At 53.3% G+C, this 70,223-nt stretch overlaps 2 protein-coding genes across 2 annotated transcripts in view; both read right to left on the bottom strand.

The window, feature by feature from the left end:
• Positions 1-18,499: 18,499 nt before the first annotated feature.
• Positions 18,500-63,715, bottom strand: Tfeb (transcription factor EB). Its single transcript, XM_027943507.2, has 9 exons — positions 63,571-63,715; positions 24,727-24,955; positions 24,393-24,647; positions 23,647-23,727; positions 21,996-22,116; positions 21,848-21,904; positions 21,267-21,342; positions 20,562-20,709; positions 18,500-19,624 (listed from the first exon to the last, which is right to left on the bottom strand). Exons 2-9 carry the CDS (start codon positions 24,931-24,933, stop codon positions 19,145-19,147), a joined length of 1,425 nt encoding a protein of 474 aa, XP_027799308.1. The 5' UTR covers positions 24,934-24,955; positions 63,571-63,715; the 3' UTR covers positions 18,500-19,144.
• A 1,699-nt stretch (positions 63,716-65,414) lies between these two features.
• Positions 65,415-70,223, bottom strand: part of LOC139706241 (gastricsin-like) — a 7,154-nt gene continuing 2,345 nt past the window's right edge. The window contains exons 3-9 of the mRNA XM_071613942.1: positions 70,179-70,223; positions 69,153-69,271; positions 68,611-68,810; positions 67,508-67,630; positions 66,821-66,968; positions 66,196-66,294; positions 65,415-65,567 (exon numbers count right to left, since the gene is read on the bottom strand). The exon at positions 70,179-70,223 is cut by the window's right edge and continues 73 nt beyond it. Of these exons, the coding sequence (XP_071470043.1) occupies positions 65,415-65,567; positions 66,196-66,294; positions 66,821-66,968; positions 67,508-67,630; positions 68,611-68,810; positions 69,153-69,271; positions 70,179-70,223 (887 nt within the window). The remainder of the gene's footprint in view (positions 65,568-66,195; positions 66,295-66,820; positions 66,969-67,507; positions 67,631-68,610; positions 68,811-69,152; positions 69,272-70,178) is intronic.

The raw sequence follows: 70,223 nt of genomic DNA, 5'->3' as shown, positions 1-70,223 counted from the left end.
GAAATCAATCCTGCTACCAAGAGGTTTTCCCAATGAAACCTCCAGGGACACAGTGTAAATGGTGCCCCTTGAAGTTTGACAATGTGGCAGTGCTGAACTTGACCATCACCTGAATTTGGACTAGAGATGAGTATCTGAGCCTTGAAGGAAGACTCTTGGGCATCTTATCCTAAAACTCTAACTTAAGGGGACACTCCAATTGGATTATGGCTCCATAGTGGGGGTCAGTTAGGAGTATTCCAAATTACAGGGAGGAGGTTGCTATGTCAGGGAGTAGGTTACATGGGCGATAGAAGAGCTGAGAAGCCAGTGGGATGAGCTGGAGACACGGTTGCTTCTGGAAAGACTACCCAATGCAAAAAGAGGGAGGCAAATGCCCTGGGTCCTCTTCCAGCTGACCATCTCCTTCCAGTCACCCTACTGATGGAAACCAGCTGAAAAAGGAGTCCAAGGAATGCAGGCCACAAGGGCCATTTCCCCCTGATTCAGAGCAGAGCAACTGCATAAAGGAATCTGAGGACGAAAGACAGATACAGTGACCAACTGACCTGTTATGGAGCTCATGTTTGTGGACCCCATTCATAAGCTAAACACTTAACCCACAGTAGGACTGCATTGGGAGGGACCTTTGGAAGGTAATTAGGTCATAGGGACAGCACCTGTGATGGGCCTGGAGTCCCTGTATGTAGAGGAAGAGAGCTTTATCCCTGCTTTCTACCATGTGAGGATACAGGAGAGGACCATATGCAACCTGGAAAAGGGTCCTCACCAGAACCTGACCATGAGCTTGGACTTCCAGTCTCCAGAACGATGGGGAATATATTTCTGTTGTTTATAAGCCACCCTGTCTACGGTACTTTGTTATATGTCTGAACTAAGATGTGGACCCCTCAGATTCTCTCTCTGGGGAAGAGGGAAGCCACCAGAATCATATTCATGCAGCCTGTTGACATCCCGGTTCTGGAAGCTCTGGGGCCCTGAGAAACTACCACTGTGTTCACACATTACTGACAGTCCCATGGTGAAGCCCCCGCTTCCGAAGGGTCCAACCATTCACCTTCTCAGCCCAGCTCACCCTCCAGTTCAGGGGCTCTGAGCTGCTGCTCCCTCCAGATCCACCTGGGCCTGCAGGGTGGCTGTCACAGGCAGAGAGGCTCCAGCTGCAAGGATGAAAAAGAGGAAGAGCAGGGGTCCTGTGGAGCAGGGGGACAAGTCCCACAGAATCCAGGTCAGGAGGGAGGGAGAACCCTTCATGACATCCTACCCCCTAGCCCCTGCCACACCCCAGGGGTTATTTTGAACAGAATGAAAATGAAAACACAACTTATTAAAATTTGTAGTATGCAGCTAAAACAGAAATGGGAGGGAAATTTATTAATTTAATTTTATTTTTTGGTACTGGGTATTGAACACAGGGAAGCTTTGCAACTGAGCTACACCCCCAGCACTTTTAAATTTTTTATTTGGAAACAGGGTCTATTTAAAAATGTTTTTTAGCTGTACATAGACATAATATCTTTATTTTTTTAATATTTATTTTTTAGTTTTAGACACAATATCTTTATTTTATTTTTATGTGGTGCTGAGGATCCACCCAGTCCCTCATGCATGTGAGGCAAGCACTCCACCACTGAGCCACAACCCCAACCCTGGAGACAGGGTCTTGCTGAGTTGCTTTAGGGCCTTGCTAAATTGCTGAGGCTGGCCTTGAACTTAAGATCTTCCTGCCTCAGCCTCCCAACTTGGGATTACAGGCCTGATGCCGCAGTCTGGCTGGGCACAAAATAACCGAGCCACCATGAGGCACTTGTAGGTTCAAAACAGGAACTCCTTTATTATCCGAACTCCCCCGAACGCCACCCATGCGGCCCTTCCATGAACCCACCAACTGGAAATCCCTCCTCCGGAACTTCCCCAACCAAAGCAAACTCCCCAGGCATCCCCGAGAGAAGTCCAAAGTAGCGAGTGCCCAGGTGGACAGCAGGGGTTTAATATACAATTGCATACGCAGTTTAACATAACCATCATCATCTCAATGGCTCTCTGGCGTCACCTCTCAACCACTCCCTTCTGGCAAAAATGCCATGTGTCATTCCGACTCAGCTGTGGCTCTCAGCAGCCTGGACCACCACATCTGACCAAAAGAAAAATGTATACTGCTAAAGACTTTATTAGAAAAGAAGATAAATGTCAAATCAGTGATCAAAACTTTTACCTAAGTGGGACATGGTGGCACATGCCTATAATCCCAGCTACTCAGGAAGCTGAGGCAGGAAGATTGCAAGTCAAGGCCAGAATGGGCAATTTAGAGAGACGCTGTTTCAAATAATAAAAATAAAATAGAATAAAATTAACTGGGGATATATATCAATGTAGAGGGCCCCTGGGTTCAATTTTCCAGTACTGCAGGGCCAGGCGCTATGGCACATGCCTCTAATCCCAGCAGCTAGGGAGGCTAAGGCAGGAAGATCACAAGTTCAAAGCCAGCTTTAGCAACTTACCAAGGCCCTAAGCAGTTTAGCAAGGCCTTGTTTCTAAAATAAATATAACAAAGGGCTGAGGATGTGGCTCAGTGGTTAAGCACTCCTGGGTTCAATTCCCGGTACCTCTAGTACTGCAAAAACAAACAAAAATTTCCACCTAACAGAACTAGAAAAGAAAAGGAGATAAAGCCTAAAATTGGCAGAAAAATGGATATTGCAGAGATCCATCAGAAATCAATAAAATAGATTATACAAAAACAATAGAGAAAATGATGAAACTAAAAGTCAATTCTCTGTGAAAAATTAATAAAGTCAAAAACCTCTTGTCAATACAACCTTACCAGTAAAATTTTTTTACAATAACATGGAAAACTATTACATTCTTTGCATTAAACCTGACAAAAGATGTGTAAGTCTGGTACAGTAAAAAAAAAGTCAGGGGCTGGGGTTTGTGGCTGTGTATAGAGCACTTGCCTAGCATGTGTGAGGCACTGGGTTTGATTTTCAGCACCACATATAATAAATGAATAAAATAAAGGTCCATCGACATCTAAAAAAAATTTGTAAAAAATCAAAGCACATTGCTGGGAGAAATTAAAGAATAAATAAAAAGACATACTATACTCATAGATAAGAAAGCTCAATATTGTTAAAATGTTATTTCTCTCCAAAATTTATCTATAGATTCAATGCAGTGCCAGTCAAATTTCCCAAAGGCTATTATGTGGAAATCAAGCTGATTCTATAATTCATACAGAGAGAAAAAGTGCCTAGAATAGCCAAAGCAGTTTTGAAAATGAAGGAAAAGTTTGGAAAACTTATACTGCCTGACTAATAAACCTGTCATAGTCAAGACAAATAGGTCAACAGAATGGAAAATCTAGACGTAGACCCAAACACTTATAATTAATTTATCCTTAACCAAAGCACCAAGGCAATTCAGTAGAGCCTGGACCTTCCCTTCAACAAATGGTTATGGAACAATTAGCGGCCTATCTATAAAAAATGAACTTTGAACCACACTTGCACCATATGCAAAAATTAATGAATCACAGGCCCCTATACATAAAACCTAAAACTATAAAAGCTCTAGAAGAAAATGTAAGAGAAAAATCTTTGTGACTTTGGGTTTGATATACAGTTCTCAGTGTACAAGAAGCACAAATCATAAAAGAAAAAAATCAATAAATTCAACTTTAGTTAAAATTAAAAACTTCTTTTCCCCCCAAGATACTGTTAAAACAATAAAAAAACAAGCCACAGACCAATAACATAGGTGGGCTGGGGATATAGCTTAGTTAGTAGAGTGCTTGCCTCACATGCACAAGGGCCTGGGTTCAATCCCCAGCACCACAAATAAATAAATAAATAAATAAATAAATAAATAAATAAAAATAACATAGGTAATAAAGGACTTGTATGTAGCATATATAAGGAACTCTCAAAACGCAGTAAAGAAAACAAGAAACCCAATAAAAATGGACAAAAGGTTTAAACAAATACTTCACCAAAGGGGGAAAAAAGAGATGGCAAATAAACATGAAAAAATGTAGTCATTAGGGAAATTAAAATTAAAACTACAATGAAGTGTTACTACACCTATATTAGAATGCCAGAATCAAAGACTTGACTGTTCTGGGGCTGGGGCTGGGGCTGGGGCGGGGCTGGGGCTCAGTGGCAGAGTGCTTGCCTAGCATGTGTGAGGCACTGGTTCGATCCTCAGCACCCCATAAAAAATAAAATTAATAAACAAAGATGTTGTGTGTCCCGTCCCTCTACAATTAAAAAAAAATTAAAAAGACTGACTGTTGCAAATATTATTGAAGCTTGGAAAGAATTGGAATTCTTAGCCCCACATGGTGGCACACACCTGTAATCTCAGTGACTCAGGGGGTTAAGGCAGGAAGATCTCAAATTCAAGGCCACCCTCAGCAACTTATTGAGACCCTGTCTCAAAAAATAAAAAGGCCAGGAATGTAGCCCCAGTGGAAAGGCACTCTGCATCATCCCCAGTTCCAAAAAAAAAAGAACTGGTGCTGGTGAGAAGGTAAAATGTTACAACCACTTGGGACAGTTTGGCAATTTCTTAAAAAGTTCAACATTCACCTACCACATGACCTAATCATTCTATGTCTAGGTATTTACCCCAAGAGAAATGAAAGCACATATTCCTACAAAGATATATTAATGGAATTATTTATTTATTCATTTGGTACTGGGAAGTGAAGCCAGGAGTGCTTTATCACTGAACTACATCCTCAGCCCTTTTTATTTATTTATATTATTATTATTATTATTATTATTATTATTATTATTATTATTATTACTAATTTTGGTACCAGGAATTGAACAGGAACACTTAATCACTCAGCCATGTCCCCAAACCTTTTTGTATTTTATTTAGAGACAGGGTCTCACTAAGTTGCTGAGGCTGGCTTTGAACTCATGCTCCTCTTGCCTCAGCCTCCCAAGCTGCTGGGGTTACAGGCATGTGCCAACACACCAGGCTCACAATAGCCAAACTTCTAAAGAACCCACTGTCTATCAACAGTTGAATGGATAAACAACTTGTAATACATCCATACAATAAAATATTACTCAGCCGTAAAAAGGTACAAAATACTGATACATGCAACAATGTGGACAGATCTTGATTACGAATCGCATTAGCTTCACAGGTGAATCTAATTATGCCCACTGAAAGAAGCTAGGGAAAAAAGGTTGCAGACTCTCTGATTCCGTTTCTGTAAAATTCTAGAGAGTGCAAACTAATCTCTAGCCCAGAGAGCAATTAGTGTTTGTCTGGGGATGCAGGGGGGTGGACAGGGAGCACGAGGGAGGAGCTACAATATCACAAGGGCCTTTTGGAGGTGATGGATACACCTTCATAGCTCCACAGGTGGATCCAGATGCCAAAGCTTCCAGGTTGCGCAGTTCAAATCACTGTCAGCTGTATCTCAATAAATCCATTTTAATAAAGGGAGAAAGAATGATTTTTGCAGAGGAAAACTGAGGCAGAGCAAGCAGGGGCCAGTACAGGGTAGTGCCTGAGTACTTTGACTTTGAGGGCCAGCCTATCGGGGTCCTGCTCTGGCTCCACCACTTACTAGATGTGCAGGGCATTATAGACAACACCGGGATGGGCATCCTTGAACACACGTCCTTCTATGTTATTTAACTTCTCAGCAGCTCAGTTTTCTCATCTGTAAAATGGGGGTAACAATGTCATCCATATCACCGAGTTATGGAATTAAATCCGTATGTATGTCTGCGTGTGAGTGTGTGTGAGTGTGAGTGTGTGTGAGTGTGAGTGTGTGTGTGTGTGTGTGTGTGTGTGCGCGCGCTACCTAGACTGGTTTCCCAGCACATAGTAATTCTAGGTTACCAAAAGCTGGGTAGGGTGTTAAGGAGGCAAAAACACATATGTCCCCATGTGCCTGTGATGATGGCCCATGGTTTCCATGGAGATTACTCAGGGACCAAGAAGGGGCTGCAGAGTAGGGAAGAATGAGGAGGAACAGGCAGGGGGTGGGCAGGTGAGGACCTGGAGCACCCAGCTTGTTTTCTGGGCAAAGCCCCCTCCCCCAAGAGAAAACCTAAATGTTGTGATAACACAGTTCTTCTCCAAATTTCATGCTGGTAGAATTACTGGCCAGTAATTACCTAGCAAATTAGAGAATCTACCAGGACCCCAATTAGGTACCTGAAGACATAATTGGTCCCTAATTAGAAAAAGTTGTCAAACGGGAACAATTATCTCTGTTCTCCATTTCATTTCCTCCCCTCCTCAAGCCAAATCGCTCTGCTCCCCTCCCCCGCTGGACTTCCCAGCTTCTCCTTCTGGGAGGAGGGCAAGGCAGAGGCCTGGGTCTGTCACCAGCACCAGCACCAGGCCACCCTGAGGTGGTGCCACTCTGAGCTTCTCCTCAGTTCTCAGGAGTCCCCTGCACTCTGGAGGCTGGGACCTGGCATCCAGAAAATACTTAGAAATGACTGAACTGTCAGGGTGACTCTGGGCCTGAGGGATGGTGACTCCGTTATGCAGAGCAGGGGGCTTCCAGCGGGACCCTCACCACACCCTGTCAGAGCACCGAAATGCCACCCACCAGGCCCAGACCCAGGAGAAGGCGAGGGCGGAGTTGTTGGGAGAACACAGTGTCACAGGCAGATGAAGTGGGGGCTGTGATGAATGGTAAGGCCCATGGAGGACCCTGGGCTGCATCCTCTGAGCAGGAGGAACCATCCGGCTAGAGGTGATGCATGCAGGGAGGAGAGGCAGAGAAGGGAGGCATAGGGTGGCTGCAGGGGGTTGGCGAGGCTGCAGAAAGGAGGCTGGTGGTGCAGGCAGGAGGTGTTAGGAGTAGGTCAAATCACATACCTGTCTTTTGTCTAAGAAACCACCCAAAGAGGTCAAAGAGGTCCGCATGGAGCAGAGAGTAAGGAAAAGAGCAGGAAGACATCCTGGCATGTGAACGATGCCTCTCCGAAAAGACCTCATAGTGTAGATCCCACTATGGGAATTGCATAGATAATAGGCAACTCTCTAGAAAGGACCTCAGAGGCAGGTTTGCCTGGAGCAGGGGTAAAGGGTGGGGGTGGAGGAGGGAGTGGCTGCTGCTGGGTTGGGGGAGTTGTTTGGGTGTGATCAAAATTCACTAAAATTAGATTATGGATGCAGGTACAGAGGTACAAACCTATAACCACAGCGAGTCTGGAGGCTGAGGCAGGAAGATCCCAAGTTCAAGGCTGGCCTTAGCAACTTAGTGAGACCCTGTCACAAAGTAAAATATAAAAAGGGCTGGGGGTATAGCTCCATGGTAGAGCACCCCTGGGTTCAATCCCGAGGACCACCCCAAAAATCAATCAATAAAAATAAAATTACATTATAGTGATGGTTGCACAGCTCTGTAATTATATTAAAAAGCCAGACATGGTGCACTTGCCATATTTCATTGCAGATTTTACACACACACACACACACACACACACACACACACACATATATATATATATATATATTTTGCAAAAAAAAATGGAATGCGCCCATTATCTGAAGTTGCTTCTTTTTTTTTTTAAATTGTGCCAGTACTACTTAAAAGTCATTTATCACTAAACCATCCTTGGTGCAAGATTAGGGTGCAGAGAATACTCATCTCTACATGTTCATGTGACGGCAATGGTGAAATACAATAAAAGGGTAAAATTTACAGTTTGTAAATTGTCTGTCAATAAAGCTGTGACCAGTTTTAAACAGGGCAGAAAAATTCTGTGCATTGGAAGGAAGGTGGTTTCTGCAGGACGCTGAGACAGTCCTGGACCCCACAGAAAGGGAGCTTGGGGTAAGGGAATCCCATAGGGGTGACACTGTCATCTCCAGTGCTTTAGTATTTTACTTTATTTTTTTGCTGAGCAGGGGGTAGGAGCCAAGGCCTCATGCTTGCTACCACTGATCGGCACCTAGCCCACCCAGGTGTCTTCTTTGCAGAAGCTGACGGGGCCACAAGGTCCACTGTGGCACAGACTTATCCGCTTGCAGTCGCCTGATATCAAGAGGGCACTGCTCCATGGGTAGCCTTGAAGCAGGGCCCTGGCTGAGCAAGAGAGGAGGTTACGGGTACGTGGCAGGAGCCCCAATGGAGGACAGAGGGTGCCTCTGTGAAGCTGGGGCCAGGAGTTCACCAGACAGAGTGCAGCCCAGTTCCCTTGGGCTTAGATCCTATGTCCCCAGAGCTGGGGGCCAGGGAGTCCCAAAGGAAAGAGAAAGAAAGAAATTCTCCTTCGTCACCTTTGCACCTGTCTATTCAAGAGCTGTATACATCTCCAGGTGCAACAGCAGGTCTGTCCACCCACTCACTCACAGCTACTTACTGAGCACTAGTCAACAGCAGCACTGGAGACAAAGCAGTGCAGTCCCTGCCCACAGGGGGCTTTCATTCTCAAGTCACAAGCAAATAGGTGCTAACACAGTATGTCAGACAGCGTTCACTGCTGCGGGCAGGAGGCGACAGGGAGTGTGGTTTCTTTCACAGATCACAGAAGGCCTCTTTAATATGAGGTGACATTGGGGCAGAGACCTGAATGAACTGGAGAAGGGTCCTCGCAGAGCCTCACAGAGCATTTGCTTTCTCTGGCTTAGATTTTCATAGCAGGTCATGGGGTCTGACAGTCCTGGGGTTGAATCCCAGATTTGTCACTTAACTGACTGTGGGACCTGAGTGAATTACTTAACCTCTCTGGGTCCCAGTTTGCTCATCTTTCACAAGTTACCCTGACCCAGGTGTAGAAGATGGGGTGTAACGATGTAAGGGCACCCCTCCATGGGGTATCATCATTGCTCTGGGATAAGCAAACCTGGAGATGGGGGAGAGTCTCAGGGAATCCCAAAGTCTCCATGACCAGGGTCAGTGGGGTGGGGCTAGGGGAGCAGTAAGTCACTGATCCCAGAACTGGAGGGACCCCAAGAGGAAGTGGGGCTACTCACCCCCATACAGGTTGTCCTTGCATCTACTTTCCTGTTCCTCCGTCTTTCATTCCAGAAGCTTCTAGCATGAGGGTCTTCCAGGCTCCTCGGAAGACAGGACTAATTAAACCTTAATTGACACAGTACTAATTAACTTCTTAATTACATGGAACCACATGATTAGCCAGGCAGTAGACACCAGTCGTTCATTAGAAAGCAGTTCTGCTCTCTCCCTCCCTTTCCCAGGACTTCTTGGCTAAGGCAGCTGAGGGGCTATGATAGGCAGCAGCCCACCCCCCAGCCCTGCACCCAGTCTGACCCTAGAGACTCATCTGGCATAGCATGTTGTCCTGGCCTGAAGCTAGGTGACCTTCCCTGGTGATAACGTACATACAGACAGCCCCCAGCTCAAACTCATGGGCTCTAGTAGCCCTCCTGCTTCATTCCTTCTGGGTACCTGGAACTCTAGACATGTGCCAACATACCTGGACTCACTTATGATTCTTTTTTGTCTTTGAGTTGGTACAAAAGTGAAATGCAGCCGGGCATGGTGGCGCATGCCTGTGATCCCAGCAGCTAGGGAGGCTGAGACCAGAGGATGACGAGTTCAAAGTCAGCCTCAGCACTGGCGAGGTGCTAAGCAAATCAGTGAGAACCTGTCTCTAAATAAATATAAAATAGGGCTGGGGATGTCGCTCTGTGGTCAAGTGCCCTGAGTTCAATCCCCAGTACCCTCCCTGCCCCACCAAAAAAGTGAAATGCATTCAGTAGAAACCACACTTTGAATTTGGAAGTCTGATCCTTTCCCGAGCTGTGACAGGCAGTTGGATAGCCTGCTGAATGCTGAGTTAGCAACAGGAGTGGCAGTTCCCAGTCAGCCTCTGAGACATTCGTGTGCTAGAGAGATGCCAGTGTGTTTTTGGATATTGTGTTTTTAGTATAAATGGGCCCTGTTTGCTTGCGTGGCATGAATAAGGCCCTGGGTTTGATCCCTAGCACCACACATGCACATGAACCGCAAAACAGGCTCCGTGTTAGAAGGTTTTGCCCAGCTGTAGCCTAATGTAAGGTTCTGAGTGTATTTAGACAGGTTGGGCTGAGCTATGATGTTCCATATGTTAGGTGAATTAGTGCTTTTCCACTTTGATATTTTCCCCATATGATGGATTTATCTGGAGGAACGTGACCACGTCAGAAGTCAAGAGTGCCTGCAATAATAACTTGTACTGTTCTGAGTCCCTGACATCCGAGTGTCTGCAGCCTGTCTCCTCGAAAACCCCTCCCAAGTCAGGATTGGAGTGTGTGCTCTGAGCTCTGAGCTCCTCTGCAGGCCAGGGGTGCAGAGGGAGAGGGAACCAGACTTTGCAAAATGCCCCCTGTGCCACTCGCCTCCTGCAGCTTAGGATGCTGAACCCAACAGACCAGGCCTTTGCCAGAAGAGAGACTGAGGTTCCATGGAGGTGAGAAATAACCCGGGAGCCTGACTCTCACTTCAAAGCCAAGTTGCTCCCCACTGCCTCTTGCAAAAAGTCCCCAGACCCCACAGTGCTCCAAACTGGGACGTGGGCTGGAAAGAGACTTGCCCCTTCCTGTGGAGCCATTTGCCGCCCCCAACAACACAACTCAATTTCTCTGTAGAACCTGGAGCAAGGCCCCCCAGGGAAAGGGGCGGGCCATCTGAGTTCAAATCCCTGGACTATCCTTCCCTGGGCTGTGTGGTACCAAGTGAGTTCCTCAACCTCTCTGTGACTTGGTTTCCTCCTCTGTTAAATGGATTGATAAACTGGAATAATACCCTCTTGTCCCAGAGAATCCTCAGCCTGGGAGGTTGGGGTGTTGTTCCCACCAGACCCAGAGGGGAAAACAAAGGCATGGAGATATGGGTGAAGGACTTCCCCAGGTTTCCAACACTGGCAAAGTGGGAGCTGGGGTGCTGACCCATATCCAGGGGTCTCAAGAGACTGTCCCTCTGCCTGCCCAATTGTGTCCTGCCTCTGACAGAGAGAGGGACCATGAAGAACTGGAGGAGGAGACGCTAGAGGTACCCGGGGCGGGGGAGACAGGAGGTGATTTGGTGGGGTGTTCACGTTGATTGAATATTGGAAAATTCCCTGCAGGGGGAGCAGCCCATGCCAGAAACAGGAGGGGGAAGCTCTGGTCTCGTCCAGGAGGACAGAGCTGATCAGTGCCAAGTCCTAGGGCAGTTCCTGGACTTGAGGCCCCAGGGCATCATGTCTGGTTTGAGGAGAGCCTTGGTGTCCCGGCTCAGTTTACTCCTGATACAGGGGTCTGGGGATCTAGCCAGAGGTGGCAATGCTGGCTCCAGGTGGTGGGGAGGGATTTGCTCAAGGTCCTCTCGCCACCTCCTCCCACACCCCCCACCCCCAGCCCTCTCAGGTCCCTTCCCAAGAGCCAGGCTGGGCTCCAGGGCGGAGGTGCCTGAGCAGGACGCCCCCCCTACACACTGGGCCTAGCCCCCCACTCTTGATGGGGGACAGGACCAGCTCTGGCCCTGCCTCCAGCATACTGTGGGCAGGGCCAGCCCCCAACCCCACCAGGTCCCTGGTTTCACTGCAAGAGGTGCAGCAATTACGTCAGCCCATCCAGACACTTAACCTGCTCATCTCGGAAGGTGCCAGTACCTGGGGACAGGCCCTCTGGGTGTGCTCTCCTGGCTCTTGCTCTAATTTTGTTGTTGTTGTTGTTGTTGGTTGGTTTGTACAGAGGATTGAACCTGAACCCAGGAGCGGTTAACCACTGAACCACTGAGCCACATCCCCAGCCTTTTTTAATATTTTATTTTATTGAGAGACAGGGTCTTGCTGGGTTGCTTAGGGCCTCTGTAAGTTGCTGAGTCACTGAGGCTGGCTTTGAACTCCTGATCCTCCTGCCTCAGCCTTCTGAACTCCTGGGATTATAAGCCTCAGCCTCCTGTTCTATTTCTGAAGTCCTCCCCTCCTGCTCTGATCTAGGCTCTTCCTGACCTTGGACAAGTTACAAGTTTCTCAGCCCTTCCCATCCGTAATGTGGATTTATCAGTCTCTCCTCCTGGGGCTCACAGAAGCTCTCTTGGATAATTCATACAAAACTCTAAGCACAGGGCCTGGTACACAGAGGTGCTCAGTGAACACTGGCCACAGTCCTCCAAGGCCTCGCCCAAAGCCCTATTCCTCCAGGAAGCTCTCCAGGACCACTCTAGCCTTAGGTGGCCATTCTCTTCTGTGCCTCCTACAACATGTCACCCCTTGAGGGGCGTCCCATGCTGTGACATACACCTTGCCCCCGCATTTATTAAGCTTCCTATGTGCCAGGCACTAAATGTTTCACATCTGTTAAACCTCCCGACATCTCAGAGAAGGAAAATGAGGCAGAGGGGTTAATAGCACAGCAAATAGTGATGGGCCTAGACTGAGAGGCTGGGGAGTTTAACTCCAGGGTCCAGGCTTTGCACCTCTTCTGCAGATGTAGGATTGGTCAACGCTTGCGGGATACACACGTGACCAACACCCATGGCTTTGTGGGGCTCGCAGTGTCGCTGGCAGATAGGCCTGGGCTCTACACTATCGCTATGGTATGTGTTTATAGCAGATGGTCAGTGTGTGTATGTAGAGATGCAGGCGGTGCTGGGTGTGTGGTGCACGCCTGTCATCCCAATAGCTCGGGAAACTGAGGCAGGAGGATCGCAAGTTCAAGACCAGCCCCAGAAACTTAGCCAGACCCTGTCTCAAAAATAAATAAATAAATATTGAAAAGAAATAAGAGGTTGGGGTGCAGCTCAGTGATAAAACGCTCCTAGCTCAACCCCCAATACTGAAAGGAAGAAAAAAAAAAGACCATGTTGCATGTTGTACCGAGAGCCTGGACACCACATGGGCATATGTGCTCAGACGTATGATGTGCGCATGTGCAGCCAGTGTGTAATTGTGCAGGGGTTTGCAGGAGGCACATCATGCTCTTGTGTGTGGCTGTGTCGTTCTGCCTTCACAAGGGAGGGATGGGGCTGTGGCTCAGTGGTGCAGAGTGAACTCCGTATGCTTTGGTTTGACCCCCAGTATCACACACAAAATAATAATAATAAATAAGAATGAAAATGAGTTGAAGGCATGGGTGTAGCTCAGGGGTAGAGCACTTGTTTACCATGGGTGAAGCGCTGGCTTCCATCCCAGCTCTGAAAAAAAAAATCCTGAAGAGGCTACCTGACTACACCAGTGTCACCAGGCATCTTTCTCCACGACACACCGCACACTGTGTGTGCTTGGAGTGGGAACATATATATTACCTGAGCAAAGCCCTACACGTGCACGTGTGTCTGTACGCACATGTTGCAGATGTGTGTGAACATTATGCAGATGGATATTTGCACAGTACGTTTACACGTGTCTTTGGGTGTACAGAGGATGTATGTGACATGTGTAGCAAGTGTGTGCGCATGTGTGTGAGTGTTGGCACAATGAGCCGTGTATATATACAGGCAAACAGAAGAGGAAATGTGGGGTGGGGGGAACTGCAAAGTAAAACAGATCTGAATTCCAGTCCTGCCCCTGTCACTACCCTGCTGTGTGATCTAGGACAAGTTTCTGGGTTTCTGCATCATAAAATGAGAGTAATACTGTTACCAGTCTCCGAAGAGAGCCAGGAGGATTAAAGCCTGTACATGTGACACTCGGTGGGCCCTGGATGAATGTGTCCACTGTGAGAATGTATTTGCATGTACGTGTCCCTGTGCTTGCATGGCCAGGCCGGCGTGGAGCTCCAGGCGCTCAGGAGCATAGGAGTGGGCTGCAGGCGGTGTACATGTGCGTTGTGAACACTGTGTGCACATGCAGGGGGTGTGCCAGGCCATGGAAGTGCCTTATATATGGGGTGAGGGGTGCACAGTAGTGTCACTGGGGTGTGTGTGACTCTGTGTGTTGCACACGGTGTGTGGGGCGGTGGGGGCTGGGCCTCAACCCTCTCTAGGTGGGGCTGGAGTTGAGCCCCGCTGGCCCGGGGGTATCTCTGGCTGTCAGTCCCGTGGTGGGTGGGGGGCGCCCCCACCGGCGGTGATTGAGCCCCAGCTCTCCCACCAGGCCTGCCAAAATACAGCGAGACAGGGTGTAATTACCGGCACTTACCGCGGCCATTACCCCCCTCGCCGCTGCGCGTGACACACGACCCATCAGCTCGGCGTTTGCGCCATTAAGGGGCCTCATTAGCATCCCGGCTCAGAAGCAAAATTACCCTCACTGCTCATTTCAAGATGTCATCAATTTTAATTTAGGGCCCAAAGATAGTACAATGGGAAGGCCCTCCCCGGGCCGCCGCACACGGAGGGGTGGGGGAGGGGCGCGGGGCGCCACGGGGGCGGGGGCGGAGGGGACAGAGGCGGAGGGGACAGAGGCGGAGCGGGAAAGGTGGGGGAGGAGCAAGGCGGGAGGAAACGACCCTCTCCCCCCGCCCAGAAAGGAAAAGGACCCCAGGCTAGATCTTCCACTGGCACCCCGGAGGGCACAAGGGGGGCCGGACCCTCCCCCACCACACCCCCAGGGCCATAGGAGGCAGCCACATGCATGGAGTGAAATGCAGGGCTTGGCTCTTCCCTTCCGTCATTCCTGTGACTCCCACAACCATCTTGGGTGGTGTGGATTGCAATTCCCATTACAGATGGGCAACCGAGGCCGGAGGCCCCCACCACACAGCCAGCCAAGGGGGGCCCACCTGTAAATGCAGGACTCCCGGGCTTTGAGGCCCCCTGCCTTCAGGTACTCAGCACCCCTGGCCTGTGGAATAGCCTCCCAGTCAACAGCCCGAGCCTGTGGATGGGGCAGCCACCCAGCCTCCCCTGACACTGGTCCCAATGCCTCTCATCTGCAGCGGGTCTGTCCCCCCTTCATCAGGCCTTTGGACATTGGGTATCCCAGGCCTGGAATGTGCCTCCCCTGCCCTCCATGCTCCTCTCCTCCCCAGCCTCAGGACTCAGCTTACCATCACCTCTGCCCCTTTCCCCAAACCCACGCTGATGGAAAAACCTCTCCCGGGCCTTGTTCAGGTCCCTGCAGCACCAGAAATCTTGGCGAGTTCCTCCCCGGGCCTTGTTGTGACTTGACATATCAGTATTGGTGGACAAAGCAGAGGCTGGGCACATTCTACACCCTAAAGTCACCTCTTCCTCAGTGAGTGAAACCTCACAGGCAGCCCCGTAGGCCTCTGGCTGGTCTTTGGGGTTTTGGAAAGTCCAGTTTGAGAGGGGTACGCGGGGGTTCCTCCTCAATTTCTCAGCATTTCGGGTCAGCGCTGCCATTTGTCCTAATTCACAATGGAGTTCAAAAAACTCCTGAAGCCCATGGGCCTTAGATTCTCCAAGTGTAAAGAAGGAGGCCATGTCCCTTATGATCTTCAGGCCACCGTGGTGTGAGGTTTGGTGACCTGGCAGCAGGAGGACCCTTAGGACTGGGGGTGCGCACAAGCTGAGGAGAAAGGGCGTGACAAATCACAGTGCCTGTCACCCCACCCGGGGCCTCCTGCCCCCCCACCCCACCCCACAACCGCAGCAACCTGGCCACCGCCAGGGTGAAAAGAGAAGGCAGGGCCCCCAGCCCAGAGCCCTGAGATGGGGTCCCCACCGGCAGCAAGCGCCGCTCCCCGGCCTCGTAGAAGACAGATCGCTCCCTTAATCACTCTGGAAAAGAACCCCAAGACGATATAATATTATAATTAATTAATTCACTAAAAAGGTATTAAATTTCTCTCCCCCCTGTGGATATTATCTGAATTCATTGACCTTTAGAAAAATCACCCTCTAATTGTAACCAGGTCCAAAAGCATTTGCAGCCCGTCCCTTTTACATTAATAATATCTTCCCGGACTCAGCTCTGGCTGCTTAAATATTGTATAAATTCCACTGCCCCCTCGGAAAAGGGAGCGCAAAGAAAAAGGATGAGGCTGGAGGAGACGGAGAGGGGGATGGGGGCTGGACCCCGGGAGCTGGGGGTCAGCCTGGGTGGTGGGGACAGGAGGGGCATCAAAGGGGCTCTCTCCAGCTGCCTTAGCTGACCAGGCAGGTGACTTGCAGGGGTGAGGGGAGGGGAACAGGCTTTGAGGTGGGGCAGGGAGACCAATTGGGGAGGGAGAAGGGGTGTTGAACTTGGGGGTAGTTGTTAGGAGGCTGTGTGTGTATGTGGAGAGGAGATCCATAGCATGTATCAGCCTCATCCAAGTTAATGGCCCCAAATAATAAAGCAACAATCTCTGAGTTAAAAGAATCTCTGTGTGTGTAGAATTCCAAGCAGGACATTCTGAGCGTCTGCTCTTTTTTCCCAGGCTGCCAGCCAGCTGGCACGGCACACGCAGAAATCCAGAGCTGCCTAACATAGACGAGGTACGTACTGAGGAAGAGAGCAGCGAGCAGCAGGTGTGGACAGACAGGCAGACACAGGACCCGGAGCTGAGGACAGGAGGGTCCTTCTTCCCATCTTTGGGAAGTGTGCCAGCTCCAGCATTGGGACCCCAGGGAACCCAAGGGAGCTACAGCTGCTTGCCCTTTCCTACCTAGCTTGGACCCCCTCCCCAGACCCCACATCACACTTCAGTTTGTTCTCAAGGTGTGTGTGTGTATGGGGGGGGTCACTTCCTCCATGAGAGGAAGGGAAAAGGGCCTACGAGGTCACCCGGCCTTCACAGCCCATTTTCCCCGTCTGCCTTTTTAAAATAAATGTCCCCTCTGTGGACCCCACACCTGGAAAGGTGTAGTTGGCTGCAAAGAGCAAGGATGGGGAGTGCATTCCCCTTATTTAATCGGGGACATTCAAAACCACCAGCTAAAACTGACTGCCTGGCTCCATTCCAGTGGCAGGTGAAGGCTGCACAGGCCGGTCTCAGATACACTTCTGGTGGCTTGTTGAGATGACCTGGGCAACTCTTAAGGAAGCTAGTAGGCAGACAGGACCCCTGGGCACAGTGTAAGCCACCCAAGCAAACAGCCTGGAATGTTCAATTCAGATGAAACTCCTCCACCCCCACCAGTCCCTGGCAGGCAGAGGCCTGGCCTGGCTCAGAGCGCCCTCTTGTGGAAAGAACCCCACCCACACCCTGGATCCTGTCCAACACCAGACCCACCTCTCCAGGATGCAGATGGTGGCCAAGGTGCAGGAGCCCAGGGACCAGAAGGCCAGCAGGTAGATGGGGAAGGGGGTTACGATGGTTTTGAGGGGCTCTGTGAAGAAGCAGGGGGATAGGTTTCCACTCCACTGAAAGAATCCCTAGGGGGAAGGGGAAGACCACGTAGGGCAGGGAGACATTTCTTAATCACCGGAAGGACCAGCCCTGAGAATTCCTAGATCTCAGCCCTCCAATGCCAAGGAAGCCAAGCCTGTGTCTTCAGGTGTACCCCAGCTGGAACCCAGGGCTCGCCCTGTGGGTTCAGAGTGGGGTTCCCAGGACACAGGCTAGATTCAGGCCACTGGGTGGGACCAGGAACTGGAAGGAGGTGCCAGTGCCCAGGCTGGCACAGATTCTGCAAGGTCATCCACAGCTCCATCTGACCTTGAGATTAATCCTGCAACCTCCGCCAGCTCAGCCACCCTAGCGCCCAGGCCGCCTGGCCTCTTTTCCCCCCTTTCCCCTCGCATGTTAATTGCTCCAGCGCTGATTTGATCTCCCATTCCACAGAGGAAATTGCCCTCTTAGCCATTTTTATCGTGGAATTTTTTTTTTTTTATAATTAGGTGTCTTCGGCCAGTTTGGCCTCTGCCTGCAGAGACTGTGTAAAGTGGGAAGGAGCTGGGTGAAGCTCGAGAAGACCCGCTCTTCTCTCCTCCCAAGATACCTTGGACCCTTCACTGTCCCCAGCCCATTTCTTCATCCTGGGTGGGATCTCAACCTCCTGGAATCTCCGAGCAAGGCCTTAGGGAACCACTGCAGGGTGGGAGGGCTGGGGCCCAGAGAGAGGAGAGGATTTGCAGAAGCCTGGTCTCCAGGAAACGCCAGGGCAGAGTGGGAGCAGAACCGTATACTTGACTCACACCCAGTGTACTGTGCGCCTGTCCCCTCTCAAAATAACTCACGAGGGTTCCTTTCCCTAAACCCATAGAAGGACACAGCCCTACAGTTTCTAGAAGCCTGTCCTACAAGAGAAACTAATCAAAGAGAAGAGGGGCCAGCCTTGTCTCCAGAGTGTCCTGTTAGGGGTCTCAAGCTGGGTCTCTGGTCATCAGGGAGGGGGAGAAGCTGGAGAGGGCCTCACGAGGCCAGGGGCGGGCAGTCCAGGGCTGAGGTGCCCCAGGGAAGCAGCTGAGGATGGTACACTTCTCTGCAGGGCAGTCACCACAACTGTGGCTCCTGGATCTCAGGCCACAGCTGGAGGTGTGGGACCCGTGTGGCTGCAGCGCCACCTCGTGGCCTTAAGGAGGCACAGCGCCCCCATCAGCACTAAAACGCAGTAAGTTAGCTTGCTTCTCCAGGTTCCCCTGGGGCAGGGCGGAGGCGCTGGGAGAATCCAGGCGGCTTCCTCCCCTCTGTACCCATTTCTGACTCCCTCTGTTGTCAGCCTAGGCTGCGCCAAAGAGATGGGACAAGCAGGTACAAAGCACAGTGTTTACTAAAGGCACACAGTGGGAGGTCCGGAGGGGAGCTGCTCTTCCAGCAGGGACCCCGCGCTCCACCCTGAACCCAGCCCCCTCTTCTGGCCACCCCACCGTCATACCACCCTGGGGGGAGTTGTTAGCACCAAAGGGGGGTGGGTGCCCCTCCTGTGGGGGGAGTACCAGGCTGGGGGATGGGCTTGTTGCCATTCAAGTCCCAGAAAGGCAGGCCTGGGCACCCTGGCCAGTTCCTTCCACAGAGGAGTTTCCTGAACCCCTGCTCCAGGGTGTCCTCCATCGGAGGGGGGCACTCAGCCTCAGAAGGTAGGACCTCCCCTGCCAGGCGCTCTTCTTGCCTCTAGTCCACCCTGTCCCCTCCGTTCCCCCTCATGATCTCACCCCCGGAGCCCATTCCCTTCCAGCCCCATCAAGAGGGCTGCCTCTGGCCTGGGCACTGAGACAGGCGGGAGCTTCTCCCGACCCCACAGGCTGCCAGGCTGGCACTAAGTCCAAACGGGGCCAACAGGGAGGAGTGAGGCAGGGCAGGTGGCTACTTCACACACAAGTGCAGCCTGAAGGGTGGGAGGGAGGAACCCCCCAGCCCCCAGGCCTGCCCCTGTTCCCTGGCACAGGGGCAGCCGGCGTCACAGCACATCGCCCTCCTCCATGCTGAAGCTGCTCCGGCGGCTGCTGGCCTTGGAGGCCTCAGGGGACATGGTGGAGAAGAGGGGGTCAGAGGCCAGCGGTAGCAGGGAGTCGTCCAGGAGCATGAGGTCCAAATCCTTCTTGGACAGGTTGGGGAATGGGGAGCCATGCTCTGGCCCCAGGGGGTCGGAGTAGCCTGCGGGGCCCTCGTCACTCCCACCCCCAAAGCCCAGGCTGTGGCTGAAGTCCAGGTGATGGAATGGGGACGGTGGCTGGGCAGGAGGGGGCAGCGGGGCCTGGGGGGGCAGAGCTGGCAGCGCCTCGGGGTCGGGGACTTCTGCCCCCAGCATCAGAGCCTCCCCTGGGCCCTCCTCGCTGGGCAGCTCCTGCTTCACCACCTGCTGGGCCAGCTCAGCCATGTTCACGCCTGATGGAGAGGTGGTGGGGAGGCCGTGGACTCGGGCCTGCATCTCCAGCTCCTGCAGGGTGGGGAAGCAGACAGAAGGCTGGGGCGCACACCCATGGCACCCACTGCCAGACCTCCCCCGACCCTGCACCTCCACCCCGGGACGTCTCAGCTGGAGGAAAGCAGAGTGTGGCTCTAGAGTCTAGACCAGTGTTTTTTCAAACTACAAGTCGTAACTCATTAGTGGGTTGTGAAACCACTGTGGTGAGTCTTGACCAGCTCCTTTCCATTTTTTAAACTGAAATAGACTTGTCTAAACTAGACCGGAATAGAAATTATCAGAATGCATTGCATCTATTAAGGATGAGTTTTCTTTCATGAAACATCAATTTTTCACTCTGAGCATGTCTGTGTGTGCTGGATTTTAACGTAGATTGTATTACCCACCGTGAGAAATAGAAGCTGCTGCCAGATCATTCCTTGTACATACAGAGGACCAGTCTCAGGTCCAAAGGGGACAAGAGAACCTCAATAGAGTCAGGACAGGACTGGAACTCGGGGTCCCAGCAGCTGGGTTCTCTGTCCAGCCGTGTTCCCTAGTTCCCCTGTGGTGATTCCTAGTACTTCCACCAAATGCTACCACCCCTCTGCCTTCCAGGCATTTGGTGGGTCTGCACTTTCCTGTCCCCTCAGGTTAGGTGTGGAGTGTACTTGAATTACCAAGCACATGTGAACAGAATGGACATGTGGCACCTTAAGAAGGACACACAGCTCTAACAGCCCACTCTAGATGCGCCTGACCACCAACCTGAGCCCCAGAATGAGGGTCTCACAGAGCAGAGCCTGCAGTTGGCATTTGCTGCTTCACCATACTGGGGTCTGTTTGTTAACGCAGCAGAACAACCTGACTCCTCAGGCACATCATTCCTCTGTCTCCAATTTTAGGAGTGTGAACCTTGCCCGGGGTCAAGGGTCAGAGCTGCCCAAGACGTCCACTTTCAGGGCCAGACCTGGATGCGGAGCCAGAGCTGCTTGTTGGTCATCTCCAGGCGCCGAGAGTGGTTCTCCAGTTCCCTGGACTTCTGCAGGTCCTTCTGCATCCTCCGGATGTAGTCAACGGAGGCCTTGAGGATGGTGCCCTTGTTCCAGCGCACGTCCCTGCAGCCGTGGGTCGAGCAGAGTCAAGGTGCTTGTCCAGAGGGGCGGCCACATGCTTGCCCTTGAGCTGGTTTCAGACCCTGTCAGACCCAATCTGGACCATCAACGCCATACCTGGCCACTGGCGGAAGGCTGGTCTCAGGCTGCACAAGAAGGGCCCTCCCAGCCACAGTGTTGCCATAGCTCACTTCGTTAATCCCACAGAACCAAGTAATCTGGAGCAGATCTTCCAAGCCTACCCTTGGCCCTCACTGTTTCCAATCTCCACCACCTTTCTCCTTTCCCCCAGTTAAATGCCCTCAAGAAACTTCTGCAACTCGACACCTCCTCCAGGAAGCCTCCCTCCTTCCCAGCCTCACTTCCCAACAGGGGCGTGTCTGTCTTGAACTTTCCTGACTTGGGAGAGGAAGGAACCTTCTTAGACAGGAGCGCCTAGGAAGGGGTCTCTCCTCACCAGCCCCCTAGCAACCTGCTGGGCATGGGGGCAGATGATACTGGTAGGCTGCCACTCAGCTCCAGACCCCTCCCTCCCTCCCTCCCTCCAGAAATCTGCTCACAGGTCGTTGGCCTTGGGGATCAGCATTCCCAGCTCCTTGATGCGGTCATTAATGTTGAACCTCCGTCTCCGTTCAACTACAGGAGCAGATTTGCAGAGGAAGCCATTAGAAGGATGGATGGGGAACCTACCAGGGCGGAGCGCCCCAGGAGCAACCTGCGGCTTAGGTTTAGCCTTCTAGGAAGTAAGGGGTGACCAACACCTCTACAGGTAGAGGGGGTCAGGGCACAGAGCAGACACAATTAAGGGGTGCTATGAGGAAGAGCCAGCCTTGGTCCGCAAGCTGCATGGGGGTGAACTTGCCCCACCCCCCCTCGGTGGCCTCAGGCTCCAGACCTAGAGAACAGGATCCCATCAACTGGGATTTCATGACTACCCTTTCCAGGAGGGTCTCCCACCCCTGCCTCCTAAAAAAGGAACTGGAAAGAAGGTAGTAAGGACCACACCCACCATGGAGTCACTACAGTGGCGGGTGGAAAGCAGGAGAGGTGCATGGGCTAGGGAGGCTGGCCAGTGTGTGGGTCAGGGGCGGCTTTCCAACCAGCCCTCATGAAAGCACTGGACAGGGCAGACAGGACTTACTCAGGTTGTGATTGTCTTTCTTCTGCCGCTCCTTGGCCAGGGCTCGGCTCTCAGCATCTGGAGGCCAGAGGAGGAGAGTGTTGCTGGTAAGGAGGGGAAAAGGAGGGAGGGAGAGGGGGCGGGGCTCAAGGAGGGAGGGCGGCAATACCTGTGAGCTCTCGCTTTTGGGTCAGGTCCGCAGGGCAGGAGCTGCTGGTGACACCCACCAGGGAGGCTGTGACCTGGGGGTCGCTGCTGTACACGTTCAGGTGGCTGCTGGAGAGGGGCAGCTGTGGGGGGAGGGCAGGAGAGAGGCTCAGGGAGCGGCCCCCTCTCTGTGGAGAGTCCTCTTCAGGGCACATAGTCCCAGGCGCAGCTGTTCTCAGGGTCACCAGGGGCATCAGAATTCGCCTGGGCCCCTTCTCCAGCAACTCAAGCTGGATGTCTGGAGTCAGAGCTGAGCAGGGGCCCTTGAATGGCTGAGCAGTGATGGAATTAGGCGGGGTCTATGGAAGCCCTAGGGAGGGGCCTAATGAATTCAGGAGTTTTTGGAGGGTTTCCTGGGGGGTGTGGTACTCAATTGAGTCCTGAGCACAGAGGTGAGGAAGGGAAGGTACTACGGGTAGGGGTGGCATGAGCCAATGAGCTAAGGATAGCAGTTGCCAAGAGCTCAAGGTCAAGGAGTTCGGTGTGATGGGCAGGGGCAGGCCATTCTGGAATGGGCACCCCTGGAAGGCTGAAGCAGGGGTCTGACAGGGCTCCCACCATAGGAGTACAGAGCAAAACCGCCAGCCCAGACTCCCTGCTGTGCACGCAGGACCTACTGAAGGGAACAGATGATTGCATCTCTCCTCAGCCTCCTCCCTCCTCAGCCCTACTGCTGGCTGCAGATTTAGACCCAACTGGTCCTGGCCAGCTCCTGCTAAGCCACTCAGCAATGTCACCTGGGCAGTAGGGACTGTGGACTGACTCCTTGACTCCCCACTGCAGGAATTAGGAACTCTTCCTCTGTGGTGAGGACTCTGGGTGATAAGAGGCTCAGGCCCAAGGTGCAGGGCCACCCAGTTAAGGTTTGGGATCTCAAACAAAGGGGATCGGCTCCCGCGGTGCCACCCACTCAGCTTAAACACTTGTCACTCTTGGGCAGAAGCTGCCCTGGATTTTTTTGTCTCATGTAATCTTCCCACAGTCCTGTGGGTGGATGGCCTCACACCCATTCTGTAGCGGAGAAAATGGGCTCAGGATGGTTGAGGGGCTTCCTAACATCATAGCAGAGCCAGGCCTCTGGATTCCAAGCCCAGTTACTTCCCACGGGCCTCCTCAGCCCTGTCTGGGACATCCAAAATATGGCCACACTTCCAGATGCTGTCAGAGGGATAGGTTCTCTGGTTGCGGGGACAAGGCCAGCCTGAGTGAGGGATATGGGCCTTTGCTCTCTGGGGCCTGGGTTTGGTAGAGGAGTAGAGCCACAGATTCCAAAAGGAACTCATCAACTCCTACCTTCCTGTGGACACACCACTGCCCTCCCAGAAGGTCCTCCCTGCCTCCCTTCTTCCTCCCCAGGAAGCCTCCGGAAACCGCCCAGCCCCCTTGCTCCCCTCCGAAGCCCCATCATGCACCCAGGCTGAGGCACATCTTTCTTGATTCATAACTCTGCTTGCCCCTAGGCCTGGTCACATTATTTGAGGAAGTGACCCCCCCCCATCTCTACCCAGATGCCAGCTCTGCCTTGATGAGCCCTCTGCAGACTCAGGGTCTCCGTGAGTCCTGTGAGCCACCCTCCCCCGTTCATACAACCCACCCACCCAGCCCAGGAATACCGTGTTGGGCATCTGCATTTCAGGATTGATGTAGCCCAGCACATTGTCCAGACGCATAATGTTGTCAATGACGTCATCAAACTGGGAAAAAAAAAAGAAAAGTCAATCTGAAGAGGGTCCACCTGGAGAAGGGCAGATGGGACAGTGCTGACCAAGAAGGATCTTGGAGGCACCTCATCCACTCATCTACAAGAGGAGGAAACGGGCCCAGAGAAAGGATGAGCTGTCCAGGTCCCACAACCAACCCCAAGGCCAGGAAGGACTCTTTACTAGCCCCCTGCCAGCCCAGGGGATGTTTTTTTTTTTGATACTGGGAATCCCATACCAAAAACCCAGCTGTGCCACTGAGTACATCCCTAGATATCATTATTTTAATTTTGAGTCAAGGTCTCTCTCTCTCTCTAAATCGGTCTTGAACTGGCAATCCCCCTGCCTCAGGGACCCGAGTTGCTGGGATTTCAGGCACCATGCCCCGTGAGGTTCTTGATCTACCTCTACCTAGGGCTTCGCAGGGGTGCTGGGCTTTCCCGGCTGCGTCTTATGTTTTTCCATAGCTGAGTTTTCACAAGTAAGGATGGTGCTTGCCCTCAGACTGGAGCGCCCCGAGAGCAGAGCTGTGTTTCCCTCAGATGGGGACTCTCTGAGGAGACAGCGTGCCTCTGCCATTAGACCTGGATTCCCCAGAGCACAGCCTCCGGCAGCACCAGCTCTACCAGCACAGTGGCCACTGGCTGGCTGTCACTCACCTCCTTCTCAGGGTTGGAGCTGATGTGCAGCATGGCCATGGGGCTGTTGGGCGCACTGTTGCTGGCTGAGGTGGACAGCACATGTCCAGCCCGTACTCCGGGGGAGGCGGCTGGTGGGGGCTTCGGGGAGCCCTGGGCGGGGCTGATGTGGGCAGCGAACTTGTTCCCGTAGGTCTCTGACAGGTACTCCCGCACCTTCTGGTGCTGGGACTGCTGCAGGTGGTAGGAGGTGGGATTCTCCAGGTAGGACTGCACCTGGGAGAAGAAGAGGTGCCGGTTCCCATGGGGGTCGGGACCAGGGGCAGGGGGTAAGCGTGGCCAGAGCAGGGCCTACCTTTAGCACCTCCCCGGGCACAGGCGGCGGCGACTGGAAGTGGACGGGGGTGTTGATGGCTGGAGTGGGAGGCCCCCCCAGCTGTTGCTGCTGCTGCTGCTGCTGCATGTAATGCATGACGGCCTGCTGCTGCATGCGCTCCCGCTGCTCCTCCTGCTGCGCCTGCTCCCGCATGAGCTGCATGCGCAGCCCGATGCGCGATGCCATGGTGGCTGCTGGCACGGGCTCCCTGCAGATGAGGGGAGACAGGTCTATGACGCACTTGTCTTCCTCATGGCCCTGGGGCTCAGGGAGGGGCCAGTGCCAGGGCAAGTGAGACTGTTCCCATTGTACAGGAGGAGAAACTGAGTCCAGAGAGGGGAAGGAATTTGTCCAAGGCCACTGAGCAAGCTGGCCACCGAGCTGAGACATGACGCCAAGTTTCCCGGTTGCTAGATTGGAACTGAAGTTGCTCTCTTCTTCATCTGTTGCAGCTGATTGGCCCCCAACTTGGAGTCAACCTTGACTCCTCTTCCTCCGGTCTGTGTCCTGATGCCGTAAGATCTGGCCTCAGTCACTTCCTCCTCTGTCAACACCTCTGCTACTCTCCCCTGGGCCAGCCTGCGCCACGCCTTCCCTGAGTGGCTTCCTGATGTTGACTCCCTCTTTCCATCCTTCCCTACCGCGTTCTGCACACAACTCAGTAATTACACGGATCTGGTTAAAACTGAAGGCAGTTCCTTTCTGGCCCTCTGCTCCGCAATCTCCATGGCTCCTACTTTGTTCTGAGTAAAAGGCAAAGTCCTTACCCTGGCCTGAAAGGCTATCTATGATCTGCTGCCCCTGCATATTCCCCTTGGACGTCACCTCCCGCTGTTCTCTGCCTTGTTCCATCTGCTCTGGCCACACCTCCAGTTTCTGCAATCCTCAAACACCCCAGGCATGTTCCCACCTCAGGGCTTTTGCACTTGCTGCCCCCTCTGCCTGAAATGCTCTTTCCACAGATACCATAATGCTTCACTCCTTCACCTCCTCCAAGGCTCAAACTTCACCTAACAGTGATGTTCCCTGGACCATCCTATTAAAACTGCAAACTCCCTACCCCAGCCCCCCCACGCTCCCCAAGGCCCTTCCCTCGTATTTTTTCTCCATATCAGTTATCGCCATCTTAAATACTATGCATTTTTGCTTACTTATTTCATTCATTGTCTGTCCCTTACTTACTAGGAATGTGAGCCGCCCCAAGGGCAGGCATTTGTCTGTTTTGTTTACTGCAGTACCTTCAGCCTCTAGCCTGGAGCCTGGGACTCAGATGCTAAGTCAATGAATGATATTTGAACCAGGCACTGGGGACACAAATGTGGTCCCTGAACTCACAGAGAATATAAAACCCCCTGAGGAAAGGGCCACTTTAGGGCACCAGGTGCTGAAAGTCCCGGAAAATGCTTCCCTGCCCTTATGTACATCAGCCCTGATCTACTGTGGGGCAGATGTGACTGAGGCCCCCAAGCCTAGTCTGGAAGGCAGGAGGATGGGACAGAATGAATCCTGCAGCTGGGCGCACTCTGTCCCTAGCTCACCTGGTGACCCTAGGCGAGTGCCTTCCTCTCACTGAGCCCTCCGCTCCTTGTGCACAAAATGAAAAAGTTGGATGTAGAACACAGTGATCTCCTTTTTTCTTTTTCTTTTCTTTTTTAAAAACAGGGATTGAACCCAGGGGGTGCTTAACCACTGAGCCACATCCCAGGCTTTTTTTTTTTTTAATATTTTGTTTTAGTTGTAGTTGGGCACAATACCTTTATTTTATTTTGATGTGGTGCTGAGGAATGAACCCAGCACCCCTCACGTGCTGGGTGAGCGCTCTACTGCTGAGCCACAACCCCAGCCCCCACACGCTTTTTGTATTTTGTCTAGAGCCAGATTTCACCAAGTTGCTGAGACTGGCTTTGAACTCAAGATCCTCCTGCCTCAGCCTCCCAAGCCGCTGAGAGTGTGCGCCACCATGCCAGGTGGACCCAGTGATTTCTTTCATTTTTTAAAAATGAATTTGTTTGTGTGTGTGTGTGTTACTGGGATGCATCCCCAGCCCTTTTTATTTCGAGACAGGGTCTCACTCACATTGGCCTGAAACTTGTGAATCCTCCTACCTTAGCCTCCCAAGTACCTGGGATGACAGGTGTGAACCACCATGCCAGCTGGACCCAGTGATTTCTAAAGTGCCTCTCAGCTGCCATGGGCTGAGGCTCTCTGGGAGGTGCAAGGCCCTTGAGGGTACCCCAGACTCCAGGAGGGTACCAGGAGAGGCTGGAGGGTCTTTATCCTGGCGATTTTGCCAGAGGCAGAATGACCTTGAGGTTGAGCAAGGGCTTTCAAATAGGGCAGATGTGGGCTGGAGCCTCAGTTTCCTCATGTGTAAACAGCTTCTAGTTGGGAAGATTGGGGAGAGTATTAAATAAAAATAATGTGTCAGTGCACGACACCTGGCAGGCTGAATGGGTGAGATACAGATCAGCACAAGACTGGCAGGGTGAGCTGGGCTCTGCAGACCAAAGGCCAGAGCTGAGTCCCAAGCTCCTAGGAATGAGCCCGACCTCGGGGAGAGGCAAAGGAAAGCAGCAACACAGACACGGTACCAAGTCAGCATCAGCAGAAAGTACTGGCAAATACCCAACGAAAATCACTGGATCATGGAAACGATAGTAATTGGGGTTCATATGAGCATTTATTATAGGTCAGGTCAGGTTCTGAACATTTGCTCCTCAAAGGTCCTATGAGATAGAGAAGGAGAGACAGAGGCACAGCCAGGGACTGGTCTTGCAGTTGGGACAGTGCTGGGACATAGTCCCAGGCACTTTGGCTATGGGTCCATGCTGGGGAGGGAGGTCTCCCTATAGGGTGGGGAGGGAGCTTGTCCCTAGTTACACAGCTGGTTGACCAGGGTCAGGCATGGAGCCCAAGCCACCTGACCGCCATCCAGAGCTCCTTCCACCACCCTCGAGGTCTGCACTATTCACCCTCGAGGTCTGAGAACGCAGTGTCCAGCCCCTCACCCTCCTTCCTTCTCTTCCCCTTAGACCATTAATCTATGAAAGGGCCGCCTCACCCAGGGGTCCTCCCAGAGGAGGGAGCAGAGTCCCCTTACCCCTCCCTATCCTGAGGCAGCCATGCAGCTGCAGCCTCCATCAGGGCTCGCCCCCCTTCCCTGTGCTCCTACAGAGGGGTGTCCCTGTCCTTGCACCCCCACTGCCCACTATGCACACTAGCCCTACAGACCTTCAGGCTCTGACCCCAGCCCAGCGGGCTCCCCGCAGCTGCACCCCGCACACCCACGCGCCCTGGGCTGCCCCTCCCCAGTACAATCTGACTTCAGTTGGCTCTGGGGGTGGAGGCACCGGGCCTGGCCGTGCCAGCCAGCTCTGGGGGTGCTGGGGGAGAACGAGATCCTTGTTTCCCTGACAAAGAGCCGGGTGCCTGGCCCTGCCCAGCTGGAGCGGACTTGCAGTGAGAACTCTGCTGGGCCCTGCTCAGTCTCTCCCTGGCTGGGTTGACCTCAGTTTCCCATCTGTAAAATGGACACATGAATCCCTGACCCCTTTCCTCCCCCATCTGCCAGGGATCTGTGTGACCCTCCTGGGGAAGGATGTGAGAGAAGGAAGAATAGTGAGGAGTCCTCATGCCAAAGGTTATGAGCAGCCCTGGACGAAGCTTTCCCCTGCTCCACCTGTCTCTTGGACAATGCTGTCACGCCCCTGGGAGCAGAGTTCCAGCTTCTTCCCTCTCCTGGTTCCCAGCTTGGGTCGCTGTGGGTGTGGTCTGGTTGGGAAGGTACGGGATGCAGGCAGGGAACTTGCAGGGCTTCTGCGGCAGATGGGTGGTCCAGGGGATACCCCCGGCATGCTAATCCCTCCACCCCGCCTGTTTGTTCACTCTCCAAGCTTGGGGGCCATTCACCGCCTTCCCCAGCACTCAGCAGAGCCAGAAAGAGCTAGAGGAGGGACAGGGAAAGTCACTGCTCCTGAGCCCCTCCCTCCAGCGGGACCTCCAGGCCTAGCGAGGGTCCACATGCACATATTCAGGACACCAGGGCCTGGTGGATCTACCACACCCAGATCAGCCCCCACCCCAGGTGGCACTTCCTCCAGAGGGGAGAAGTTTGTCACCCCAGAGAATTCCTGCCCCGCCCTGTAGTGTGGCCACCCTTAAGACCCACCAGTTGCTTCCCACTGCTGCTCGCCCAGGACCTCTCAGCAACTCTACCTCAGCCCAGTTCCGAGTTCCAGCTTAGCCACAAGTGGCCCATGGACGGCCTGCACTGACCAGGTGACACTGGAAAATGGCTGAACCTCTCTGGGCCTTACCATCCTCATCGCTATACATGAAGCCAATGGTAGCACCTGCCTCATAGGGCCGCTGTGAGGATTCAAGGAGGCATGGGGTGGGGAATGGCCCCCGCAGGCCCTCAGGCATTCTTGGAGGGGGCGGGGTTCTGGTCTTCTGGGGTGGGGGTGCCAGAGCTGGTTTGATCCAGCCTGTGTGGGGGCTTCCCCATCAGCCATTTAAACCTCAGCACGAGCAACCTGATCAGAGTCTTAGTCCTAAGATAAGTGGGCAGGAAAGGGGTGGGGGAGATGGGGGGAAAATCACTGGACCCCAGGAAGGAAAGGCAAGGAGAAAGAAGGCCCCAAAACAGGAATGTCACAGCCATCAGAAGAAGAGAGCAAAGTTGTAGCACTGAATGGAAAAAAACGAACTGCAGAATAAAATGGACAGCCTGAGCCCAGTTAGGCAGAAAACGGGTGTATGTGTAGAAAAGACTGGAAGGCTCTTCCTACTGGGAGCAACATGCTTACTGAATGCTTGCCACAGGCTGGAGCTGCCCTGTGCTTTTCAAACATCAACTCATTTATTCCTCACAACAACCCAATGAGGACATTTCTACCACTGTCTCCATTTTTCAGGGACGAAATTGAAGCTCCGAGAGGTGAAGGGACCTGCCCAAAGTTCTCCAGCAGACCAACAGCAGAATGAAGAGGTTGGCCAAGGCAGCCTGGCTCGGGGCCCCATCCTTTCGTTCCTATTCTGGGCTCCCCAGCACCCTGAACTGTTGAGAGTGCTTGCCTCGGGGGAGGGCCACCCAAAGGGGTGGCAAATGGGAACAGGTTTATACAGTTTCTCTTTCCACGTAGAAAGCTCTTAACTTCCAATGTGAGCATGCGTGACTTGGGTGAGTCTTAATAAAGTAGGAAAGGAGACAGGAACAGCTTCTGGGGGTCTGCGTGGGGTCCGACCTGCTACCAATCATGTCTGAAGGTACATCTCAGAGAAGGGGTACCCCCAGCTCACTCTATCTGGCCCAAGCCCTACTCTGCTCAGTGCAACAGTTGTTCAGGCCAGCCAGGGAAGCAGGGGGAGGGAACTGGAGTAGCCATCAAAGGCAGGGATCAGGGCTGGCAACCCCGTGCCAGCTAGGGCCGCAAGGCCAGGACACAGGGCCCCGCTGGGTTTCCACTGCAGCCCCAGACGTGAACCTCAGGGTTCAGAGGGGCACAGTCTTCATGCAGTGCCTCTCAAACTGCTTTTTAGCTGAGTCACATCCCCTTGTTCACTTGTGGGGCCTGAACTACTGGGGGATTTTTCTGTTTTCCACGTGATCCTTTAAAAATTGGAGCGGGAAGCTGAAGCCCATACACGCCCCCCCCCCACACCCAGAGAATCCACTCTTACTTCTATGCCTGCCAGAAAAGCACCCATGTGTTCACCAAAGGACATCTGCAGCACCGTGGATGGGAGCCCAAACTAGAATCCACCCAAAGAGTCATTAAAGAAAAAGGAATAAAGAAGAGTGGCACAGGGACACAGCAGAATGCAGCTCGGCAATGAGAGCGAACCACTGTTGTCACACACAACACCGAAGGCTCTCACAGACACCGTGTCGCAACAGAAGCCAGACACAAAAATGCACACAGCACGATCGGTGCGTGTAAGGTTCAAAAACAGCCCAAATGCATCTACTGTGTTAGAAGTCAGGATCCTCAGTTGGCCTTGGGGGAGTGCCTGGGAGGGAGGACCAGGTGGGCTTGGTGGGTGGGGGGACTCGGAATGTTTTGTAATTGGTGGCAGGTGTTTGTGATCTTTGGCCAGCAGCTCAGTTGCAGTTTGTTTCATTTTTAAAAGTCACATAAGAGTGAAGGCAGACCTTACAGAGTTTAAGAGTGAAGCAAATTACTTTCTACCACACACAAATGTGTCCACGACTTTACAATGCCTTTGGTACCAGGCACCTCCAACAGATGGCTAGTATGTACCTCACTGGCAATTTGTATGTATTTGCTAGCCTGAGAGAGGCTAGCAAATGCACAAAAGGCTTTTATGCATACAGATGCACTTCACATTATATATAGAAAAAAATTTTAAATCCCCATGTCCAGCAATAGGTAGTAAAATAAGTTACAGTGGGTCCCTCCTGATGGTTGTTATGCTTACAAATAAACACCATGGGGATATATCAAGTGACAAAAAGTAGCATGCAAAATTTTATAAAAAGTCTGCTCATCACTGTAAAAATGAGAAGAACCTCTTGGGAGAAAATATACAAAATTATTTCTGACTTCCTTGGATGATGCAGTTAGGAGGAGTGTTTGTGTGTGTTTTAATCTTTTGGAAGAGTGAACACGTGTGTCGTTTTTTGCAAACAGCTTATGCTAATGAAGTTCTCATTATGTGCCAGGTTCTGATTGAAGCACCATATTTAATTTTGACATTCCTTTGCAAATATGAGTTTCATTATTGTCCCCAGTTCACAGATGAGGAAACACAAGTGCAAGAGGCTGTTGCTCCAGGCAACTGCAGAAGCTGGTCCTGCAGTCTGGCTCCCCGCCCTAACCCTGAGCTAGGAGTTTGGCTTCCCTCCTGCGTCCTGCGCTTGGGCTGAAGGTTGCATGTTTTGTTTTAGGGATTCCCTCTGAAGAAGTCCCCAGCCACCAGAAGTTTTCAGTGGCTGATCTCTTCTATCTAGCCCCAGGGCCAGAGGGTGTCCAGGATGATGGAACTATCTGGAACCCTCAACCACAGGAGAAAAAACTACCCTTCCTCAAAGGGTAGAGATAATTTTCTGTATTCCCAGAAAAGCATGTCTGACGGATGAAACAACAAAGCATGTGATCCCAGCGGCAGGGATGCCTGTTAGGTTCTGTGCCTTTGTGGTCGGAAGAAGTTTCCTTCTCATTGAGTCTGTTCCAAATTTCCCACTGTGCAGGAGCTGCAGTCAGTTCCAGGGGAATTCACTGACCACCAAGGGAGGCCTCCTAAATAGTCCCAAGGTGGAAAGGACCCCGTGACCTCCTGAAGGCTCTCAGCCTTGGGAAGGAAAGAGGGGGGAAGATTCCAGGTTCAGGGTTGGTTCTGTTTTTTTCTGAGCTCCCTCTGGCACAGGAGGTGGTAAGAAGGCCTGGTGAACTGCAGGAAACAGAATAAGAATGTCTATATAATCCCCATGCCTTAGGCAAGGCCATTCCAAGTCCCAGAGGCAGTCATGGGTCCCCATGGGGTCTGGGGGGCATTGGCTTGGCCCCAGTCCAAACAGAGCTGGGGTGGGGAGGTCTCTTATGACTCCCAGGGGCCCCCAGTCCTGCCCATAAGATTCCATGGGAAGGGCAGAGGACTTGGGATCAAAACATTTGGGTTCACATGCAGGCCTTGTGGTGAACTCAATGTCTGGCATGGCTTCCATCTCCCCATTGGTCCACAGGGCTTGTCAGCTGGGTCCTCCTCTCTCACAGTACCCTGCATGGGGATCCTGGCTGTGGGACCCTCTGCAAGGGTGAAAGTGTGGGCAGAGAAACTTGTCTTCGGTATCATTGCTGTTCACTGTCACTCTACCCAGGCCCACTGGGAATGTCCGTGTACAAGTCCCTGCTTTCTGCCCCTTTTAAGTTCCTTTCGGAATGGACCCCATCCATCTGCCCAGGTAGCCACACAGCCATCTGAGGGCCCCAGGCAGTTGCAGCATGATCTCTACCTCTCTTTACTGGACAGGGGCAGAAAGGCCTCGCCCAAAGCCATGGGTGTTTATAGACCGTGCAGCAGTGGACCTGAGAAAACGTGAAGAACTATATTCATCTCTCTGGATTCTAAAGGCATATTGAGTAGGCAGGCTACTAGCACAGTGCCTAGCACATTGGAGACACTGAATAATACAAGTTATAATGTTATCTGGCCCAGTGGCTCCCTAGAGGTTATGAAGGGTGGCCATGGGGCCCTCTGGCTACTTCCAATATTGAAAAACAGCAACCTGACTTCCCCGGGTTAAGTGTGCACTGTTTGATTTGGAAGGTTCTTGTACAGGAAGCAGAAATGAGGTCAGTGGTACATGCTTTCAACATTTTTAATTCATTGTTTTTGGTCTTTTTCTGTTTTGCTGAGGTACACATGATCCCAGCAAAATGCACAGATTCGAGGAGTGTGTTGGCGGCCTTTTAAGAGGTGTGTACCCCTGTGCGACCACCTAGTGGAGCCAGACAGCAGCCCCAGCACCCCAGAAGGCTGCCCCCAGGACCCCACCCAGTGGGCAGTTGTAGTCCGACCTCCAGCACGGTGGCTGAGTGTCACTGATCTCCAACAGCATGTAGAGGCTGGGATGGGCTTCTGTATCTTTCATGCAAAAGAATCACTCTGCCAAGTAGAAACACTTGGCACTGGTTGATCCAACTCCTATTTGTAATGAATAAAGATCAGAAAATAGTGAGTTACATGAGGAAGCCAAGGCTCCAGAAGGAGGCCTGCAAGTCACACTCCAGTGCAGCAGAGCAACCCTGGGACCCAGACACACTCTGCTGGGATGCAGGAGCTGCAGGCTGGGGCAGGTGCAGTCTGAGGCTTGTTTTTAAACCTCTTAGCCCCCAGCAGGACTGGGGAGGAGGGAAAGGAAGGGGAGGGGAGGAAGGGCAGCAGCTTAGTGGCCTCCAGTTCCCACAGTCCAGGCCTGTCAACCCCAAGTCCCAGCTCACATCCCACAGGAAAGGGTGGGAGCTGGCGCCTCGGCCTGACCAGCCTGTCTGCCTGGGGCAAGGTGGGACCACTGTGCAGCTCACGGGGCAGCTTCAAAGGCCTTTCCAGACCAGAAAGGCGCCCATCCTATACCACAGGGACAGTGCATGAGGCCTACCCCACGAGGACTGTCACGAGTGGCAGACCAGGGAGATGAGGGTGGAGGGACATGTAGGTGGAAGGTGAAGGGGATGGAAAGGTCCTGGGGTGCTCCACCCATGTGACATGACATGCCTGGATCCAGCCAAGACACCCTGCATGCCCTTTGTCTCTGCCTCTTGCTGGTCCGTTGTCTCCCTGTCTCTCCTTCTCCTTCTCACACACACAGGTTGCTGAATCCCTCACCACGTTGTGCAGTCTAACGTTCCCCTTAGCAGGCAGCCCCCTTTTCCCATGTTGGAGTGGGGCCAGGAGACTGGAACCCCCCTTTCCTTGCCCCCTGTACCCTACTCCTGTAGTGTCCACTCCAGTGTCCTGCCCGTGTCTACTCCGCTTTGTTCTCTAGTTGTTTACTGGCCACTTATTAAGCTCCCCAGGTACCAGGAAGCTTCCAGAAAAATTACCTCTCTTCTTTGGAACATCCACCCCTCTCCCCCATTAGGGCAGACACAGGACCATTGGCCATGCTCGACCAATAGCCCAGCAAACGCTCACTCATCCCAGGTCACCAGTTCAGCAAGTACTCCCTGTGTCCCTACCAGGCCCATGTTAGACCTCACGCAATCCCACAAACACCTCAAATGGGAGAGGGGAAACTGAGACTCAGAAAGGTTCAATGTCATGTTCAAGGTCACACCTCAAAAACAGTGAAGTGGGGATTTGAGCCCAGGTCTCTCGTGGATGTGTGACCACCACTGGCTCTAGCAGAGAGGAAGCCAGGGAGCACAGGAAAGACCCCCACGCAGATAGGTTACTGTCTCCTGCACTCCAAGCCCTGCCCTACTCCCATGTCATGCCACCCTCAGTGAACCCTTCAGAAGGTCCGCAGAGAAGCCCGAGCACCCCTCAGACCTTCCTGATACCCCAGGACGTGGGACATCCCCAGCTGCAGACACTCTTTTCTGTTAAGTTGCCCATCCATGCACAGGAGCCCTGGAACCATATATCTGAATTTCATGGAGGCAGTTATCGTGGGCCGTGAGAGGGTTTGGAGGGTTTCTATCAAGGTGGGACAGAAATCTGATGACCTGGATCAGAGACCTGGCACTGGACCCCACTGTGCAGTGAGCGTGGAGGGAGAGGGTCCAGCCCACAGATGGCTCCTTAGACAGGAAAGGGGAAGGGGAAGGTCACAGAGGCTGCAGCTGTGGGTACCCCTCCCGCACTAAGCCTGCCCCCTTCCCCAGCAAGCAAAGGGCACTACATTTCCATGGATGATAGGTAGGTTAGCCCCTGTGGTCCCTGAGGCCCCAGTAGAACAGAGTTCCAATCTGGCTTTGCCTCTTCCCAGAGATGTGACCAGGGCAGGTGCTTGAACTCCCAGAGCCTCAGTTTCCCCCTCTGTACAACAGACGGCAGCCAACCCACCTTTCTCCGAGTAGGAGGGGAGGTAAAAGGAATGGAAGCTCTGATACACCTGGCCTGGAGGGGGTGGTCTGCCGGTGTTAGCTCCCTGCCTGGTGGCCCCTGTCCTCCCGGCTGGAGTTCCGATGGCAGGGGCCTTATTGCTCAAAGCTTGATCTGCAGGGCATCGCAGTCCCCGGCGCTGGTTGGAACGCAGTCTCCCAGCCCCAGCCCAGGCGGACAGAGTCAGAAGACAAATCACCCAGGAGACTTACGGGCACCATCAAGAAACTACTTATTGTCTGCTGCGGACTTGGTTTCAAGCATGAAATTGGGTGACATGTGGAGGAGACAGCAGGGAAGTGGTGGCCCCAGGAGGAGAGATACAGGACGGACGGGGTACTCTGAACCTCACAGTGAACTTGAGCAAAGAGCCCTGCCTCTTGGGCCCCAGAAGAGCTAAGTGGAGACCATAGTGCAAGGCTCCAGGCTGGCTCTGTGCTCGGTGGCCTCACTAGGCACTGGGCTGTGGCCTGCCAGGTGGAGGAAGCAGTTGATGTCTATGGGGAACAGTCTAAAAGTCGGGGTGGCTACCACTGGAAAAGCCACCCGACCGCCGTGTGAGACACACCCATTCACACACCGCCTCTTGCACATAGAGATGCTCCCAGTCACATGCACACCTTCCTAGGGCTTGCCTCCCAAAGAACAGCTCCCACGGAGGGCTGACAACCTCAAGGACAGTGTGTGTCTGGGCACACAGGAGGCTCGAGGATGGTGAAGTCCCCGTGGCAGGCCTAGAGCCCACTGTTTCCTCCATCCTGCTCTGCCCTTCCCTCCCACCTGCCTACACCCCAACTCCATCCAAGCAATGAGAAGTCCAAGGCCCACTCACATGAGGTTGGCAAGGATCTGAATTTTAATTGGTCACCTGCCTGATGACCCTCCTTCCCAGTACACAAACATACACCGTACCATATCGCTGTGGTACAAACGGCCATGTGGTGCTCTGACTCTAGGGTCCCCTGCGACATGGCCACACACAGCAGAGGCTGCACCCAACTCTCAAGAACACTCACACAGAACAATGGCAAAGCCCACCTTGTCCCCAACCACACAACTGCAAGAGAGGCAGGGACCCTTGTCCACTCTGCCTAGGAACAAGTGACAGCTCTTATCTCCAGCTCAGAAACACACACCCACAGGCCTCTGTCACTGCTGTAGGTTGTACTGTCAGGGCCCCCAGGTTCACATGGGTGCCAAAGAAACCCTAAAATGTGAGGCCAGAATCCCAGGCAGGTCTAGGGTGCCCAAGAGCGAGCTACTAACCAGGGGATCGACTGGGGCTGTTGGAAGGCGTATGATTTCACAGGTTCTGGAAAGGCCCTTGGGCCCCAAAATATCTCCCCTGAGGGTCCGGAAATCCCTCCTAACCCTCTGAGGTTTGCTGCCGGGAGCCCCTGAAGCTCTCATAGCTCACACCCTGGGAGAAGCAGCTGACAGCTGGCCGGAGGGTGGCCCAAGATGGGCAGGGGTAGGAGTGGTGCCAGTCAAAGGCCAGTGCTCAGAGGCAGGATGTCATCTGCCAGGGCTGCCCTGCCTGCCAGCTCTTGCCAGGAGGGGGCACCCTGCCCCCCAAAACTTGCCCAGGGCTGCTCCCCGAGAAGCCAGCACCCCCTGGCCAAGGAGGAGGGTCTGACGAGGGGATATTTCATCACCCTCTCCACATACATGCCAGGGAAAGAGTCCCATCCCAACTGTCCCCTAAGGAAGGCGAATGCAGAGATCAGAGGGGGTGGGAGCACTGAGAAAGGGGAGGCGGAGGGACAGGAGGGGAATTAACCAGGTTCCAAAATAGCACAGTTGGTTCTGCCTCACTTCACCCGGCGCGGTGTCTGGCAGCTTCTGCTTTCGATGTGACTCATGCCTGGTGGGGGCAGGTCCGGGCGGCCAGCGCAGGCCGAGGCACCGGATGACCACAGGCAGTAACGCAGAACTGCCTGCCACGGAGCTGCTCTCCCCCACTGGGCGCCCCTGCCCTGCCTGCCAGGAGATCTGAGAGCGGTCAACAGCGGCACCATGTCCACAGGCTGCTGAGCCAGGGTGCTGTCCGTGGCCCAGCACACTCAGCTCCAGCGAGGCTGGCCCCCCAGGCCCGGAGCTCTGCTTGGCTCCTACCCCGCTGGGGACATTCGGCTGGCTTTTCCACCCCACCAGCCAGAGAAGCCTGAGGACACCTGCCCTGAAAATCGCCCTGCCCCCCCAGAACTGACTTTCTAGAACAACATTCCAATGATCCATCCCGGCCAACCACTTGCCACCGTCTCCTCGGGGCACACACAGGTACGACAGGAACATGAAGGTCTTTCCCCCAAATTCCCACTGACCTGTCCTTGAGCCCCACCCCTTTTTTTGTCCTTAAATACTACAAGAAACCTTTGCCCTTACCAGGACAGAGAGAAGAGTGGAGGGTTGAAGTGTGCGCGCTGGGTGTGGGCAGAGCGTCAGGAACTCTGCTCTCCCCCTATAATTATCTTTATCTCCATGCCCTCTGCCTCCCCAGCTCCAAGGCTCAGAGCTGCTCTACTTTCCCCCACGGCGATGAAGCTCGGGCGGCAGGTGCCTCAGACCTCCTTCCTGGATCGAGATGCCTAAGTTTAAACCTGAGACAAGAATGGACAGCCTCCACTTTCAGTCCCTCCTGCCATCACACCACACCCCAGTCTGGAAGAAGTGCAGCCACTTTTCTATGCAAGTGGGGTACAGAGATGCAAAGGGTGGCATCTGGCCCTGGCAACTGGCTTGGAGTGGACGCTCCTAGTAAGCTGGGGGGTATGTCAGAAGTGATGAGGTTGGTCAGAACAGGCACCCACACTCCCGCCCTGGCACACACGCCCTGCCCAAACCTGGTATGGTAGTAGAAACGTCAAGGGGAAGGGCTGCAGGTGGCAGCTGGAGAGACAAGTCATAACAACTGGGACCCAGCATGCCTGCCCCTGGCCCAGTGCAGTTTCCAGTGGGAGTGTGCAGCCAGGCCAGCTAGGCCCAGCCCTGGCCCTGCTCCCCACCTCCACACACAGGGGCCCTACCTACACCACTTCCCTCTTTTTTAACTCTTGCTGTTCCCTCAGCCCCATAAGGTGGGAGACCTGTGTTGGGAGGCTGCAAGGTCTGGGTGGAAGCAGGTGCAGCCAGAGGGAGGAGGCTGCTCTCCAGGAAGCAGGCATTGACAGAGCTTCCGCTGGGGACAAACAGGGGTGCCTTAGCCTAAGATGACCCCCAGTACTCCATGAACTACTCTAGTTCTGATGGAGACACACAGCAAGGGCACCAGAAGGTTCAGCTCCCGGCTGCCTAATGGGCAGCCACGTGGCAACCATGGGGCCGGGGAAGAGATGGGGGCAGTGAGAGAAAGGAAAGGAAGTCAGAAAACCGCTGCAATCACGGTCTCAGAATGCTGGAGTTGGAGGGGATTGACAGCTCCAGGCCTGGTGCACTCGGCACATGGGCGCCTCCTAGGAGAGGAGGGAGCACAGAGTTGCTACTGGCCTGGGCTGGGCCTGGAAGCGCAGCCAGGGAAGGGCGGGCTGGGAGAATCACATTCACTCATGGAGGAAGGTCCTAATAGTTTCCTCTTTTTCTTTTTTTGTACCGAGGGATTGAACTCAGGGACACTCAACCACTGAGCCACACCCCCAGCCCTATTTTGTATTTTATTTAGAGACAGGGTCTCACTGAGTTGCTTAGCACCTTGCTTTTGCTGAGGCTGGCTTTGAACCCGCAATCCTCCTGCCTCAGCCTCCCGAGCCACTGGGATTACAGGCATAGGCCACCGTTCCGGCTAGCTTCCTCTTTTTTGTCCAAGGCACCTAATAGATTCTCTTTATCTGTTGAACACATAATTGCAAGGCCTGGGCTTGCTGAGGACAGCAGAAGCCATCAGCCACCCCACATATGCACATCCCCTGGGCACTCACTGTCCAAAGGCTGCCCACCACAGTACTTCTACCTGCCAGGGCTGATGGAATAGCACCCTGCCCTCCCCCTGGGTCCCCTAGGCAAAGATGCCAGTCCCTCTGCTAGGGAACTCTAAAGCAAGTCCCATGAAGCCCCCAGGGAGAATTCTTGTGGGCCAGGGTACCCACAGCAGTCACCTGCTCCTCAATGTGCAGTTCAACAGTCCCTCTTCTGCCCTGTCTCACAGATTCTGCTCTTGCAGGTGCTCCCTGGGGGAACCCCCAAATAAACTATTTGCACTCACATCCTTATGTTGCCCACGGGGGACTGGGCAGGCAATGTTGATCTGGAATTGAGCACCTAACACTAACAGCTTAGAGAATGGCCCATAAAAGGGACAGGGGGAAAGGGATTTGGCCCACCTGTGGGGAAGCTGAGAGGCAGCATGGGAACATTCATGGGGAGATGGTGGAGGGGCTGGATGCAGGGACCAAACGTGCACCTGGAACTTTCCTACCTGTGGGGAGGTAAGACTGCCCTCAGAAGCCAAATTGGGGAGATGGAGAGAAGAAATAGGACTCTCCAGGGCGGCAAGTGGTATGGAAAAGAAATCAAATGCTAACGGGATCAGCAGCCCCGCCTTGCCCTCCACCCGCAGGCTGCTTCTGAGCAGAGCTAGGGAACTCCAGCATTCCCCACTCATTCACACATCTGTCGTGCTTCACCTCAGAAGTAGGCACTGGGGACATCGATGGAGGTCCTCTGACTCAACACTAAGAGTGCGTTTTGAAGGTTAGAGCTGAATCTCCGATCTGTCACTTACTAGAAGTGTGACCTTCAACAACGTACTTAAATTCATAGGATCTCAGTATCCTCATGTGTAAAATGAGAACAATGGCCATCCTGGAGAGTTTCTATATGACTAAATGTAAATTATCTAATTTATAAAATATAAAATAATGGATAGATGAATGAATGGATGGCTGGATGGATGGTTGTACATAATAGATGGATGGATAATGGATGGACAAGTAGCTGAATGTTTGAAAGGAGAAGGGAGGGACACGTTTGTTGTCTATAGTCGGGTTCCCATCTGGTTCAATATTCCTTTCCACTAAATTTCAAGCAAAACAACAAGATCTCACTACTTCCTAATTAATCTGTTATGGAAACTTATATTTTCATTTATCAGGATGACAAACGTAAAACAAGATCCTTCTAATGAGCCTTAGTCACACTACTGGGGGGAGGGTCATTCCTTGAAAAATATACAGGGCTATGCTAGAATGAGGGGATCCTCCTGGCCCTGCCACCATCACACCCGTCCCCAACACGTGGTCATGTCATGTCAGACCCCTCTCCCCTCCAGATCAGCTCCACCCAATCTCCTACTTCAGAGAAGGTGGGTCGGGATCCAGGAGAGGAAGGGGCAGCCAGATGAAGGCAGGACAGGGAGAGCAGGCTGCGCCAGCAAGGAGAGGCTATTTGGGGTAGAAGTGAGTATTTGGGGTGGGAGCGAGCCTCAGATGGAAGAGGAAGAAGAGTAGAGAAAATGATGTATTGTCCTGGGAGAAGTGGAGAACAAATAGCCCTGAAGACCAAGAAACAAAATGAGCAACAAGGAGAGGTCATCCCCTGCTTTATCACCCCATAGCTCCCCACCACTCTCCAGATCCAGGCCATGCTCCTGGGGGGGGGGGTGGGCCTTTCAGATGACCAGGACTCTCGCCCCCCAGTAGCCTTGGGCACAGCCAAGGGGACCCTCTCACTCACACCCAACCCAACCTGGCTCTCCAGCCTCCTCCTCTCTGGAGGTGCTGCTCCGGGACCTCCCCCTCCACAAGCAGCTCCCCTGACTTTGCCCTCCTCTGATCCCCATTTGAGAACAATTACTTCCTCTGCTCCAAGCCAGCCTCTGTGCCTGGCACAGGAATACAGACTGAGAAAGCCAGCCGCTGCCTTACTTTGGAAAAACACCATTAACCAATATCACAACTGTACTTCTACTACTTGCCACTCTTCCTAGTACTGCGACCACTGAAGCCTGCGTTGAACACTGAGCTGTTTGCCAGGAACGGTTTCTCAGGGCACCACGGATTACTTCATGTGGCCTTCCCAACAAGCCTGGGAAGGAGGGAAGTAAATTAGAGTACCCATTCTGCAAATGAAAAACCGAGGCCCCAGGAAGTTCCCGTCTGGTTTTCTAGCTAGCGCGTGAGGTCCTCAAGCTGTCGCTGGGCGTACCTCCCACCAGCCTCGGGCAGAGGGCACTCAGATGTGACCCTCATTCACATGCTGTGGGCTCACCATGCCCAGTCCTGTGGCCTTGGGGAAGAGGTGTTGACCGGCTGTTGGAGGCAGATGAGCCGGGGTGGCATGGAGGAGGAGGTGAGGCTCCAGGGTGGGCTAGGAAGGACCCAGCCTCCATGTCCCCTTCCGGCTTCTATCTTCCCCATCTCTCTCTGTGGCCCAGCCCCAGCCTTTCACAATCCTGTGGTCTCTGCAGAATGCTCTGTCCCTTTGCTAAGAGGGCTCAGGTGGTGCTGAAGGAGGGAGCCAGGCCTCAGGTCTAGGATGGACAGGACAGCAAGGACGGTAGGCTGTCGATGAGGAGCCCTTGCACTTCCACAGGCCCTAGAGAATCAGAGCCGATGGAGTGGGTCTAGTCTGGAAAGTGGAAAATCAGGGCAAACCCCATCAGAGCCATGTCTGGGCACTCTCACCTTAGCACAGAGGGACAAGGTCCTGGGCAGTAGGCAAAGGTGGGATCCTTGCAGCGAGTAGCTGGGCTGCCCCCTGGTAGACTCACAGCCCAGAGACCCCTTCAGGCTGAGCAGGAGGGGCAGCTCAGGCCAAGCTCTCAGAGCAGAAGCATCAGGAGCCTCACACTCCTGCCTGGGGACATGAGGCTTCCTGACCAGCCTGCGGAGCTTAGGCAAGGGGTCCAGCCCCAGTTCTGACCACACCTCTACCATATTCCTTTCCAGAAGTCACAGAGGATATACAGTGTGGGTAGAGTGGGGAAACGGAGGCACAGAAGCTGCCCTCCTGCTTTGGAGATCTGCCCTGCCTGCCCAGTCGCCAGTACCCTCCTTGACCATGAATTTCCTCACCTATCCAAGCACCTGGAGACTTCAGACCCTTCCATTCCCGGGGCCCCTTCTGCCCCGGGGACACAGACTTCCCAGAAGGAAGCCTGACTTGCTTCCCCAGTTGGACTGTGGAAAGAAGGAGCCTGCCTGCCTTCCCGGGAGCATGGCCTACAGGCTGAAGGGGCAGCAGGATGGGGCTCAGAGCCCCGCACCCAGCTCCAGGCAGCCTGGGTCCCACGCAGCGCCTCTGCTAGCTGCAAGGCCCAGGCAAGTTCCTAAAGCCCTTGATATTTCAGTGTCTCCCTCTGTGAAAGAGGCTGTCTCCCTGCTCTTATCTCTCAGGCTGGTACTTTCTCAACTATCTATCTGAGTGGTCCTGGCCCCTCACCCAGGACACGCCCCCGAGTCACCAGTCTCCCTCCTTCCTTTCTCCTCACCAGGGGCTCAAGGGCTCAGTCCCTGGCAGGGGTTGCTGAGGAGTTGTCGGAGCCACTGCTGTTGATAGAGCTGGTGCCAGGCCTGCGGCGGGCACAGGGCCCAGGCACACAATGGGGCTGTGTGTGCACCCAGTGTTACCCTGGAGCGGGGCTGGGCAGGCTGGCATCTGGGGTCAGGCCAAGAATTCATTTCCCTGGAGAGAGCCTCCCACCCCCTCCCAGGCAGCACAGCCAGGCCCAGGGTGGGCAAGCACTACCCACTCCTCTGAGCCTGAGGAGGGGACAGGAGCTTCCCAGATGGCAACCACTGGGGAAATGGGGACTCCTGGGTCTAGTGGCTGATGGCTGCTCACGAGAGGCATTTTGGATCCATTACATAACCTGGGGTTGCAGCCTCCCAGGTGACCAGAGGGAGGGTGCAGAGGGCAGGGGCAGGAAAAGATGCAAAAGAGTCTGGCTGAGATGCACCCCCACCCCTGAAGAAAGGGCCTCCCTCCTCTCTCTCTCCCCAGCTTGCCAGGCCCTGGGCTCAGTACAGGTTTTCTGAGGCACCCAGGACTTCTGGCCAGCGGGCCTGCACCAGGGCCTGGGTGCCCCAGGAGGGTTCTGGCTCACTCCCCAGGGGAATGAGTCACCAGACTGCTGAAGCCAGGGTGGCGGGCTGAACGGTGGGCAGGTGGAGCTGTCCTCACCCCTCCCTGGCAGGTTTTCTCAAGCTGGAAAACCACTGGGCTGGTGTCTGGTGCTGAGCACAGCGTCCCAGCCTGGCCTCAGCAAGCCATTTCCACTGGGGCAGAGATTGCCAGGTCTCAGGATCTGGGGGGCTTGATGCTGACTCCTGTGGCTGCAAATGGGGTGAGCCCACCCCTCTGAAATGCCCTAGAGGGGTGTCCAACTCCAGGTAAAGGCAGCCCCTCATCCCGAGTGAGAAGCAGGTCTAAGGCAAGGGGGAGGGAAAGACAGGGCACCTGTGGCAGCCGGGAATGGAAGAGCAGAGCCATCTCGTACCCAGGGCGGTGGCCCAGACAGGGAAGGCCCCTTTGCTGAAATCACTTTCCATTCTCCTCGGAGCTCGGGGAAGCACCTGGCAACAGGAGCTGACTGTCCTTGCCCTCTTGCTGGCTTGATGACATTTCACACACTCCCTCACACCCAGTCATAACGATACAAATGTGTGTCCCTACAGGCTGTTGCCCATACTCCCCGAAGGCCACACGTAAGATTCATAGTGGTGACTTCAGGTCAGTGGACACAGCTGAATGACCACCCACCCCCTGACACCCAAAAACCCCAACTCCCCACAGGATGGGCCACACCCCATCCTGTGGGTGCCGGACAGTGTGATCTCAGAACGCCCTGGCTCTGAGGGCTCCTGCCTCGTCAGAGGAGAAGAGGACCAGTCAGGCCAGGACCGTGTCTACCTTCACCCTGAGAATTGCCCTGTGCCCTGAGATCAGAGGCTGCGGGAGCTGGCAGGAGCCTTCGGAAGCTCATGTCACAGATGATCAAGCTGAGACTCAGATTGGGGAAGTGTCATTGTTCAGAGTTGTGACCAAGGCTGAGTTTTGAACCCAAGGCTGAGTGAGCTTCAGGCTAGTCCAAGAAAGCAGGGACAGGAAAGGAGGAGGGAGGGGTGCGGAGGGAAGAGGAGGTAGGCGGGGAACCGCCACTCGGAGGCACTGCTTTCCAGGGATGCTAAGCTGGTGTCACCTCATCCTTTTATCTTTCCCTTTTCTTTTTGCAGTACTGGGGATTGAACCCAGGGTGTGCTAACACTGAGCTACAGCTACATCCCCCGATTTTTTTTTTTTTTTAGACAGGGTCTTGATAAGTGGTCCAGGCTGGCTCTCGAACTAGAGATCCTCCTGCCTCAGCCTCCCATGGTTGGGGTTATGCCACCACACCTGGCTCCATTTCATTCATTAACTTTAAATAATTCTTGGGTACCACCCACATGCTGGATGTGGCTGTATTATCCCTCCTCGTGGAAGTCCTGGCTTCTGGGACCAACTGTTATCTTCAGGGCAGCCCAGTCCCAAGGGTGCAGGGAAGCAAGGGGCCACACTCAAAGCTTTACCCCAGAGCAGCTCCCACACCCCGAGGGGGCCTGGCACTCTGAGTACCCAGTGCTCACACAGGATCCAGTCAAGCGCAGGGGGAGGACACAGAACAGAAAGGCAGAGAGACTGGGAAGTCACCCACCAGAATCCCAGGCGGACTCCAGCAACAGAACCTTGTTCTCAAAATGTATTGGGAACCTTGACACGTAAAACATGAGAATGAAGCCGCTCAACAGAGGGCCAGACCACCTAGACCCCTGGTGGTACCTCTCCCCGTCCCAGTCAGCCATCAAATCACCTCCTGGGGTTCTGAGGGAGAGTCTGAAGACCACAGTTTTCTCTGGCTTCCTGGCGTTACCGAGGCCCAGAGGAAGCAGGGGCGGTGCACAGCTTGCATAGCTGAGTTAGCACAGGGCCACAGCCTGGCCCTCCAAACTTCCGGGCCAAGCTATTCTTTTTTTTTTTTTTTTTTTTTTTGGTATCGGGGATTGAATTCAGGGCCACTCGACCACTGAGCCACATCCCCAGCCCTATTTTGTATTTTATTTAGAGACAGGGTCTCACTGAGTTCCTTAGGGCCTCATGGTTGCTGAGGCAGGCTTTGAACTCGCGATTCTCCTGTCTCAGCCTCTGGAGCCACTGGGATTACAGGTGTGCACCACCACGCCTGGCTTGAGCCAAGCTATTCTTGACAACTCCCAAGGCAATGGCACCCAGCTCACATGTGGGAAAGGGACACAGCAAGAGGCCTCTCCCAAAAAGAATCTCACAGGTTCAGGTCTAGTATACACCCTGCCCATGGCCTAGGGGCTGTAATCTCTGTCTTGCACCTAAAGAAGCAAGCAGGCCAGGGGAAGCCTATCGGGTGAGCACCTTTGGCCCAGGCTCTCCAGCTGGATGGCACCCCATCCCCAACCCAGGACCTGGACCTGGAGCTGGAGTGATGAGCTCATGGGGGAGCCATCAACACCCGAGCAGAGCACGGACAGGGTACCTCTTGCCTGCCGAGCTGCAAGTTGTGGCAGGTGCAATAAGTACAAGACTCTGTCCCTACTCTCCTCCAGTCCCCAGAAATGCCCAAAGGGGTCGCCCTGCCACCCCATCCCCTTTGGTACTGGCTGCACCAGATGTTGGTGACACTTAGAAACAGAGCTAAAAATAGACTCTATAATGAGTCAGTGCTAAGAATAACGTGGGCAAACAGCCTTCCGGGAGAGGACAGCTCCTGCCAGGGAAGCATCACCTCCTCCCCACCAAGCCTGGCACCTCCTGGTCTTTCACTGGGAGCCCCCATCCCCGCAGCCACAGGCAGGAGAGGGTCTGGAACAGTCCTATCCCAATGGCTGTGGAACAGTCAGAAGCACTCCTGGTACAGCCAGTGGCCAGCACCCCTCCATGTGGAGTGGGAGCACCCAAGGAGTGGGCAGAAGCTGGCGACCACCTGCTCTCAGCAGAGAGACATGAGTTTCCTCCCAACTCTTAATACCAGCTCTCAACAGGGAACAAGCTCACCAGCACGCCTCACGTCTCACATGTGAAACAGATCCCCAGAGATAGGCTGACTGGGCCACTCCCAAGGTGATCAGGGCAAGAGAGACCAGAGAGGGGCAGCAATACATGAAGGGCAAACGTCAAACGTGGGGGTGAATCAGACATAGGAGTCTTAACACACGTGATCCCATGGCCAGGGGCCTCCTTCATTTTTGCATGTCCTCACAGTCCCCAGAAATTATCAGAATTGTTAGACTATGGACACTTGTCCGTGGATGGAAAATTTAATAGAGTATGTTCACGTATGGTGTCGGAGCCAGACTTCCCAATGGCTAGTGCAAATGCACATCATGATGAGCTTTTTTATACAAGTGAGGAGACAGGCCCAGAAGACAGAGGTGATTTGCCCTCTGCTGCCCGGATGAAGGCTTAGTGCCTGCATCAGCCTAGAAGTGTCTTCCAGGGGCCACACACTGGGCATAGCTCCACCTCTCAGCTGTGAGGGAGGGAACAGGACACAGAGGGAGGGGGCCAGAAAGAAGACACAGAACCCTCAGGAAGGACCCCACCACTGAGCAGTATCCCAGACTTCATTTTGCTTTTTAAAAATAGTTGTACATGCTTATGGGGTAGAAAGAGATGTTACAATATATGGATACAATGTCATTAACATCGGATACAAGCTAATTAACATATCTAGCATATCCTCAAGTGCTTATCATTGTTGATGGTTAGTACATTTGAAATTTATTTTTAGCAATTCTGAGATGTACAACACACTACTTATTACATTCACTATGCTGTGCAATATAGCTCAAAAGAAAAAGGAACTGCTTCTCCTAATTGAGGGCTTTGTATGCTTTGATCATTGTCTCCCCATGCCTCCCACCCCTATTTTCCACTTTTTCTTTTGATTTGGTGATTCCCACCCTCCTATACCTATTTGACCACAAAACCCTTCCATGGAAAATTCTTGGGAAACCTGGAGTAGATTTAGGGTCACTAATTCAAATGCCTGCAGGGGTCAACAGGAGATAGGACAGCTTGAAACAGGCCCAAACAAAGAGCATCAGGACCTGCAGTGAGCTGCAAGTCCTGGAAATTCCCAGCAGCCCTGGGGGTTCAAGCAGTCTAGCTCTTCTGTCCTACTGAAGGCCTCCCCCCAGGCCCTTCCAGGACTTTGATCGCATCTGATCCTTAATAACCCTACTGAGAGGGACAAGGAAAGGTCAGCACCCATTAAGAATGCTGGGGCCTGGTAGACAGATGACCAGCCCAGAGTCCCACAGCAGATTATTGCTACAGAAGAGAAATAAAGTGGGTCCAATGTTTTGGGCCTTTGTTGTGTATGAAGCACTTGATAGACCTCATCTCACAACCAACATTTGAGGAAGGCACAGAGGAAGAAACTAAGAAACTCAGTCATTGCCCAAGAGTCCCATAGCTAATAAGTCACCCAGATCTGAACTCTGGCAGCCTGAATCCAAAACTCAAGCCTGAGACCAGCTTCGCCACTCACTAGCTAGGTAACCTTGTTTGAGAAACTTGGCCTCTCTTGGGCTTCAGTTTTAAATCAGAAGATACACAAAAGTGCTTAGCAGAGTGCCTAGCACACAGTAGGTGCTCAGTATCTGTGATCTTTCATTCAGCAGCACATTGTAGGGTGGGAGGTCATGCCTGAGCATCTGGGTGCTATGCTACGTGGGTTGGAAGCCACCCACAGTTTCCTGGAAACAGGCCCCTGCCAATCGGTCCTGAAGCACTGCCCCACCACAGCAGCACAGACCTCCAAGCTGGGTTCTGTAGGAGATTCAATGCAGGCTGCGGCTCTGGAGGTTGGGAGTTCCCAGACCTAGGCCAGACCAAGGCCAGACCTGGCTGTCACTCTCTGAAGTCCTTTCTAGGCTACCTCTGCTCAGAACCAGGGACAGCCCCAGCCTGTTGCAGGTCACAGGCTTCTCCCTATAGCTCCTCCCACTGCCCTAGGTCACAGGATGGGGAGGCAGGGGGGCTCTCCAGTCAGGCAGCTGATGTCCTCATGACCTTCTCCAGCCCTCCCAGCCTTAGAGACAATAATAATAACCCCCGAAGATCTCTCCACACTTCCTGCAGCCAGTTCACCCACATTAGGTCACAGTTGGGCATTGCCACCAGAGGGTGGTTGACCACTTTACAAGGGGAGAAACTGAGGCCCTGACTGAGGCAAGCACTTACCAGGTCAGAGAATTATACAGTAGAAAGGCTCCTGGCTCCTGGAGCAGGGCTCAGGGCTTAGAGCCAGCTCTCGGGCCAAACCCACCAGAGCCACCAGGGTTCTGGAGGGTAGGGGAAAGTTCAAGAGGCTCCCAGGACCATGGCAAGAGAAGGAAACAGCTGAGCCCTGGGCCCTGGACCCTGGGTTCCTACTCATGTTCACTGCAAGCTGAGGGGAGCATCTATAAACCTGAACCTCCCTTCCCATACTCTACCCAGTCAGGGGAAATGGACACAGCCCTCACCAAGTGCCCTCAACCAACCCTCTGCTCAACTCACATGGACATCTCCCTCCAGGCCTGGCCCTGCAGCCCTCCACTCACTGGTCCAGACCCCAAGCCAACCATTCATGCCAAGCACCGTCTCCACCCAACACGTCAGCACCCCCAGGAAGCCCTCCGTGACCACCCCTGCACTCCGCCTGGGCTTACCCACAGGTTTGGCAGCCACTTTGCTAAGAGCTGAACCCTGACTCCCCAGCCAAACTGTTAGGTTTACCCAAGGCAGGCAGCCTGGCCCAGCCTCTGGGGCTGGGTCTCGTACTCAGTAGCTACCCCATGAATCCTGCACAGGAGGGAGAGTCTCCAAGGCAGAGACAGAAAAAGTTTGTGACAGTGACTCACTGAAAGATACACTTCATATTTCATTTCACCTTGGATATGTGCATGTGCATGCATGCCTACACACACACAAACAACAGACACAAAACACACATACCACGAAACAATGTGCTTCACAAAATAACACTTAACCAATACTGTAATTTTCTGTTCTTTTTTTTTTGTACAGGGGATTTAATCCCAGGGTGCTTTACCACTGAGCTACATCCCCAGCCCTTTTAATTTGTATTTTGAGACAGGGTCTCATTAAGTTGCTTAAGGTCCTGCTAAATTGCTGAGGCTGGCTTCAAATTTGTGATCCTCCTGTTTCAGCCTCCTGAGTTGCTGAGATTTCAGGCATGTACCACCATACTCATCTCTATTGTTTTTCATTAAAAAAAATGTTCGTGGAGATCTACTACACAGATGTCATGACCAGATTAGGGTCCAGTTAATGGTCTTGATCCACAGCTCAGAAAAACATCCTTCTAAGGATATGTGTGTAGCTGACCCCATGCCTGGTGCACGGCCCCCTATGCAACAGGAGCTTAAGAATGGCATCCACTGTCAGATACTTGGAGCCAAGTCTGTGCTAGGTATTTTACCATCTATCTCAATCATCCTCACCGCACTCTAGCAGGTAGGGACTGAGGAAACTGAGGCTCAAGGTCACGTGGTAAGTGGCTTGGACAGAGCCAGGTCTTCATGACCACGGCAGCACGTGCTCTCCGGGTGAGTCGTCTTCAGCCCCGCCCTCAGGTATACACACTGGCAGAAGCTCAAGCTCCTAGGAAGTCCTCTCCAGCTCCAACTACTGAAAAGCCACTGCTTGTATTAACCTACTCTTGGTTGGGGACAGGAGAAAGACACAAGAGGGCTGTTGGCCAGGTCCCAGGGCTTCACAGCCACTCTTCCTTCCCCTCATGGCAGCCCTGCTCCCCATCCTACCACCTCCAGCTAAACCCATTGAGGGGCAAGATGGGGGATTCCCCAGGAGGGCCTAGTGGACCATCTACCATCCTTCCTCACTGACATTACTATCCTGGGGCAAGTCCCTGGACCCCTCTGTGCCTCCATGTATAAAAATGAGGGTAATTGAATCCACCTCAAGTGCAACTGTGAGGGAGGGTGAGCCAATACAGGTGAAGCTCTTGGCACAGCACAGAGCCTACTAAATGTGAGCACTTACTGTGATTCCCAGCTCCAACTCAGAGCCCCACACCGAAGGCAGTTTCCAGGCTGGGGATGTTTCTCGCAGCACAGCACCTGCCGACCTATGTTCTAGCACTTGCCTACCTGAGTTCAACCCCCAGCACTACAAAAAAAAAAAAAAAAAGTAATTGACACGAGCCTGGGTCAGTTTTCGCACACCAATATACTCTGCACAGGTAAAATGTCAACCTGGGCAGAGCGATTACTTAGTGGAGACCAGGCTCTGTTCTACGCACTTCCTGTAAACTAAGTCTTCTAATCCTCAGAATGAACCCACTAGGTAGGAATGATGACTGTCAACTCCAAACGGGGACACTCCCAGTGCCAGATGAAAGTGGGATCTGCTGTGGCCTGGCTGGTGCCATGCTAAGTGACATTTTCACTTGAACTTTGAAACGAGCTGGGGAGATAAGGAAACTGAGGCAGGCTCTGGCCTATTCCTGGTTTCCTGAGCTTTGCGCCACACTGGGCTCCTCTTTGAGGCTGGGCACTTGGACCTCTGGCTCTTCCATCCGCCCCTACCTACTCTCAGCCCTACCCCTGCTCAGGGCCATCCCTATGGCCTTGAAAGACTTACTGATGCCAGTGCAGCTGCTGGCCTTGTCCCCATTCACCCACCCACCACACACTTGCACATACATGGGAGAGGACAGGGTCCTGCAAGGAGGCCCCTGGAAGGAGGTTCAGCTTGCGGGGGGGGGCAGAGCCAAGGGCCACATACCCACCCCAGCCCCGGCCCCAGCCCCAGTTTCCTCATTTTCCCCAGCACTGTTTCTTACCCAGCCCCCTACACCTCAGCCCGAGAGGAAGTTGCACAATCCCCTGGGAGCTGCAATGTGGTGAAGGATTACTCACAGCACAGAGGGAACCGCGCGCCCCAAGGCCTCTCACTCACACCCACAAGCTTACCCGAGGCAGAACAGCTCCAATCTCACCAGCCCAGTGCTCCAGGCCTCAGAGCGAGCCCACCTCCCAGATGGAGGCTCTCACAGCTGCGCCACCTCAGCCTGGGCCCAAAGGTCCCCAGACACGGAGAGGGAGAGACACAGAGGGGCCATGATTTCACTGGGATCAGAGTCTTACCAGGCCTAGGACAGTCCAACCCCAACCCATGCCTCCTGCCAGTCCCACCCGGAGGACACTACAGTTCACCACCTCTCTGGCTGACCATACTCCCGCCACCTTGGCCTCTGGGCACCCAGTTCACAGACTTTCTCTAGCCCCCTTTGAAATGGGAGACCAAATATCACTCTGTGAGGCTTTGGGAAGATCCAAGCCACCATGAGTTTTTCGCTTGTTGGAAACTCTTGCTACAGATGTGATTTATGTGCTTCCTTAACCCACAAAACATTTCTCTAACACCCTGTCAAAGAGATGTGACAAAGACTGCATTTACTGCTATTTCTGGTGGCGAAGGCATTCCCACCTTTAGTAGGTACTACTCCTTGTTGAGAAGGCCGGCAGCCATTAAAGTATTATCAATCATCTACATCTCCAGGTGGATGAACTTACTAGGCCCTTCCGGGAGAGCATGCTTCGGGAATGAAGAGGGTATAGGGGAAGAGCAGGCCATGGCGCCTGGAGAAGGCAAACGTTCCAACCAGGTGAGGCAAGCCCCCAGACAGAGAGCTCAGAGAGGCCTGGAGAGGATCAGCCCCGGCTCTGGTCCAATCTAGGGCCTCGCTGGGATAGCAAACTCTGGAAAGACACAAAAGGCGGGCAGGAGCCTGGCCCGGGTGTACAGAGCCCCCAGCGCTGACCTCTGACTCCCACCCCCTCACGGCCCTGAACCTGCAATGGGGCCTCAGATAAGGAACATGATAAGCACCTCTTATCACCCCACAACCTTGGACTCCTGTCCAGCTCAGGACAGAGTCAGAAGTGGTTCTGCCTGGGCCCCAGGGCTCCCAGAGAGCCCTTGGTTTCTGCAGTCCTCATCAAAAGGCAGGGGCCCTCAGGGTGGTTCCCTACAGCCCCTGGAGCAGGAAGATCCAGGGCCAAGGCTCGCAGCTCATCACCTGAGGCCTCTGGCTCAGCAGACAAGGAAACAGTCACTGAGTTGGGAAGCCTCCTCCCCTGGACAGGGCCCCCACAAGAATGCTTCCCAATTGCCAGCGCACCCACCACCGCCCCATCCTGATGACAGCCCCATTAAGGGGACAGGCAGCCACCCTTGCTACTCCCATTTCTCAGATAAGGAGTCTGAGGCTCAAAGCACTGAAATGACTTCTCTGAGGCCATGCCTCAAGTTTATGGCAGATGTCAGCTTCCTGGCTCTTTTCGTAGCCGAGTTTCTAACTTCAACAGCACAACGCTTGTGCCAGATGATTCTTTGTTGTGGGGGATGCTCTGTGAATCTTAGACTGTTTGGCAGCATCCCTAGCCACCGTCATCAGACATTGCCAAATGTTCCCTGGGGGTACCGAATCACCCCTGTCGAGAACTATTACCTTAGAAGCAGTTAAGACAGACACCTGCCAATTCTAAGTGGAAGGTTACATGGCTGAGGGCTCTAGCCCTGGAGTCTCCCCGCCTCCCTTGCCAGATGTTCAGGCAGGAGGTCCTGAAGGGTGGTGGGTACTCAGTGAGCTCTGTACCTCTGGGAAGAAGATGCCCCCTGGGAGGCACTGACACTTGGGGGCTCCTTCTAAGACCAAAGGCTACCCTCCCATTCCCATGCAACACACCAGCCCCTTTTCTGGTAGTTAGTATTACAGAGGTCTTTCCATTATTTTGATCCTAGACTCTTGTCAGTAAAAAAAAAAAAAAAAAAAAATTGAGCACTGTCATATGCCTCTTTCTTTAGTGTCAATCCCTTGGTATCCCTGATACACTGATTCCTCCTGGATAGTAAAATATGCAGATGCTCAAGCCCCTTATATAAAGTGGCCCAGTATTTGCCTATGACCTATGCACACCATCCTGTATACTTTAAATCATCTCTAGATGACTTATAATACCTAATACAATGTTAATGTTATGTAAATCTTTGTTATACTATATTGTTTAGGGAAAGATGGCATCAGATGTCATCTCTGAACATCCAGGTTCAGAACAGATACAATTTTTTTTAGTTGTAGCTGGACACAATACCTTTATTTATTAATTTGTGTGGTGCTGAGAATCGAACCCAGTACCTCGCGCACTAGGCAAATGCTCAACCAATGAGCCACAACCCCAGCCCTTAAGCATTTTTTATCTGAGGTTGATCGAATCCACAGATGCTGAACCCATGCATAAAGAGGACCAACTCTATATAATGTTTAAATATATTAGGCACATGAGCAAACATAAACAAAAACAGATGACAATGGAAATGGAAATGAAACTATGGTGAGCTACTGCGACTCACTCACCGGGATGGCAGAAATTCAACAGTCCAACGACACCAAGTGTTGACAAGGATCCCGAGCAACAGGAACTCAGAGGAGTTGCCAGTGGGGAGCAGATTGGTCCAAACACTTAAAATATTTACTGAAGGTGAACTATGCATTGCATGCCTTGTGCCTGAACAATCCCACTCCCAGTTAGATACACTCTGAAGAAATCTATGTACAGATGCACTAGGAAGCACATACAAGGATTTTCTTACACTATTGTTCTTAGGAGCCAAGAAAGAAAAACCACCCAAATGTCAATGGATACCAGAATGGATACCATGTAGCAATGAAAAGGAACACTCTATGGTGACACACACGGATGATTCTCACAAATACACTATACTCTATGGTGACACACACGGATGATTCTCACAAATACACTACTGAGTGGGAAAAGCATGAACATCTGAACTGGCAAGAATATATCCAGGGTCACTCGTCTGTATTCCATTCAAAGTCACACAAAGCTAAACCCTATTGCTAAGAGCTGCAGACACAGCAGGGCAGATGATAAAGAGAACCAAGGAACAGGTTATCGTGAAGGTCAGGATAGTGGTTACTGCTGGTTACATGATAAAGAGAAGCAGAGATGATTATCATAAAAGTCAGAACAGTGGTCATCTTCCATCAGGGAAGGGGACCATGTTGATCTTGGAGTTCAAGCTGCATTTGCTTCTACATCTGGGGGGTGAGTTACCTAGGGATTCACTTTTACATACACATATATTTATGCTCTTTTTGGCAATTATGTTATAGTTCATATTAAAAAGGAGAAAAGGATGAGATATAAATAAACAGAAGTTCTAATTTCTTCCCACAACTGGTTTTTGAAAAATACTGTTATTAGGCCCCCAAACTGGTCAAGAACCTATAGGAGGGCTGGGGATGTGGCTCAAGCGGTAGCGCGCTCGCCCGGCCCGGGTTCGATCCTCAGCACCACATACAAACAAAGATGTTGTGTCTGCCGAAAACTAAAAAATAAATATTAAAATTCTCTCTCTCTCTCTCTCTCTCTCTCTCTCTCTGTCTCTGTCTCTGTCTCTCACTCTCTCTTTATAAAAAAAAAAAAAAGAACCTATAGGCAATCACAGGTCTATAGTGAATGGGGATTTGGGGGGTTGTCTGTGAGGCCATTAGTTAGCCCAGGTTATTGGCTGTGCTTCAGGCCCTAGGCACAGGCCACCATAGCCTCTTTCATCTCCCACCCAGCTCAGGATGTCCCAGCCACCACACTCCCCTTCCTGGCCAAAGGCAGTGAAGCTGCGTTAGTCTGGGCACCTGCAAGCCACCTCATCCTACCTCTGGGCTCCTGACAGAGACCTGGAGGCTCACTGTGGGAAAGGCACCTCAGTCACCCTCTGAACACACTAAAAGAAGGAAGCAGAAAAAAGAAATAAAAGAGGATGGAGAAAAGGGAGGACAGAGAGCAGGCAACATACATTAAGGACCGACGTTCCAGGTGCGTGGATATTCCAGGAACTTGATGGAGGGGCAGAGGGGAGGCTGGGGGTGGGGGAAAGGAAAGAGGAAGAACAGAGAAGGTGCTGCAGGTGCGGGGAGCAGGGTCCAGGCCCAAGTCTTAGGACTCAGCAATGGACAGGTCCACAAACCCCTTTGTCTCAGGGTTTCCGAGTGGCAGGCGGGTGGCTCAGGGGCCTCCCCTCCTATTCAGCAGCCTCCAGAACTCCTGGAAGAAAGGACTCTGACAGGGCCTGCAGAGGTGTCCCCAGGCGAGAGGACTGGGGAGCAGTAGAGCTGTTCTTTTTGGGGTCCAGACAGAGGAAGGGCACACTCAGTCAAGGTCCCTGTGCTGGCCAGAGCCCAGAGGAAGCAAGCTCTTTGGGGCAAAGGGCTAGTTACTACCACGATTATGTTCACCCGTTTTTGTTCCCATGGAACATCCTCCTAACTCTACCTTCTGTCATTCCACCTGTCTGTCCTTTGCAGTGATTGAGATTCCCTGGTGAGGCCGAGCCCAGTTGTTGCTCGACTCCGCAGGCTTGGCCAGCATAGTGCTGGGTATCCAGGAGGTGCTCAGGGCACACTTATTGATCCAAAGGTGCTGAAGGCCAGGAGGTTCTGGGGTGGGGCTGAGGGGTCCCTCCTCTCAACCACATAGGGACAGCACCAGCTGGCTGAGAGGGCTCCCAACTCTACCACTCCAATCAGGCCTGAGCAAAGCCAGTCAGCGCTGCCCTCAGAGCAGCTGAATGCACCTGGCCAGGGCAGGGAGGAGATGAGAGACAGCAGGGGGGTGGACAGTATAGTGTGTCACCTCCTGGCCACTCCACACCCCTCAGAGACTAGAGGGGGCTGAGCAGGTGTTGTCCCCAAACCAATTATAAACAAGGCAGAGGACAGGCTGTGACTTCCCTTGGCAAACAGGAGCCAACAAACCAGAGCCCCGCCCCACAGACCCACTTGGAGAACTGGGGGGAGGGGGTGCTGGCAACCTCTCTGTGGGGAGGAACAGACTGAACCCCAAGCCAAGAAGGCTGGGCCTGCATCCTGGCGGAAGAGGGCAGGGCAGAGGCAGAGCTCAGGACCTTGTGGGGCTGTGGACAAAGTCCTGGGTATTAGACGGGGAAGCACCTGCAAGGTGGAGATTGTGGGTCAAGCATTTTTTGTGTCCTCATTTCTGGGCACATGATGGTGCCTTGACTTCCATTCACTCACTCATTCCACAAAGATTTACCGAGTATCCACCATATTCAAGGCTCCCTTCCAGGCTCCAGGTGATACCGCATGGAGCAAAACAGACCAGAGCCCTGACCTCAGGGCACCCACAAAGGGGTGCGGGCTCAGACCCCAAGCTCTTCCTTCAACCTCCTCTCCCTACCCTCCTCACCTCCCACGGGGTTTCACCCCAACTCCCTCCAGTTTCCAAGGGCTACTCTACCCCCACAAGCCCCAGGGTGAGCCCCCAGGCTCTCCTGACCATTCGATGCCCTCCAGGCCCTGGAAGATGGTACACACAGCTACCTGCAACAGGGGTTCTCCATCTACCCTCCCCACCTCTGTGGGGCCAAGACAAGGAGAGAATGGGTTCTTTTTGTGTGTGTTTTATTATTTTTACTATTAATAAGAAATGCAATTCAAACAGTGATAAAATACTTGCCCACTGTGGGCCAGAGTGAAACCCAACAGGCCTTTCAGCAGAGGCCCTCCAGTGATCTGAAGGGTTGCTTTGGGACTTGCCCCTATTCCAACAATGCTCCTGCAGCCCCCAAGCACCCACGCAGCAGCTTCAGCTTCTGCCACGTGTTCTGATGACCCTCTGGATAGCACTATCTTTCTTCGTCCATCTTACTTGGCCTTCATAAGCAGCATATATTTCTTTTTTTTTTAATTTTTATGCATTTATTTATTTTTTACATGAGCTCTCTTATTATTATTGTTTTTTGCATTACAATTCTTAATACATCTTTATACCACAATTTATCATATCTCTGTATATAAGATATGTTGACACCAAATTCACATCTTCATACATGTATTTTGTATAATGATGAGGGTCTCCTCAAGCAGCATATATTTCTTAAGCACTGTCTTAAAAAATGGGACCAAGAACCATGTAAGTGAGTGGCGGTCAGTTTAATGGGATGTTGCAGTTTGGATATGGGTTGAGAGCTGTCTAAGGGTTCATATGTTGATATTTAATCCTCATTCGGAGGTATGAAGAGGGTAGAAACTGATTCTGACTATTGTGCTGAGACAGGGGTACTGGGGAGGTGATTAGGATAAGATCATTAGAGGGGGGGCCCCCAGGATTGAATCCTTATGGTTTTATAAGAGGGAGAGAGTCCAGAAGGGACACACTTGTGCTCTGTATCTCTTGCCATGTGATGTCCTATACCACCTCAAGCAGGACTCTACCAGCAAGAAGTCTATCATCAGATATGGCCTCTTGGCCTTTGACCAGAACTGTGAGCTAAATAAACACTTTTTCTTTATAAAGCTCCCCAGCCTCTGGTATCTTGTTAGAGTAACATGAAACACACTAATACATGAGCACTGGCTCCAAAAGGTGGGGGGACGGAGGGACACTAAATGGTCTCAAAAATGGTCCCTTCCCTTCAGAATGGACACAGGACTAAATGGTCACTATAGCTCCCTAACCAAGATGCCTGAGCAGTGGCAAGACAAGAGGCCCCAAAGGCAGTGGTTTTCTAAGTGTGCTCTGGGGACGAGGAGCTCTGGCATCACCTGAGAACTTGTCAGAAATTCCAATTCCAGACCTCCTGGACTAGCAGACCTGCTGAAAGGGACACCCTGGGGTGGGGACAGCAATCTGGGATTTAACATTCCTCCAGGGATTTTGATGCACTCATATGTGAAAATCACTGCTTAGAGAAATGGCATCAGAATCATTTGGGGCTTTTTAAAATAGTGATGCCTAGGCTCCTCCCCCTGAGGTTCAGATGCAGAAGTGTTTTCTAAGGGCTCCCAGGTGACCATAACATACGGCCAGGCTGCAGTAGGATGGAAAGGTGTGTCCTGATGGAGAGAAAGATTTGGTTAGTGGGAGGGGCAGGGGCAGGTGTGCAGAAGGCACCTGCATGAACAGGGCTGGGAGAAGGGAGTGCAGACCTGGGTTTCTAGACAGAGTCACCTGGAATTCCTGGAGAGCTCTCCACAACATCATATCTAACTCTGGGACCTCCACTGTCTGCGTAAGACTCAACAAGGTGGCCTGTCCCCAAGAGGCTTGGGATGACCAAACCTCATTTCCTCTCCTCATTATGCTCACACTTATGAGCCAGGACAGAAAGTTGCTGATGGCTCTGTCTGTTGCTTCTGCCCCTATCTGCTGCCCTTGGATCTCACCCGCTGTCCGTCACCCCACAGCAAAGCATTTCCTGTGGGCACCATAAGTCCCAGAGCCTCCCCTATCACTGGGATTTTATCTTTGCCCTCAGTGTCATCATAGCTAAAGAGATGGAGGAGGGGGAGGCACCAGGAGGACAGGGGAGAGTAACACCTAGGAGGGGGTAGTAAGCAGCCAGGCCAGATGCTCCCCAAGGAAGCCTGAGGGGCAGTGCAAGGGTGGCAGAGATGTTGCAGGCAATGCCAAGTCTCCTCCATCTGATTAAATGAAACTGGGCTGGGGTGGTGCACAGGGAGTGGTGGGAACTGTAGCCACTGGGCCTGCAAATTTCCACGGACAACATTACATATAAGAGCATTAGACACGCAGGGAGAGCTGATTGAACCCACAGGCCGTTATTCCCTCCCCGAAGCTCTCCATGCCTCTATTTCCTCACTTTAAAATTAAAAATGAAGAAATAAATTATTTATAAGAGTTAATCATAGCCAGGCATAGTGGCACACACCTGTAATCCCAGAGACTGCAGAGGCTGAGGCAGGAGGATAAGACAGTTCAAGGCCAGCCTCAGCAACTTAATGAGATTCTCAGCAACTGAGTAAGACCCTATCTCAAAATAAGAAATCAAATGACCTGGGGCTGTAGCTCAGTGGTAAAATGCCTCTGGGTTCAGCACCCCTCCCCCCCAAAAAAAGAATAACTAAATATTACTCTAAGTACTAAGTGTGCTTCATGCATCAATATATATCTTTCAGCACTATTAGGTAGGTGCTACTATAATCTTCATTTTTTAGGTGTAGAAACTGAGGCACAGTGGGGCTAAGCAGCTTGCCAAGGGTCACACAGAGGTAAGTAGCAAAGATGGGATTCCAAGCCCGGCCCCAGAGCCCACAGTGTGAATACTTCCATGTGACTAGGTTACACCTGGCCCAGGTGGCTATAGTTATGTCCCCAAAATACCTCCTGACTGCCTCACCAGGGCAATCTTTCACTAAATTTCAATCCCATAGACTCTAGCAGCCTCCCAAACAATCCTATATTCCTGCATTTCTGAACCCTGGTGCCTGACCTAGTGCCCTGGGCAAAATTCTGTAGTGTTCACATTGGCGGGAACCCCACAGATGATCTGGGTTCACAAGCATGGAAACTGAGGCTGAGCAGAGCAGAATCTGCCCCAGCCACAGAGACAGTCAGAGGGAGCCTACAGTCCCTGACTCCTAATCCAGTGCCCTTATGACTTTTGCTGCTGTCCTATTCTCCTCCAAAGGTCCCACAGCCTTTCCTCCACATCTGATTAAGCAAGAAAGTTCTGAGGGCGTCACTGTAGGTTAATGGGCATGAAGCCCACAGCACAAAGCTGGGCACTCAGAAGGGTCAATATGGGATGCTGCCCTCCCTTCTTGGGTCATCTGAGGTTTCCAAAGAGGCCCAGAGAGCTTGGTTTGAACCATCTTGTCGCCTGGCCTGGCAGGACAGATCTCATGAGGCTCCTTTGGTTACCTGTGTCAGTAGCTCAGAAGAGAAGTGGGGAGACAGGTGTGGTCCTAAGAAAATGTATCCTGGACGGGAAAAAGAATGTCCTCAAACCATCATGACAAAACCCTTGAAGAAAGCACTCCTGGGGGGGATGGGGTTGTGCCTCAGTGGTAGAGCGCTTGCCTTGCCCACGTGAGGCTCTGAGTTCAATCCTCAGCACCACGTAAAAATAAATAAAGGTACGGTGCCCATCTACAACTAAAAAATGAAAAGAAAGAAAGCACTCCTGGGAAACCCTGAAGTGATCTCCTTTAGGGATTTAGTGTCCCTTTGGAGTCAGTTAAACCTGGGTTAGAATCACAGTCCTGCTATGCCCAGGCTGTTACGACTTTTAGTAACTTGCCTAACTTCTCTGAATGGGTATAATAAAAACAATAATTCCTATCTCATCTAAAGAGTTAACACACAATAAATGTTGGCAACTATTGTTAGTAACTAAATTTTATTATATTGCTCTAGCACAGCATAAAGACATGAATAGCCTCTTAATATGTTATAAATGTGTTATTGTTACACTCTCATACACAGGCATCTACACAATTCATCTACACAGAGGGAACTGAATACCTAGAATCTCATAACCACACACATAAACATGCATCCATTATACAAACTCCACACGAACCTCCAGGGCAACAGCGTGTACTCACCATGCACCTCACTCACTGCTCTGCCCTTAATCCTGGGAGGTGGGGGCCTTTTTAGTCCCTTCTCTCAGATGAGGAGGTGCACAGTCTGTGCCTACAGGCTCTCTGCATTCTGAAATGTGGACACTTCTGGCAGCTCTGGGAACCTCAGCACTATCCTGAGCCCCCCTCCCCCCATCAGAAGAGGCCAACCCAATTTCCACTGTCATCTCCAGGGCAGCCCCAAGCTGGGCCCCAAGTGCTGACTTCCCTCCATCCCCAGGACAAAGGCCCAACCTGGCTTTAATGCCAGCTTCAGTTGGGGAAACCCCTGCTGCCTGCAGAAATGGAGTTGACTTTGAAAAGGAAGAGACAGAAGCCTGGGGGTGGCTGGGCCACTCCCTGTGGGGGCAGGTGCTAAGTAACTCTATAAACTCTAGCTAATGATGCAATTACAGCCATAAACAGAGCCCCAGGAGGGATCAGGGCCAGAAGTCATACCCTCAAAGGGCAGCTGGGCCAGAAGGATAGGAGTCCCTTCCCACCTATTTCCCAACTTCCCAAAAAGAGGATGCAGGGGAGCCTCACTGGCAGTGGGCATGGGCATCAGGTACCTCCACCATCCCAGGACCCTAAATGGGATCCTGCCTGCTCTGGCCCACCCCCTGCCAATCTCTGATTATAAAAAGCCTTGGCCCCCCTTAGATTCTGGGCTCACCTGAGATGTTCCCTGCCCCATCCACTATACCCCTTCCCCTATATCCCTTCTAAGGAACCCAGAACTAAGAGATCTGGGTCTCCATTTGACTCCACCTAATCTGAGTAAAGGGGAAAACAGCACTGCAGCTGTAACAGGTCTTGTAAACTGTAAGCAACAATTGACTCCTCTCCAGAAGAAGCAGAGCACAGAGTCACCCCAAATAGCCCTGCCCTTCATTACACCCTTTGGTTCACGGCTCTCCTGTCTCCTCAGCCAGGAGGCAAGCAGAAAGGAGCCTAATGAGTTGCTATTTTCCCTAGGACTGGGGAAATTGAGGCATGGTAAAAACATACTCCAAGACTACCAGGCAGGGCTCCCAAGGCAGCTGGCCCTTCCCCTTCCACTGCCAATAACTATTGCTGGCCGTCTCTCCCCAGACTGGGCAGGACCTGGGGGCTGTTTCCCAAGCGGGGTACTGAGCCTGTCTCAGAGGGAATAGGCCAAGGAGACAGGCCTATGCCTTGGATCCCAGTGCATCCTATACCTAGCCACCCTAGCGGAAACCAGAGACCAGCCTCCACCTCACCCCAACTGCCTAAGAGTGCCAGATTCGGGCCAGCAGAATCTGGCGAGGGCGGGTGCGGGGGCTTGAGGCCAAGTCCCTGACACCTTTTTTTCCTTCCTTGCAAGATCAAGCACTCCCTCACTCAGTGTTGGGAGTGGGTGCGGTGGTAATTAACCGACAATTCCACAAAGAGCGAGCGCTAAGCAAAAAAGAAAAGAAAAAGAAAAAGAAAAAAATCTGCGCTCAAATTTAGTCCCGAAACTGTTGGCGCTGAACGGTACCCAAGAACAGACTAGCGAGAGGACGACGGCTGGAACTGATAGGGGTTCGGGAAAGGACTAGGCGGTGCGCGGCAGGGGAGAATGGAAGGCGGGGGCCTGCGCAGAGCAGGCGCTGGCTCAGACGAGCCCCGCCCGGGCGCCCTCCCTTCCTCCCCAGAGCGCGGGGCCGGGGTGCGCCAGGCGGCTGCGGCGCGAACCTGCTCGCGCAGCCCGGAGCAGCTCGGGGCAGCCGTGCGTGAAGCCAGAACCCGCTCCGGGAGGGGGTGAGGGGCGGGTACCAAGGTGGCATCTATCCGCTCCCTTCGCGGAGGCAAGCGCACGCACTGGGTGGAAGAGCTGATCGGGGTACTGGAAGGGGGAGAAGGGAGAGTTGACCCGAGGGGCGGGGTAGCTTGGGGTGGGCGGCGCGGACTCAGGGGTACGGGGAAGGGGGCGTGCTTTCCGGGATTCTGGACCCAGAAGCGGCCGGGGTAGCGGGGGCGGGGGCGGGGGCGGGGGCCGGGGCGGGGGTGGGGGGCGGTGCTCAGGAAGGCGGGCGGGCAGCTGGGAGCTCTGAGGGAAGCAGAAAGTGCCGTGCGCGGTGGGTACCCTCTGGAGTTGGGGTTCCCTAAGGTAGTGGGAAAAAAATGCAAGGGGAGAAAAGGACTGCCCAGAGACATCAGGGGACTGGGTCTGGGAGGCTTCGAGACTAAGGGGGAGGAAGGGACGGAAAGGGAAGGAGAGATGGTACTTCCACCCGCCCCCCAGCAGCAGCCCAGCCCCCGGGGCGTGGCGCTACTCCGACCCTCCCACTCCCCCGGACCATCCAGGCTGGGCCCGGCCGAGCCGGACTCGGCCCCCGCACACCTCCCCTACCTCCGACCACCTCCCCCGCATCACCCGCCCCAGCCAGGCCAGGCAGGGGGGTGAGCGCAGGGCCCAGGCGTCCCTCTAACTTCTTGCAAGTTCACTCCCACGCCTCCCGCCCCTTCGACTCCCTACTCTCCGGCCAGGAAGGCCCATGCCCGCCCTGGCCCCTCCCGCCCGGTTACATAAGGTCGCGGAGAAGCCGCCCCCGGCCCGGGCCTGAAGGGAGGGGCTGAAGGGGCTCCTCGGCTCAGTGGGCAGCGTCGCTCCGGCCACACGCCGAACACCCGGGGCTGGGCGAACTGCCGGGTGGGGTGGCGAGACTACTCGGTCCCGCTCCACTCTCCAGCACGCACCCCCCCGCACCTGTCTCCTGGACCCGCGGGATGGGGGCTGAAGAACCGGGGGAGGAGATCCCGCGCACTCCACGCGCCCCCTGCCCCCTGGCCCCGCTCACCTCGCTCTGAAGGTCAATCTGTCCGCCGCCTGCGATTCCGGCAACTTGTCCCAAGTTGGGGTGTCCGGCCTGAGAGCTGCGCTCGCCGCCTGGTCCCGGACTTCTTGAGCAAAGCGCCACCAAGGAGGCCCGCCCCGCCCTCCCTTCCCGCCGCCGTCGGCGCCGCAGCCGCTCCCTGCGTCCCACCCGCGTCCGCCGCCTCCGCTGTCACCGAGCCCCGCGCCCGGCGCCCGGGCTCCGGCTGTCACTCCGCGCCCACTTCCCGCCGCGCCCGGCAGAGGGCAGCACCCGCCCTGCGGCCCGCCCCGCCCCACCCCCTGCGGTCCTGCGGCGTCGCCCGCTAGGAAGCGTAGTCCCCGCTGCAGCCCCGCTAGGCATGTCGGGATTTGAAGTCCCGCAGAGCGGAACTTGGGGACTTGGAACTTTTGTTCCTCTTCTACACTTTCACCAGTTTTCTTTCAACACTCAGTAGGTGATGTCCCGAACCATAACCCACGGCATTACATTCTGGGGGTTTCTGATCCCCAAAGAGGGGCTGCAGCAGGTTCTCCACGAATCTAGGGTCGCGGTTGGTGTATCCTTGCTCGGAAACTCCTCGGAGGCAAACCGCTCCTGTTTTGGAGTGGGTTGCAGGAACTGGATCTTGCCCTCTTATTCCAATCTCTAAGTATTAGAGGTGAGTCTGGGATTTACATGCTGAAATATGACTAGAACGGATCCCACAAGTTCCGGCCAGTAATGCCCTCACATACACTCCGTCACTAGCCAGTTCTTGCTGGTATGCTGGTAAAAAAAAATTTGTGACCTTCTGTCACGTTTATCACCTTCCTCTTTAGGAAATTGAGGATGTTAAGCCATCATTTTTATTTGATTCCTTCTTTCTCCTCCACCTCCCTTCTCACCACTTCTCTCCCTACTCTTCTTGCTCCTCCCACCCTGCCCCGCCCCTCCTCCATACATCCTGTTACCCCAGTTTCTGGGGTTTTGCTAGGAAGCACCTAAGGATGACAGAAATGAGCCCAGAAGGACAAACCTCTTCCTGAGTTGGTTGAGCAAGTGGGCTTGATTTCCATGTAACTCAAGGAACTATCCACCTTCTTGGTGGGTAAGGGACAGCCCTCCTCCAAATAAAAGTCCTGGTACAGAGGAGTCCAGGTAATGTTCAGTCAGATTAACTCAGTTTCCAGCCTACAGATACACTTGAAGAAATAGTATATAGCTCAACTTCCTCCCTCAAGGACACCATTAAGGTTGCAAGTTCACATAGGTGTCCAGAATCTTCAGAAAATTCTGGCCAAGGTTGATTAAGAGCTGAAAGGACAGACATCTAGATCTGGGAATTGTGCCCCCCTCTTCACACTGCCAGTGCACATGATGTGGGTTCTGATTCAGTGGTAGCTGTGGGAGTGGTAAAGTGGACCACCAGGGCATCTCAGGTTGTTAGAGTAGGGACCCTTACCTGTCACCTATGCTCTATTACCACTGCCACCCTCTAGAGGAAAGCTGTGAAGACACTCCAATCTCTGAGGAAGACAGAGTTCATCTCCATGCCTCAGCTCAGGACCCATTTCACTTACAATCTCAGTGACCCAAAGGAATCTCATGGCCCCACATATCTATCAGGGTGAGAACTGTCCTGATTCCCACTCTGCCATTCCCTGAGACCCAGGACTACTTACAAGAAACAAAAAAACTCCCAAAACAACAGGCTGGCATATATGGGATACTGTTTATTATTAGGGAAGGTCCACAAAGAATGGCACACTGCAGAGAAGAAGGACAGAGGACTCCAGGCAAGGTGGGGCCAAGAGGAGGACGGGAGCCCAGGTGTCCAGGAGGAAAGTCTAGGCGGCAGTGGCAAAGCCCACCCTGTTGTTGGCCATGTCAAAGACGGAATAGTAGGACCTGAGGAAGACGTCCCCAAGAATCCAAAAGGGCTGGCCATTTCCTGAGGACATGTAGGTGGCTTCCAGTCCAACCGAGCAGTAGCCATTCTCCTGCTCAACAGAGAAAGGCAGCACTCATTCATTTGGTCACACATGGCCTGGCCACTGCTAGCCTGAGCCCTGAGCCCAGGACTGGCTCTGAAGGCTCATAGACAAGGTGGTGTATCACAAGAGGGGCTGGTGGGAGGGATTTCCCAGTGGTAAACACAGGTTGTAGTTGCCTGTGCAGGGTCACCTATCCCCATGCTGGGTATCTTTTCTTGCTAAAGCTCCCTTCTGTTCCTCATTGGCAAAAGCAGAATGGTGGTTCAGCTTAGAGTAAAGCTAGCTTGCATTCAGACTTTGCCTTCACCCTCATCATCTGTGCAGCTGGATCAGCTATTGAACCTCTCTGAACCTCCAGGTTTTCATTTGTAAAACAGAAAGAGAATCTCCCCATCAAATGCTGTGACAATTCCCTTCACCTAAAGGGAAGCCTGGGCACCAGGGTGCACACAGTGGCTAGCCCTAGACAGAGCCCCTCTCCACTGATTAAGAGACTGATTGATCATGGGTGACACTCTTCTGGTGGGGATAATTCGAGGTGACATGAGTTTGGAAATGGCACAGGGCCAGGTGGAGCTTTTCTGGCTGCACCTGCTCCTCCACCCCAGTGGCTCAGCCAGGGACCAGGACTTACATTGAGGATATAGGCAGAGGGCGGCAGAGGGAACTGCACCCCATTGATGACGAAGGTGAAGGTGGGCAGGTTCTGGACGTCATTACAGTTCACGAAAAACTGCAGAGAAACAGGTTCTTCCAGGTCCCCTCATTCCCCACCCCAGAGCACCTGCTAAGCCTCCTGGATGCCCAAGACCTCTTTTTGGAGCAGAGGGCACAGTTCAGGGCAAATGCTATGTAGGTACTGCATGGGTGTCACAAGCACTGCTAGAGTGGGTGACATCTGGAGAGACCTGAGAATGTCCCACACCCAAAGACGCTCCTCCTGCCTGAATGGCCCCTCTGAGAGGTTGAATCGCTGCCATTTCCCTGCAGGTGTCCTTTGAAATCACACAGCCATGTGCAAAAAGTGGACCAGGGTCCCTCCCCTAGTGGGGAGGGTTAATTAGGTGACCATTTCATTTGCCAGGACACACGGGAGCAAGGGGGCATAGCTGTGTGGAGGAGAGGAAGCAGTGGATTGAGAGTTGTCTCTTGTTGCTCACTTGCTTGGCCCCAAGTTTCACTCACAGGGACCCACGTTGCACAAACAACAAACACTGAGCTGACCTCTCCTGGCCAGGGCACATCCATGTCACACCCACCTGTCCATACTCATCCTTCTGAGCCCCTATAGCTTGCAGAAGGGAGCTCAGGTACTGCTGGGGCACGGTGAGCAGAGAGGTTCCTGTGTCCACCATGGCCTGGCAGCCCTGGGAGCACCAGCCAGAAGCCTCTTCCCCAACATAGAACCTGGGTGGCAAGAAAAGGGCAGCCTCAGCCCGATCAGGTCAGGGCAACCAGGGGAGACCTTCCTGGCACAGGGGAGCAAGCCACCCGATGAAGATGAGCACCCCCAAGGGCCATTGCAGCTTCTTCCCTTCCTCACATTCCCTCTGAGTCTGTGCAGGGTCACCTGAAGGTTCCAGGGATATATTTTAAAAACTTCAAGGAAGTTTTGAGAATCATTGAAAACCAGGGTTGTCGTGTTTGTTGTAAGGACGAGAAACAAATTAGGTGTCCCACACACCTCAGGTTCTAATCTGTAGGGTCCTGTGTGATTGCACAGGAGCTTCTCCAGTACTTGGGATTCCACATGTGCCCCTTCTACCCCTTTCTCCAGACCCAGGGTTGATGCCCCTGTGGAGGACAGCTGAGGCTCTGGGGAGGACATGCCACAGGAGTCCTTGGTGCCCCCACATCAGTGGAACCTGGATGTGCATGTGCCACCAGTGTCCAGAAGCCAGCTCCAAGGAAGGTGCATCCCAAAGGGACCCCCACCCCAGACTCACTCCTCGATGCCGATCTGCCAGTAGAGCTCCCGGGTGACAGGGGCCCAGAAGATCTGCCCTGTGTACAGGCTCTCGTCCACACCTCCAAAGATGACTGCTCCTCCGTCCTCAGATCCCCCTTGGCTGCAGGACACACAGGGAAGGGGGAAGTGAAGGAGAGGTTAAGGAAGGGGACACACATATTGAGAAGTCACCTTCACAGGGAAAGATCTCCTCCCCAGGATTCACATGGGGGTGTCCTGAGGACAAGGCTGTGTGTTCCCACATCCCCCTGAATGGCACTTCCCCCAAAAGCATGCTACAGAGCACCCACACTGTGCTGCCTTCTGCCTCTGAATTCATGCCATTGCTGGACCCTGTCACCAGGAGCCCTACTGAAACCCAAGTTTTTTCTTTTCTGCTGCAAATAGACAAGGGAAGGCTTTGGTGGAGGGGAGGGAAACACAGGCCATGTTTCTTCCAGAAGCCTCCCCTGAGTGGTAGCAGAGGTTACGGGTAGAAGTATAAACAGGCCAAAGGAGTCCCCAGGGTTAGTGACAGGGCCAATGTGTTGAAAGCAGGATAAGGAGACCAAGCCACAGCAAGAAGATGGAACTGACTCTAGACGTAGAGAGGAAGAAAGCTGGACAGCAAGAGAGAAAAGCCAGGCCCAGGGCCCTCCTGACCTGGCCTGCTGTGGGGGCTGGGAGGACAGTGGGTGAGGAGTCAGTCCAGGGCCTAGACCAGGAGACTCCAAGACCTAGAAGGACACAAGCAGGAGGAGAGGCAGCAGGTCACTGGACAGAGAGGCCTCAGGGAGAAGCACAGGTGAGGCAGTGGGCTCTCGGGGCCCAGAGCAGGAGGCAGGCCCAAGACATGGGGAATTAGAGCAGTGACACCCGGGAGAAGTTTACACTGAAGAAGGAGAGACCATCCTGCCTAGGAAGGCAAAGGGTCGTGAGGGTGGACTGGGGCAGGGGCAGGGGACCAGGAGAGTCAGAGCCCAGGAGCTGAGGCTCTGAACAAGTGTGGCCCAGCCACCCCCTGCTGGGAGGTCTCCACACCCCAAGGGATCAGGGCTTGGTACAGGGCAGGAGTTAGGGACCCGCAGGGCAGTCTCTCACTTGCTGAGGTAGACGCTGAACATGGGGCTGGACAGGGCGTCCACCCGCAGCATGCCCTGCAGGGCTGTGGTGGCCCCTCCCGCGGACAGGGCAGGGTAGGCCAGGCCCATGATGCCATCGAACTGCGCATAGACAAAATTGGTACCCGGCTCTTGCTCACTCAGGCCGAACTCCTGGTTGGGGACCTGGATGCTCTCAACCTGTGGGGGGAAGACACATTGGAGTGGAAGTGACACTTCTGACTGCATCTATGTCCTCCTGCCCCATGCCACCAGAGACCCTCCATGGTCTTTCTTCCTCCTCTGGCCCATCTGCCCACTTCTCCACAGGCATCCCAACTGTCACTTCTCTTCCAAGGGCCTCCTTCACTGTAGCCTCCCACCCCCACACATCTGCCCCCCAGTTCTGAGCTCCTGAAAAACGGCACTCTCTGACTGGTCACTCTGGTGCCCCATCCCTGGACAGGAAAGAACAAGGACATCTAGGTCCCCACCCTCTCACACCCCCTCATCCAGGGTGGGGGTGGCAGCTGGAGCACTCACAGTCAGGGTGTCATAGCCAAAGAAGCCAGTGAGGCTGCCACTGCCATACTGCAGGGAGAAGGTCTGCCCATTGGTGGAGAAGGTGGAGGACTTGCTGGGGTTGAAGCGAGGGTGTGTGGGTGCAGGAGGGAGCCATGGAGGCCAGGGGTGAGCAGAGGGCTGCCTGGCTCTCAGGCTCATGGGCTGCACCCTGCCTGGCCCTCAGCCTAAGCTCCCAGCCTGAGGCTTCTGCACCCCAACCTGGTCACCAAGGCAGGGGCTGACAGCCTTGGCCCCTGGCTCATAGTAGTTGGAAGGCATTGGCCTAAAAGCCCATGTTTCACAGGTAATTGGATGCCCGGTGATGACCACCTTGTAAGCAGGTGCCCTAGACTCCACCTCTATCTCTACCCCACACCAGAAACCGGCAGAAACGTAGTGGGAAATGCTCATCCAGTGAGGAGTGGGAGGGAGACCTAGAGAGGCATCCACTCATCCCAAACTCCATTCACCCAGGAGCTGGGCATAGTGGGATGTGGAGGTGGCATGGGGTGTGCCCATGGTGGACAGAGATGTCCACACTCTAGCCGCAAGATTTTGGAAGGAAGCAGGGCAGCATTAAGAAACTGAAGATCCTCTGTCTCTCTAAATGACTCCAGGACAGGGACCACATCCAGCATAGTTGTGGTCAGTCCCTGGAGACGCTCAGGGAGAAGCTAGTGGATAGGAGAGTGGAGGGCGAGGCACAGAGTGGACAGTGTCCTGAGGGGAGGAGCAGCACTGCCCGGTGAGCAAGAGAGGGTGGAGCAGAATGAACTGGAGGGGGTGAGGTGGATGGCAGAGATGAAGGGGTCCATCCTGACACGAGGCAAGGCAAGGGACCACCCTGGAGCAGGGCCAGCCTCCTCCCTCTGGCTTCTTGATGTCCTGAGACCCTAAACAAGTCCCTGGTCCTCCTCCGGAGTGAGCACCCTTCCCTGCCTGCATCTTGGAGATGCCAGTGCCCAGCCCTGCCCAGGGGCCCTCCCTGCCCAGCCCAGCACTCACTGCAGGCCTGGCTCTGGCAGTAGACCGAGGGCACCCACAGGTTGG

Source organism: Marmota flaviventris, chromosome 6 (assembly GCF_047511675.1).
Source record: "Marmota flaviventris isolate mMarFla1 chromosome 6, mMarFla1.hap1, whole genome shotgun sequence".
NCBI lineage: Eukaryota > Metazoa > Chordata > Mammalia > Rodentia > Sciuridae > Marmota > Marmota flaviventris.
This window is presented reverse-complemented; position numbering and strand designations above follow the sequence as displayed.

Coding starts and splice junctions, on each gene's coding strand:
- Tfeb (XM_027943507.2), bottom strand. CDS start 24,933: ATGGCATCGCGCATCGGGCTGCGCATGCAGCTCATGCGGGAGCAGGCG. Junction 21,905..21,995: donor CCAAAAGCGAGAGCTCACAG/GTATTGCCGCCC, acceptor TCTGGCCTCCAG/ATGCTGAGAGCCGAGCCCTG. Junction 19,625..20,561: donor AGCTCTGGCTCCGCATCCAG/GTCTGGCCCTGA, acceptor CCCACCCTGCAG/GAGCTGGAGATGCAGGCCCG.